Below are 72089 nucleotides of genomic sequence, written 5' to 3'. Positions count from 1 at the left end.
TACATTTGAATTCAACTTAAGGTGGTTAAAAAAATCGAATTCAACATGAAGTCTATTCAATTATTTGAATTTGATATCATGGCATTTGTAAACCATACCTAAACTATGGGGGTACCAATCTTTGCTCTGATTTTGTACATAATAGCATATGTAGTTGTGTACAAAATAGATTCAAATTTAGCTCCTCCATTCCAAAATAATCGTAGTTATAGGATTTTCAAGTGTCAAAATTCAAAAGGAAGCGGATAATTTAATGAGGTTTTCAAACATACAAGGTCAAATATAACATTGTCTATTTAGGTCAATCCTCATAGTTCAAGAGTACTCTAAACGTGAATGCTTGTGTTTCAAAATTTCGAACGAAGCGCCAAAAGAGCCTCTACTCGCCCGAAACCGCATGAGACCAATGTTTGGTAGTACAAGGAAATTACTTTTCTAATAACTCCGACCTGTGAAACCTACCGGCCCGACGTCCAAAGGTCTAAACCGGGGTAGGTTTGTAGCTTCATCTAGACGCCACGCAACCGCCTACGAAAAACATTCATACACAATGGCCGCCTAAGCACACATGCGCACGACCGAAATCGCTCCTGCCCACTATTTGGGACACCTGGGATTACCATCCTACCCCCGACCCGCAGTAGGTCCGAAATTTAAGAGGGGGGCAAAAGTTTGTACTTTCCCCAAATTTCAAACAAGCGCGTCCCATCTTTTGTTCAAAAAGCCAAAAACAAGCGCGTCCTAGACCGAAACATGGTTCCCCCACCCGTCCGATTCCCCATTCGTACTCCGTGGGCGCCAAAACTACCTCTCCACCAGCCGCGAAACCCCGGTGTCCTCCGTCCACCACCCCATCCCACCCATCAACCGCCTCCCTCCTCCATCACACCGGAGCCGATACCCCAACGTCGTCGTCCACCGCAACCTCAACCGCAACGCCCTCCACGGCTAGTAGTTGAAGCCGAGGCCGAGTCGTCCGTACCTGAGCCAGTTCAACCACGTCGTCCTGCGCCTCACCGCTGCCGCTCCAACTTCGCCACCCTCCACCGCACCGAAGTTGTTCCTGCTACGCCGTCCTTCGCCGCCTAGATCTGCTTCCCCTCCGCCGACATACAGCCACGGCAACATAGTCAACAATTTGTCCAGGGGTTCGTCCAAGCCTGCACCCTCCAGAACATCGGTTTCCCCGGTAAAAAGAAGAAGATTGGCGTGACATGTGGAGGTGACCACACCGGCAACCAAAGAAGGTACTCCTATTCCCTTATTCGTGCAAATCTTACGTCTCTGCTTGCACGGTATTCATCCCACAGAAGACACTAGTTGACTGCTTCTTCTTGATACTAGATTTTTGTAGTAACTCGCGATGCACAAGGTTTCTCCTCATATAATATTTCACCTTAGCTAGAGGTCCATCGCCCCCCTGAATTTCAATTTCTAGCCAGTTGATTCCCAATTAACGGAAGCATTCCCCGGCATAACAGGCGCTAGTACAACTATTACACCGGGGAAGCAGCGCCTTGGTGTTTATCTTAGGGGCGTGTGCGGCCTAGAGCTACTGGCGCCCAATCTAGAGGTCGGCCGGGATTAAAGGGATGGCGGGGCGGCGGAGGCACGGTTCTGGGCCGGTGGTCGCTGGCGGTTCGTGAAAGATCGTCAACAGTGACCAGCGGGAGGTAGACGAAGGCCATCTGCCCGTTCCTTATAGATCGGACGGTTCATTAAAAAAATCGACTCACCTATTTATTTTCAGTCGACTGTTATCTTAGATATGACCACATGTGGTGTTGTGCTGGAGGAGTACCTGCATTTCCTGTGCTCATATATTACAAAATCATACGGAGTAGAATCTAATTTTGTTTGCCATGCAATGTTGTAGAGTTATCATATGTCTCCTGTCATTTATTTTTAAGCCACCTGCTATCTGCTACTTTTATAGTGCACTAGTTCTGCACACTTCACCCATACTCTCACTATTGTGTTTTTATGCAAGGGTATTTCAGACTCTCCTGCCAAAAGAGAAGCAGCAAAGAAAAGAGAGAAGTCGCTCCAGCTTGGTATACGGGTAGGCAAAACATGTTACAATGCTATAAAGGGTGCAGCGTCAGCAGATGGAGATAGTAAACGTAGCTCTGTAGTTGATGACCTCGCTCGCAATGAACCACCATCCCAGGTGCTTGCTTTAATTTCGCAGTGTCATATGTGGTTGCATGTTGGTGTCTAGCTTGTATTCGAAAGGCCAAAGTCGGTATTTATTCAGATAAGGAAAGATATTTTTTACATGAACCACCATCCTGTGAGCACCAGAAGACAAATAGCTAGTCAGGGCACTGGCCGAGCCAGTGACAAGCCCAGCAAAGACAGGCATCACCTAGAAGCCAACTAAAAAGCCGCGAAGGTGGCGAAGCAGCCCGCCTCCCACCAGGCTCTCAGGTCCTAGATGATCATGTTCACCACTCCAGCCGGATGTCTAGCTTGTATTGCTTCCAATTTGGTTAAATTGCATCTGCTTAGCTTACACATTATACCTTTGAATATGACATGCATTTCTGTTTTTGGTACATACTAGTACATCTATGTATTAACCATGTTCTTACATCAAACTAATGTTCTTGTGGATCCCTCATCAATCACTTATGACGAGGCAGGCAGGCAAGGGGACTACTCCTCATTTAAGGAATGCAGCGTCAGCCTCCCGACATGATTCTCAAGAAACATAAATGCTAGATGAAGATAGTGAACGTAGCTCTGTAGTTGATTACAATATTTCCCCTACACTAGCATTGCGGGTGCTTGCTCTAACTTGGCAGCGTGATATGTGGTTGCATGTTGCATATGGTGTCTAGATTGTAATTCTTCCAATCTGGTTAAACTGCATGTGCTAGTCTGCTTAGCTTATACTCCTGTAAATGTGACATTATACCTGTTAATGTCTTCCTGTATTTAGTACATAGTACATCTGTCTATTAAGCATGTCCTTACATAAAACTATTGTTTTTTTGTATCCTGCATCAATCAATATGACGAGACACCTTTAGTATATGCAGTGCGATATTAGTTGCATCTTTCATATGATTTATAGCATGCGTTGCTTCTAATTTGTTGAAATTCCATTTATGATGGGACGCTTTTAACTTGGCAGTCATATTGGCCCTGTTTGGATCATGGGGTTAGAGCTACTTTGGGTTAGTTGGGGGCTCAAATAACCCAAATGAATCCAAACAGGGAGGGTTAGAGTGGGTTAGTTTCATCTAACCCAACTATCCCGGTGGAGAGGTGTTTATTTGGGTTAGAGTGGGTTAAAAAATAACTCTAACTCTAACTGTGTTAGAGTATCCAAACAAGGCCATTGGTTGCATCTTTCATGTGGTGTCTAGCTTGCATTGCTTCTTATTTGCTGGAATGGTTTCTGCTTAGTTTACACAAACAGTTGTGAACATGCCATGTTGTCCTATTTTTTGTACATATTCCATCCTGGTATCATGTGTTTGCCTTACATCAAAGTAGCGATTGTCAGTATCATGCATGAATGAGTTCTGAAGAGAGAATTTTATTGCTTTTTCTTGTCGGTTTTACTTGACAATTCAAAATCAATAAAGCGGAAGGAAGTTAGCAAGGCAGCGGATAAAGGTGCTCCTTCCAAACGGAGGGCCTCTACAGTTTCTACTCCTCCACACCCCCAAGATGATTTCCAAGACAACACATGCATAGATACTCAACAAAGCTGTGTTTATGATGAGCACGTCTCCCCTAGTGCAGCATCACTGGTGCTCCCTATAACTTGGCACTGTTATATGTGGTTGCATGTTATGTGTGATGTCTAGCTTGTATTGCTTCTAATTTTGTTGAATTCCATCTGCTTACTTTACCATTATACTTGAATAAGACACGTGTTCCTGTTTCTAGAACATACAATATCTGTCTATCACACCATGTTCTTACATCAAATTACTACTGTTGTGTAACCTGCAACAATCACTTATCATAAGACACGTTTGACTTCGGAGTGTGATATAGGTTACATCTCACATTCTTTTCTAGCTTGTACTACTAATTTGTTGAAATGGCACTTATGACGAGACGGTTTTAACTTGGTAGAGTGATATTATTTGCATCTTTCATATGGTGTCTAGCTTTCATTGCTTCTAATTTGTTGAAATGCCTTCTCCTTAGTTTACACATCATAAGCCGTGAATATGCAATGGCACTAATGACGAGAGACCTCTAACATGGTAGTGTGATGTTGTTTGCATCTTGCATATGATTTATTTCTTGTACTGCTTCACATTTGTTTAAACGCCATTTATGCTGAGACACTGTTAACTTGGCAGAGCGATATTTGTAGCATCTTTCATATGGTGTCTACCTTCCATTGCATTGCTTCTAATTTGGTGAAATGTCTTCTTCTTAGTTTACACATCATAGTTCTGGTTATCTCTTCCGTCCTGTTTTTCATACATATTACATCCTCCTATCATGTGGTTGTCTAACATCAAAGTTTTATTCGTCTGCATCACGCATCAATTTGTTCTGAAGGACTAAATTTTATTCGTTTTTCTTGTCGGCTTGACTTAACATGGCACAGAGAAAGAGGAAGAAACAGAGAATGGCAGGGAATGAGAAGCGGATGAATCCTGCAGATTCTGCTGGTACTGATGGTGCAATAGAAGGTAAAAGTCCAGCGGAAAATTCTACAAACACGGCATCCCATGCTACACGAACTGCAAAAAAAGCCAAACAGAAACAAATAGCTGCCACCAAACAAGCAGAGACAGCCCTAGTTCTTGCAACACCTACCACAGTACTACCAGCTGCACGACATACTCGTGCGTCAACTAAGCTAGCAGCACGTTCCCAAGCTCCCTTGCCACCTGACACTACTTCCCAAGCACCCTTGACACAAGACGAGTTGGCAATATCAGATGAACCTTGTGAGCTTCAACAACAAGAAGGTAGTTGCTGGAGTCAAGTTACAGTTGCATGCTTCTTTATATGTAGTCTCATAGTTTGATGTACACTAACACTTCCTATGTTTGTTGTTGGACTAGCACCTAGGCGCAAGAGGAAACAAACATCAGGGATAATGCTCGATAGGTTAACTAAATCTAGAGGAGGAAGAATGGAGATCTGTTTTGAGCTAGGTTTAAAAAGGCCACGTGATGCTACAGAGTCAGCCAAGTTAGTATCAGAGGCAGCGGTTGCCGTTAGGTGTCATGTATGTATCCTCCCAACATGGATTCAGTACAGGAATGACAAAGACGAAACCCAGTTCAACACCTTCCCCGACCATTTATCTGTAAGTATGGTTATGTATGGAAACTAGTAATATCGTCTTGCTCTGTCCCATACTTTATAGGTTGCTGATAATGAGACTCCCATAATTTTCAACAAATGAGGTTCAAGTTGGATAGCCAAGATGATGCAACCAGACAAGCTTGCACCCATGTTTTCAAGTCTGCTCTGCGACAGTATCGGTATAACTTGAGGAAAACTCACTTTGAAGGCAAGGCTAACAGTGAACTTTCCCAAACATCTCCAGTGGAAAATATATCATATGAAGACTGGAGGGGCCTTGTTAAACACTAGTCTGATCCGAAGTATCAGGTACATTATATATATGTGATCAGATCACATGTTGAAGTCCTATTGACACATGTGCCACACAAATCTATCTTCTTGTAGGTGAACTATTCAAAGAACAAGGCCAACCGTACGAAAGTGAAATTCCAACAGACGACGGGATCTCGTAGCTATATTGCACACTGCGAGGCTCTTGTAATTAGCTGTTGTTTCACTCTTTTCGATGTACCATATTATCAGATCTATATTGACTTGTTTGAAATGCAGAGGAAAGCCCGCAAGGACCAAAAAGTACATGAACCAAATGATGTGGAAATCTTCAAGGACTGTCACACCAGCAAGAAGAAGGGCATGACTACACCAGTCAAAGCCGCTGTTGTAAGTCCTTAATCCTCATGCCTTTTAACTACTACTTACTCTGACTTGTGCCTTGAACTGCATGGTTTGCAGCTAATTTCTATTACTCTTTTAAATTTTATACACAATTGTCTTAGCGTATCATTGCACCTTACAAGGTTTAAAAGGGAGGACTGATGTTCCTTTGATCTTGACCCGTAATCTAGTTGTTTTGTGATATGAATGATGTCATATTATGCTTACCGTATTATAAACTTCATCTCTTTATCCTTAGCCGTCAATACAATGTGAAGAAATAGACAATACATTAGCGATGGTACATGGTCATATGTTTGGAACCTGGTTTTATTATGTACTTTGCAATAAAATACAACTAATATTTTACATGGGTTCACCAGAATAAGTTCTGTATATAGACCAAAGCTATTTTGTTTGGTTTTGTTGCCTCCTTAATATCTTCTGTTCTGGTACTACTAATGTAAAACCTCAACTTTTCAGCGAGCTATGGAAAAAATGGTGGAACCGCCACCTTCTGAAGGTGGTGAGGCAACTATAACCGCAATGTCAGCTCTTGTTGCAGTGGGTCAGTACCTGTCCACTAACAGTGCCAAAAGCACGTTCCTGCGTAATACTGGGTTGGTTGTTAAGGCAATATCGTCCAAACTGCCTCATGATCAAGATATGCAAGCTCAAAGCAATGTTGTATCTGCGCTACAGACACAAGTCCATTCCCTAACAGAGTCCCTTTGTGAAACAAGGAGAAACATTGCTCAATGTCGTCAAGATATGCATGGTTTTGAAACCAGACTATTAGACATTTGCTATGTTGTTCAGGAGACTAGGGGAAATGAAGGCGAGGGTTATGGTGTTCCATCGGACAATACAACATGAAAACGTAACAGTCAGGTCAAATGAACCGAGCTTCTGAACTTCTGGTGGTGCATTTATCTGCTAGACTGTTAAGTTGTATGCCAACCTTCCTTTTGTTATATAGTTGTAATTTGTTTTGGTGCGATACAAAATTTATTCTTAACGTGCAGCCACCGGCTGAAGAAAACAGCAAGCCATTTTTGTATAGTGTAGGTTGTTCCCTATATTTGCACTGGTGGCGATCTTTGATGTTGAGTGCTGTGTAATCGCCGTAATAGCCTAGCGTTAGTTTGGGCCTTATTTATTTCCTAGTCTTCTTTTTCCATGGTTTGCTAGTGGTCGCAACTACCCATGGACCATATACGGGCCGTAGGATCCATGGGTCTCCTACGGGTCGTCGCTAAATGGGCCTGTTGGGCCTCGGGCCGTCGATAAATGGGCCTCGGGCCGTCGGATAAATGGGTCTACATGGGACATAATCAGGCGTAATTGGTATCGGCCCAGCATGGTAACAGGCCGTTAACAGGCCATAGGACTGCAAAAGCTTAATTCTATCACAGGCATAACGGGTCGTTAATGGGCCAGAATATAGGACGGGCTGGCCAGAAACGGGTCGACTCTTGCCATGGGCCAAATTTGGCCCATTAGGGTAATAGGCCAGTAACGGGCCGACTCTTGCCATGGGCCGAATTTGGCCCATTTAGGGAACATGCCAGTAACGGGCCGACTCTTGCCATGGGCCGAATTTGGCCCATTAGGGGAACATGCCAGTAACGGGCCGGAAGTAATCGAGGGCCGAAAAGGAGCCCAAGAACGTATGGGCCGTCAATAGGCCGAAAGCTAACACGGGCTGGAAATGGCCCATGTAAATCACGGGCCATTAACGGGTACAAAGAAAATTATTATTCATTATGGGCTAGAGTCACCGTGGGCCTGTAAAGGGCAGAAAGATACGAAGGCCTCATATGGGCCGAAAGACGTCGTGGGCTATACATGGGCCGAAAGTGAAATGGGCTGGTGTTATATTCGAGGGGCCACATGACGTTGTTGGGCCGATTTTCTTTAGTGCCTAACGGGCCGTAAAATGGGCTATTTGCGAAGAGACCATTAACAGGCTTTTCATGGGCCAGCCCGTTAACTTTTGACCAAGTCAAACGGGCTGGCTTTGTAAGCTAAATGGGCCAGTGGTGGGCCGTGGCACGTGTCGACATATCATAGGCGCCTATCTGACCCACTGACGAGCTGACACATGTTTCGTCCGGCCAATAAGAATTTTACACGTGGAAATTTCCCATTGGTCGGGGCTGTTAATGGGTTATCGGATCCAAAACCCGACCCGATAGCTTAACGGTGTTCCGTACGGTGGATGCCACCTGTCGGTCACCCTTGATGAAAGCACTTCTGTGACGATGATAATTTTGGTAATGTCATGGAACACTTCTACGACAGCACAGGTATGACTATCTTGATTCTGTCATAAATTTGTCATGGATGTACATGCATGACAAAAAACGCGACCTACTGTGACAAACACGTATCATCATGGAAGTGTATTTTTTTGTAGTGAATACTTGAGAATATTCTTTTGCTCCCCTTGTGTCGAATCAATAAATTTGGGTTGAATACTCTACCCTCGAAAACTGTTGCAATCCCCTATACTTGTGGGTTATCAAGACCTTTTTTTGGCGCCGTTGCCGGGGAGCATAGCTCTATTCCTTGAGTTACTTGGGATTTATATCTGCTGGACACTATGAAGAACTTGAAAGACGATCGAACTACTATTTTGCCCTCAACTACGAGGGGAGGTAAGGAACTACCATCTAGCTCTGCACTAGATTCTCCTTCCGTTATAAGTAAGCTTGCGACACCTAAACCTGCTACTGCTATGAATTCTGATATGTCACATGTTATTGATGATGCCACTTCTGCTATGCATGATACTTATGATGAAACTACTTCTATGCTTGATAATACTGTGCCCCTTGGTAAATTTCTCGATGAGCAAATTGCTAGGTCTAGAGAAAGAGAAATTATTGAATCTACGATGATGAGAGTGATGATGAAAATATGCCTGCTATTCCTGAGGGTTATCTTTTTGATGTGGAATCTTCTACAGCTATTTTTGCTTGCCAGGATAGATACGAACTTAAGAGGTTGCTAGTTAAATGGAGTAAAGAATCTCTTAGAGATAGAATGAGACCCGACCCTGCTTTTGCTACTTCACCTATATGTGTTCCCGATAAGGATTATTATGAATTTTCTGTTGATCCAGATATAATTTGGTTGAATCTGATCCTTTCTATGGCTATGAATCTGAAACTGTTGTGGCACATCTTACTAAGTTAAATGATATAGCCGCCCTGTTTACTAAAGATGAGAGATCGCGCTACCTTTATTTACTCAAAATATTTCCGTTCTCATTAAAGGGTGATGCTAAGATATGGTTTAATTCTCTTGATCTTGGTTGTGTGCGTAGTCCCCAAGATATGATCTATTACTTCTCTGCTAAATATTTTCCTGCTCATAAGAAACAAGCTGCTTTGAGGGAAATATACAACTTCGTGCAAATTGAAGAAGAGAGTCTCCCACAAGCTTGGGGGAGGCTTCTCAAGTTACTTAATGCTTTACCTGATCATCCTCTTAAGAAACTTGAAATACTTGATATCTTTTATAATGGACTAACTGATGCTTCTAGAGATTACCTGGATAGTTGTGTTGGTTCTCTTTTCAGGGAAAGAACACCGGATGAAGCTGAAATTCTATTGAATAATATGTTGACAAATGAAAATAATTGGGCACTTCCCGAGCCACCTCCTGAGCCAGCTCCAGAGCCAATTACTGAGCCTATTCCTAAACCAACTCTGAAGAAGAGAGGTGTTCTATTTCTCAGTCCCGAAGATATGCAAGAGGCAAAGAAGTCTATGAAATAAAAAGGTATTAAAGCTGAAGATGTTAAGAATTTACCTCCTATTGAAGAAATACACGGTCTTAATTTACCGCCTGTTGAAGAAGTATATGATCTCAATTCCTTATTCACTGAAGAACCTCCTGATCCCGATATCGCGACACAGGTAGTAAAGGTAAATTCTCTCTATATATATATGATAAAGCTGAAGTCCCTCCTACTAAAATTGCTAGTCAGTGCTTGGATGAGTTTGATGACTTTATGTTTAAGCAAGATGACTTTAATGCTTATTTTGGTAGACAATTAAAACAAGATGCTTATATGATTAAACACTTGGGTGATTATATGGCTAATATTAGAGGTGAACTTAAACTTGTTAGCAAACATGCTTCTATGGTTACCACTCAAGTAGAACAGGTACTCAAAGCTCAGAAAGAAGTGCTTGATGAAATGAATAGTAAGAAAAATGATTATGCTGTTAGAGTAGCTACTGGAACTGGCAGAATGACTCAGGAACCTTTGTATCCTGAAGGCCACCCTAAGAGAATCGAGCAAGATTCTCAGAGAAATGATATTGATGTACCTAGTTCTTCTAAAAGGAAGAAAAAGAAAAATGATAGGACTTTGCAAACTTCTAGTGAACCTATTCCTGAACCACCTGAGAATCCAAATGATATTTCCATGTCTGATGCTGAAACACAATCTGGTAATGAACAAGAACCTAGTGATAATGTTCATGATAATGTTCATGATGATGCTCAACCTAGTAATGATAATGATGTAGAGATTGAACCTGTTGTTGATCTTGATAACCCGCAATCAAGGAATCAACATTATGATAAAAGATACTTCGTTGCTAGGAAACATGGTAAAGAAAGGGAACCATGGGTTCAAAAACCCATGCCTTTTCCTCTAAAACCATCCAAGAAAAAGGATGATGAGGATTTCGAGCGCTTTGCTGAAATGATTAGACCTATCTTATTGCGTATGCGATTAACTGATGTGCTCAAAACAAATCCTTATGCTAAGTATATGAAGGATATCATTACTAATAAAAGAAAGATACCGGAAGCTGAAATTTCCACCATGCTTGCTAATTATACTTTTAAGGGTGGAATACCAAAGAAACTTGGAGATCCAGGAGTACCTACTATACCATGCTCCATTAAGAGAAATTATGTTAAAACTGCTTTATGTGATCTTGGAGCCGGTGTTAGTGTTATGCCTCTCTCTTTATATCGTAGACTTGACTTGAATAAGTTGACACCTACTGAAATATCTTTGCAAATGGCTGATAAATCAACTGCTATACCTGTCGGTATTTGTGAAGATGTGCCTGTTGTAGTTGTGAACGTTACTATTTTAACGGACTTTGTTATTCTTGATATTCCCAGGGATGATAGTATGTCTATTATTCTTGGAAGACCTTTCCTTAATACTACAAGGGCTGTTATTGATTGCAACAAAGGCAATGTCACTTTTCATGTTAATGGTAATGAGCAGACGGTACATTTTCCAAGGAAACAACCTCAAGTTTATAGTATCAACTCTATTGGAAAAATTCCATCGATTATATTTGGAGGTTTTGAATTTCCTCTCCCTACTGTCAAGAAAAAGTATGATATTCTTATTTTTGGGATTTTCATATCCCCGTTGAGGTAACTTAGTGTTATTCAAAATTTCTCCGGTTTCGTGATTATCCGGAATGAGTTTGTTAACAAGACTTGATCAACCTTGTGAGTGGGTTCATTTTGATGATCACGGGATGGATGAAACTAGAAGCACAACCTTCTGTACCCTCTTTATATTTTCTGTTATTTAGTAGAAATAAAGTAAAATATTATTTTTTCTGTCTGTTTCTTGACTTATCCGTGCAATACAAAAATATCCCGAAAATAAAAGTCCTCAGAATGCCATGCCAATTTAGTATGATTTTTTCGGGAATATTTGAGGATTTACTGTGCAAAAATTACCATGGGGGGAGCTGCCACCTGGCCACGAGGGTGGAGGGCGCGCCCTACCCCCCTAGGCGCGCCCCCTGCCTCGTGGGCCCACGGTGGCCCTCCTCCACTTATCCATGCACCCATCTTCTTCTTGTGTCTCACACAAATATGAAAACCAACTCAAGCACGAGTTCCAGCCCCTGTTGCTGTGATTTTCGATCTCCTTGCTCAAAGCACCTCTCGCAAAACTGCTAGGGGAGATTGTTCCTTGGTATGTGACTCCTCCATTGGTCCAATTAGTTTTCGTTCTAGTGCTTTATTCATTGCAAAATTATGCTACATAGGTGACCATGTTCTTGAGCTTGCATGTCAAATTTATATGGTTCCAAGTAGTTCTAATGCTTGATATAGGCTCTAGGCACTTGTGGGAGTTGTTGCTATCAATTTTATTGAAGTTGGTTCACTTTTATTTGAAGTTACTAAAAATTTCAGAAACTTTTCAGAGGAAACAATATGATTAGGAGGATGTTCCAAGGTGGTTCTTCAAGGAAACAAGGTCCCAGGCTTGCAATGCGCGATGCGGACGAGGAACCATCAAGAGACACTCTTGTTAGGCCCTGTGAATGGCCTTCTGAAAATTTTATGGATCAAGCGGGAATTAAAGAAGAATTCAACGCATATATACGCAATGCCGGTCTTGAGGACTTTGAAGTTGACAAATGCCCCCAGTATCATGATCTCACAAGTTCATTTGTGAGGAGGTTGTTAAGAGGACTGAACCACCTTTCTAGTATCGACTAATCTTTAACAAACGGCATGTAGTCCATATTGCTCTTCCTGCTCCTGCCTTCTTTGATTCTCGGACAAAAGGAAGATATATTATTACCAGAGAGGAGGCAGATGAGTATGAGAGGAGAGCGGAGGCTGCTCGACGCCAGTGGCAGTCAGAGTCTTCTTCATCACAGTATTGTTGGAAATATGCCCTAGAGGCAATAATAAAAATGGTTATTATTATATTTCCTTGTTTATGATAATTGTTTATTATCCATGCTAGAATTGTATTGATAGGAAACTCAGATACATGTGTGGATACATAGACAACACCATGTCCCTAGTAAGCCTCTAGTTGACTAGCTCGTTGATCAATAGATGGTTACGGTTTCCTAACCATGGACATTGGATGTCGTTGATAACGGGATCACATCATTAGGAGAATGATGTGATGGACAAGACCCAATCCTAAGCCCAGCACAAGATCGTGTAGTTCATATGCTAAAGCTTTTCTAAATGTCAAGTATCTTTTCCTTAGACCATGAGATTGTGCAACTCCCGGATACCGTAGGAATGCTTTGGGTGTGCCAAACGTCAGAACGTAACTGGGTGTCTATAAAGGTGCACTACGGGTATCTCCGAAAGTGTCTGTTGGGTTGGCACGAATCAAGACTGGGATTTGTCACTCCGTGTGACGAAGAGGTATCTCTGGGCCCACTCGGTAGGACATCATCATAATGTGCACAATGTGATCAAGGAGTTGATCACGGGATGATGTGTTACGAAACGAGTAAAGAGACTTGCTGGTAACGATATTGAACAAGGTATCGGCATACCGACGATCGAATCTCGGGCAAGTACTATACCGATGACAAAGGGAATTGTATACGGGATTGATTGAATCCTTGACATCGTGGTTCATCTGATGAGATCACCGTGGAACATGTGGGAGCCAACATGGGTATCCAGATCCCGCTGTTGGTTATTGACCGGAGAACGTCTCGGTCATGTCTGCATGGTTCCCGAACCCGTAGGGTCTACACACTTAAGGTTCGATGACGCTAGGGTTATAGGGAATAGATATACGTGGTTACCGAATGTTGTTCGGAGTCCCGGATGAGATCCCAGACGTCATGAGGTGTTCCGGAATGGGTCGGAGGTAAATATTTATGTATGGGAAGTCCTGTTTTGGTCACCAGAAAGGTTTCGGGTGCTATCGATAATGTACTGGGACCACCGGGAGGGTCCCGGTCCACCAGGTGGGGCCACCGGCCCCAGGGGGCTGCGTGGGCCAAGTGTGGGAGGGGACCAGCCCCAGGTGGGCTGGTGCGCCCCCCAACTAGGGCCCAAGGCGCCTAGGGTTGAAAACCCTAGGGGAGGGGCCGCCTCCACCTTGCTTGGGGGGCAAGTATCCCCCTCATGGCCGCCGCCCCTCCCCTCTAGATGGGATCTGGAGGGGGGCGGTCCCCTCTCCCCTTCCCCTATATATAGTGGGTGTTTTGGGGCTGCCCAACACATGAGTTCCCATCTCTCTCCTGGCACAGGCCTACCTCTCTCCCTCCTCGTCTCTTGCGGTGCTTGGCGAAGCCCTGCTGGAGTGCCATGCTCCTTCACCACCACCACGCCGTCGTGCTGCTACTGGACGGAGTCTTCCCCAACCTCTCCCTCTCCCCTTGCTGGATCAAGGCACGGGAGACGTCATCGGGCTGCACGTGTGTTGAACACGGAGGCGCCGTTGTTCGGCGCTTAGATCGGAATCAACCGCGATCTGAATCGCTACGAGTACGACTCCTTCATCCGCGTTCTTGTAACGCTTCCGCTTAGCGATCTACAAGGGTATGTAGATGCACTCCTCTCTCTCATTGCTAGTCTCTCCATAGATAGATCTTGGTGACTCGTAGGAAAATTTTGAATTTCTGCTACGTTCCCCAACAAGTATGACCCTAGCTACACCTACGGGTATCCGCCACGCTATCCCTGGCAATAGACCAACTTAGGCCAAAAGCCTAAGCTTGGGGGAGTACGTATTTCTCACCGACATTATATTCATGTTCACACACACTCATTGTTAGATGTCGGTGCTCATACTCTTTCACTGTAATATCAATGCTAGTTTATTTTCTTTTTCCTGCTTTCTTCTTGCGTGTTTAATAAACCTTAAGAAAAAACCAAAAAAATTTATAGTAGTTTATTTCTTTGCTGTAGTAATTAAAAAGGAAAACCCAAAAATATTTCCCGTTCTTCTTTTGCTTGTTGGGAGCTCTCCCGTGTAAATAGTTTTAGGGTCGCGCTAACTGCCACACGTGTGGCAGGAAGGGAGACGCACCACACATCTCTAATGTAAACAGATTGTCACGTCATCGCATGCATGCATGCAGGAATCTTTTTAGATTTTCAGTTTTTAAAATGTTTTATCTCTTAAACAAAAAATCCGATTGAAAATCCGTTTTCACCATTAAATCCCTCGCGATGAGATCTTCGAAACTAGATCCCATGTTGATATGTTTTATGAATTTTTTTTGGATTAAAAGTTGCCATGTCTATTGCATATGAATTGCCATGATGTTTACACTGAAGTTGCCATGATATGTTTCAGCTATTTTCTTCTACATTTAAAAGTAAATTTTGACATTTATAAAACGGGGAATTAAGAAACTAGACTTGCCATGAACCATAAACTAAAATTGCCATGATACATGCACGTAAAATTGCCATGGTTCATACAAAAAATAATTTTCATGGTCAAAGTACTGGAGTTGCCATCATCAAAATACTAAAATTGCCATGATCTACAAACTAAAATTGCCACATGGCAACTTTAGTTTAAGCCCTATGGCAACTGCAGTGTAAACATCGTGGCAACTTCTGGTAAAAATTCTTCGAAACATATCAACATGGGGTCTAGTTTTGAAGATCTCGTCGAGACGGATTTAATGGTGAAAACAAATTTTTAGTTCGCTTTTTTATTTAGGAGATACAACATTTTTAAGCCGAAAACCAAAAAAAATCCTGCTGATGTCATCTATTCATACGTGGCAAAATGAGTGGTGATGGAGGCGTGTGGGCGATGTGCAAACGCCCACACGTGTGGGCGTTAACATTTCCGTAGTTTTAGTTTCCTTTCTTTGGGGTCGAGAAGACTATATTGAAAATGCTTAGTGGCTCTTATATGCATGATTGTTTATTTAACTTAGAGACCATATTACTTGTCTTCTCTCTTGAGTTGAATGCTTGCAGATTCCAGCTTAGTCCAATGCACGTGCACTCTTATTATTATTCACATCGTTCGGTCGTGCAAGTGAAAGGCAATAATGATGATATATGATGGACTTATTGACATGAGAAAAACTGGTATGAACTCGACCTCTCTTGTTTTTGTAAATATGATGATTCATCGTCCCTGATTCAGCTATTATGAAGTAAGCATATTTGCAATGATATTTGGAGATTATAGTTGCTTGTGCCATGCTTGATTAGCTATGAGTTATAATGGTTTACCTTGCGTGCCAACATGTTATTAGAATGATTATGATGTGGTATGATTGGATGGTATCCTCCTTCAAATGAATTGAGTGACTAGACTTGGCACATGTTCACGCATGTAGTTGAATCAAATCAACATAGCCTTCATGATATTTATGTGCATGGTAGATTATATCCTACTCATGCTTGCATTCGGTGTAAATTAGTTTTAATGCATGTTTACAACTGGTGTCTCTCTCTCAGTTGGTCGCTTCCCAGTCTTTTGCTAGCCTTCACCTGTACTAAGCGGGAATGCTGCTTGTGCATCCAAACCCCTTAAACCCCAAAGTTGTTCCATATGAGTCCACTATACCTACCTATATGCGATATTTACCTGCCGTTCCAAGTAATTTTGTATGTGCCAAACTCTAAACCTTTAAATAAATATTCTGTTTTGCATGCTCAAATAGCTCATATGTCAACTAGGGCCGCCCTTATCTTCCGTGTTAGGCGGGTTATTCTCAAGAGGAGTGGACTCCGCTCCTCATTCACGAGAAAATGGCTGGTCGTCGGGATGCCCAGTCCCATGCTTTATGCAAACTAAATCAAAATAATTGCAAACAAAACTCCCCATGGGACCCGTTGAATGTTGGAGGCACTCGTTGTTTCGAGCAAGCCATGGATTGATGCTTGTGGAGGAGGGGGGTATAAACTTTACTATTCTGTTTGGGAACCGCCTATAATTTGTTTAGCATGGAAGATATCGTCATCTCTTAGTTGTCATGTTGACAATGAAAGTATGTCGCTCAAAATATAATTTATCTCTATTTCCAAACCGAGCTCTGGCACCTCTACAAATCCCTGCTTCCCTCTGCGAAGGGCCTATCTATTTTTTTTTATGTTGAGTCATCATCCTTCTTATTAAAAAGCACCCGCTGGAGAGCACACTGTCGTTTGCATTCATTATTATTGGTTTATATTGGGTATGACTTGACTGGATCTCTTTTACCATGAGTTACAATGTTTAGCCAGTCCTTGATCTTTAAAGGTGCTCTGCATTTATATTTTGCAGTCTTAGAAAGGGCTAGCGAGATACCATTTTTGTTATATCATGTTATGATTATTTTGAGAAAGTGTTGTCATCCGAGTTTTGTTATTATAGCTCGCTGGCTGATTATGCTATTGATATGAGTAATTGTGTGACCTACGTGTTATTGTTAGTATGGTTAGTTCATAATATTTGCTGAAACTTGAATGCTGGCTTTTCATGTTACAACAACAAGAGCAAACAGAGTTTGTAAAAGTTTTTCTTTTTCTCTTTCAGTTTGTCAACTGAATTGCTTGAGGACAAGCAAGGGTTTAAGCTTGGGGGAGTTGATACGTCTCCGTTGTATCTACTTTTCCAAACACTTTTGCCCTTGTTTTGGACTCTAACTTGTATGATTTGAATGGAACTAACCCGGACTGACGCTGTTTTCAGCAGAATTGCCATGATGTTGTTTTATGTGCAGAAAATAAAAGTTCTCGGAATGACCTGAAACTCCACGGAACATCTTAGAAAAAATAATAAAAAATCCTTGCCAAAGATGAAGACCAGGGGGCCCACACCCTGTCCACGAGGGTAGGCCTCGTGGGCCCCCTGGAGACCCTCCGACGCCAACTCCAACTCCATACATTGGCTTTCGGGGAGAAAAAAACCAGAGAGAAGAAATCATCGCGTTTTACGATACGGAGCCGTCGCCAAGCCTAATCTCTCTCGGGAGGGCTGATCTGGAGTCCGTTCGGGGCTCCGGAGAGGGGGATTCGTCGCCGTCGTCATCATCAACCATCCTCCATCACCAATTTCATGATGCTCACCGCCGTGCGTGAGTAATTCCATCGTAGGATTGCTGGACGGTGATGGGTTGGATGAGATTTATCATGTAATCGAGTCAATTTTGTTAGGGTTTGATCCCTAGTATCCACTATGTTCTGAGATTGATGTTGCTATGACTTTGCTATGCTTAATGCTTGTCACTAGGGCCCGAGTGCCATGATTTCAGATCTGAACCTATTATGTTTTCATGAATATATGTGTGTTCTTGATCCTATCTTGCAACTCTATAGTCACCTACTATGTGTTATGATCCGGCAACCCCGAAGTGACAATAATCGGGACCACTCCCGGTGATGACCATAGTTTGAGGAGTTCATGTATTCACTATGTGCTAATGCTTTGTTCCGGTTCTCTATTAAAAGGAGGCCTTAATATCCCTTAGTTTCCAATAGGACCCCGCTGCCACGGGAGGGTAGGACAAAATATGTCATGCAAGTTCTTTTCCATAAGCACGTATGACTATATTCGGAATACATGCCTACATTACATTGATGAATTGGAGCTAGTTTTGTATCACCCTATGTTATGACTGTTACATGACGAACCACATCTGACATAATTATCCATCACTGATCCGGTGCCTACGAGTTTTCCATATACTGGTTCTCGCTTATTTACTTTTCCGTTGCTACTGTTACAATCACTACAAAATACCAAAAACATTACTTTTCTGTCTTTACTTTTGTTACCATTACCACCACTATCATGTTACTTTGCTACTAAACACTTTGCTGCAGATACTAAGTTTCCAGGTGTGGTTGAATTGACAACTCAACTGGTAATACTTGAGAATATTCTTTGGCTCCCCTTGTGTCGAATCAATAAATTTGGGTTGAATACTCTACCCTAAAAAACTGTTGCGATCCCCTATACTTGTGGGTTATCACAAGCCCAAGATGGATCACAATTCTATGGCTAACATGTGCAAGCCCATACCCAAGAAAGATCTTGACACGCACAAGCTTGGTTCTGTAAAGTATTTGCTTTGGCCACCACCAACACTATCTCGAGGCACCCACTTTTGCCCAAGTCTGGAGATGACAAGATGATCCATGTCCACTCCATCAACTTGCTACATTTGTTTGACACTCCACAGAAATTCAAAGTCACGAGCCTTATTGTTGAGACTATCAAGAAAACCGCAACTCACCAGAGCTCATGTGGATTTTCTCCGCATATTCAGTTGCTCATCAACTCCAAGGTTGGAACGAGCACTTATCTACTTGATCGTGAGCATCTCCCATTACAGCCTAAGTTTGAGGACAATGTTGTAGTGATGGACCCTTCACATCATTCGTCTGCTCAAGCTCAAGAGGAAATTCAGGCAGCTGCAGCAGCAAAAGAAGCACAGAAGGCCTCTGCTCCCAATGCACCCACTGCCAACCTCAAGTACAACAATGATCAGGTGACTTATCTGTTGGAAGCTACCCTGAGGATTGAGCGAAGTCTGGCCAACCTCACCAAGAACCAAGAGAGCCTAGAGTGGATAGTCGAGACTAAGATTCATGATCTTGATGTGAAGATCGTTGAGGTACAGTCCATTGTGGAGAAGCTCAGAGATGTGTTGACACAGTCAGAACCTATGACAGTGGAGATGACAGAGCTACGATTGAGAGATACCAGGCAGTACCCAGAGCACCCAGATCTGCTGCAGTGCCAGTTGTAGACACGAGGACTACTCACTCTACACCTACTGCTACTTCTACAGTGCCACCTCCAGTCTCTACTCCACCAATTCAGCGAATGTCAGATGAAGCCTTCACGGATGCACTTATCTTCACACCATCTACATACACCAGAGCCGCCAGCCAGAGATCACCTTTAGGAGCTGCCGAGGATCGTGCCTAGAGAGACATATAGCTCTATACCTATTCAAACTTTTTGATACTTGTTGCCAAAGGGGGAGAATTTGTATAGATCATTAGGCTTCAAGAGAGAGTGTCTCGCTTTTGCTTGATGGTTTTGCTTGAGTTCTTGCTAGTATTTCTATTTGATTTGTGCTCTTTGTTCGTTATGCATGTGAGATACTATGTTGGTTATGTCTGATTAATCATACTATGCTTCATGTGATGCTTAATGCTTATCTCTATCATTATTTGTGTATGATCATTCACTTATGTTTTTGGTGATGCGTGCTTGCTATTTTGTTCATATCATTTTGTGTGATCCACCCAGTTGTATGTGACATGGAAGAGTGACCCATGATCCTAATCGATTGTGCATTTGCATTCAAACGCAGATTTTTTAATAATGCACAAATTTAGGGGGAGCTCTTGCTTATCACATGCTTCTCAAAGAGACGATGTATTTCATTCATTTAATCATTTGTCTAAGCCTTGATCTATATGTTGTCATCAATTAACAAAAAGGGGGAGACTGAAAGTGCAACTAATCTCCGGATGGTTTTGGTAATTCATAACAACATATACCTCATTGAAATAATGTCCATTCAAGATAAATATTTCAGGATGTTCAATGATTAGCATGGCAAGGACTGGAGATGTGAACCCCTCAAAATGCTAAGGACAAGGATTGGCAAAAGCTCAAGACTCTACATTTGTTTAAGTGATCCATGATCGCATTGAGTCCATAGGAAAGCCAATACTATTAAAAGGGGATGAGGTGTTGCTTGATGACGTGGTTGCTTAAGTGCTTAGTGCTATTGCTCCAAAATCCTTAACCACTTTCTCTATCCAAATATGTCCAAACCCTAAATTCCAAATCGGCCCCACCGATACTTCCTACCCGGAGCCACCGAGTTCATCTGGACTTAGCCACTGCCAAAACCTTAACAATTCAGATCCACCTATACAGATCTCGGTTCCACCGAGATGGCCTTGCAGACTCTTTGTTGCTTGTTGTAATTGTTTCTGTCCTACCGATAATTGCAATTGGTCTCACCAAGATGGCTTGACCAACTCCTTGTTGCCTTGTTGCTCCACTTTGGTTCCACCGAGATGATGCAATCAGTGCCACCGAGATGAGATTTTCCCTAAGCCCTTGCACATTGGTCCCTCCGAGTTGTTCCGGTCGGTCCCACTGAGATTCCTAATGTTCATATTTTTACGCAGATCGGTGCTACCAAGTTTGTTGATCAGTGCCACCCAGATGGGTCAAAAGTGTGTAACGGTTGGATTTTGTGTGGAGGCTATATATACCCCTCCACCCTTCTTCTTCATAGAGGAGAGCCATCAGAATGTGCCTACACTTCCACCATTCATTTTCTGAGAGAGAACCACCTACTCATGTGTTGAGATCAAGAGATTCCAATCCTACCATTTGAATCTTGATTTCTAGCCTTTCCCAAGTTGCTTTCCACTCAAATCCTTCTTACCATGACCAAATATGTGTGAGAGAGTTGAGTGTTGGGGAGACTATCATTTGAAGCACAAGAGCAAGGACTTCATCATCAACATACCGTCTATTACCTTTTGGAGAGTGTTGTCTCCTAGATTGGTTAGGTGTCGCTTGGGAGCCTCCGACATGATGTGGAGTTGAACCAAGAAGTTTGTAAGGGCAAGGAGATCGCCTACTTCGTGAAGACCTACCCGAGTGATGCAAGTCCTTCGTGGGCGATGGCCATGGTGGGATAGACAAGGTTGCTTCTTCGTGGCCCTTCGTGGGTGGAGCCCTCCATGGACTTGCGTAACCATTATCCTTCATGGGTTGAAGTCTCCATCAACGTGGACGTACGATAGCACCAACTATCGAAAACCACGCCAAAATCTTCGTGTCCCCATTGCATTTGCCTTCTCCAAACCCTTCCCTTACTTACATGTTGCAATGTTTTACATTTCGCTGCTATACTCTTAGACTTGCATGTTTAGGGTGTTACTTGACTTGTCATAATTGCTAAAATCTGCCTACAACTAAAATTGGAAAAATGATAGATTCTTATTTGGTCGAGTAGTCTAATCACCCCCCTCTAGACATACTTTCGATCCTACACCCCCCAATTCGGCCTCCCCTCCCTCCTTTCCATGGAGAGGGCCCCATTCTCTTTCCACTACTTGGCCTTTTTAAGGCCTATCGATATTAAATTAAATATAAAATCCTCCTAACAATTACTAGTGGCTTTTATTATTAATTTAACATCACCAGAAACATTTTCTACCTATATGTTATTTATCAGTACTACCCGGCTTGCCCGATAACTCTGAGACCCTTCCGGTGACCCCAGAACGCTTCCGATTCCTCTAGGAACTATTCTGAATATTAATGAAACAATTCAAAAAAGAAATCCTCGATACTCTCGTCCTACTAACACTCAACAGGTCGTGACTACCTTAAGCTTGTGACCCCGTAGGTTCGGTAAATCGTAGACATGAACGAAACTCCATCGTTTAATGACCGATAGCGGAATCATGGACGTCCATATCATTCTCTATGATTACATGAATGATATTCGAGTGAACATTTGGTTATCATGTGATGTTCCCTTTGATTCGTGATACTTTACATAACCCGAGGTGAGATATATCGGTATCCTCTTGAGTCATACACATGCTCACTATACCGGTCTCCTTGTTACTGGTTTTGTTCTTCTTTCTTGTTGACGTGTTTCGGCATCCCCTTGACGTTGTCACCTGTGTCTGGCCAGAGGATGATGGATGCCGTCACACCGAGAGGGCCCTAAGAATATATATCCATCGTCGGAGGAGCAAATTCCACTCTCGAGATATCTAGTCCCTTGTCAAACTTTTTGATGCACCTGTAATTTGTCGTTATGATCACCTAGTTACAGATGACGTTTGAGCAACCCCAAAGTGCATCGCATGGTAAGAAGTGACTATGACAATCTCATGGCCTAAGGAACTAAAACACATGTTAACACTCCGTGTTATAGCAAATAACTTATGACGATATTATCTCAAAGCATAACAAACAAGTTTGGGTTGATTCAGTATGATCGCTCTTCTAATGTCATACTCTTAATGTTGTTTTAGGACTATCATTACACTCAACGATATCCTAAGATTCAGAAAACGTGATCACCAACAACACTTGAGATAGTCTTAGAGGTGAGACTAGGAATCTTATTTTATCGTTTATCATTTCACATGTGCATATGAGTTTTCCACTGAATCACATATTTCAGGATCATAGCAATTATAACATAGAATATAAAATCTTAATTACGAACAAAAAAATATAATAATACAATATTATTGCCTTTAGGGCATATTTCCAACATTAGGAATGACATAACATACAAATTATATGGGAAAGTTACCGTTTACTACCACATTTTGGAAATCAACAAACTAAGGATGCAAAAAGTATTAGGGTTCATGGAAATCCAAATAAACATCATTTTTTGGAAGTAACACTTACCGAATTTCATCATATCTAACAAATGTTAAGGACAGAGCGATACACCGAAAGACCCATACAAGAAATACAAAATTAATTGTAGTCTTCAAAATCTTTCGACTTCATCTTCTTAACCAGCCTGCGAAGAATCTCTTATACCTGATAGTTGGAGAAGGAGCGGTTGCAAAAATCCCACGAGAATCTCTGGCAACAACACACGCCATCATGGGCTATAATAGAATCGCAATAGAAACCTGCCGCCTTGTGTGTGGAAGAGAAAGAGCAACAGCTAGGTTTAATCGCCTAGGGTACTTGAAAGAAAAATCATGGTAATATAGAGTTGGTGTTTTACCGGGAAATCATTGGTACACGGGGAGATCGTACTCCATATTGATGAACTTATTTTAGTGTGTAGGATGTCAAACGGCTACGCGTCGATCCATTAGTTCGTGTGATTGTGATCTTCGGCAGTAATCATTGCTTAACTACGCCATCCGTCGCCGCATATAAAGCTATAATCTTTGGTAGTAATATGAAATTACTACTCCCTCCGTCCCATAATATAAAAACGTTTTTTACACTATATTAATATAAAAAATGTTCTTATATTTTGAGACGGAGGTAGTATGTTTTAAAAAAAAATATCTGGATCCATCTTGGACCTGGAATCTTTGACCCTGCCAAACCGGGGTTCCTAGCAGCCAGCGCGGGCAGACCACCACCACTGGACCGACGCACTCGCAGCATCTCGATGCCGAAATGAACCTGAGCCCGGCCCTACCCGTCCGAGCCGTCCCGGTCTTCCCTCCCCTCGCCGGGCCACCCGACCCGCTGCCACGGCCCACCACCATACCAATTCACCACCAGTGGCTCCTTCCTTCCGGCCAGTCAAACGCCAGTCGCGGTTGCTGCTGCGGGGCGAGGGTGAGTCACGCACGCACGCGACGCGACGCGGGCCAGCGAGCCAGCCGCGAGAGCCGGCGCGGACGGGGAGGGGACGCGACCCAAATGCCCCCCTCCCTACATTTCCTCCGCACTGTCCCCACCAGCACGCTCCCCCTCCCCCTCGCTCCGCTCAGTGTGTGCCGTCTCGCCCCGCCCCGCCCCCCACCTGTTCGACGGAAGTCCGCTCCCCGCCGGCGGGCGACGATGGTCTTCAAGGGCCGCTTCTTCTCGTCGCGGCACAAGTCGTCCGAGTCCTCCAGCCCCGACGGCAGCAACAGCCCGCGCACGCCCACCTCCGCGCCGGGGGCGGCCTCCGCGGCCTCGCCGGCCTCCTCCTCCGCCTCCTCCAGATCCGACAAGAAGAAGCCCAAATCCGAGACCCCCAAGAAGCGCGACAAGCTCTTCGGCTCCGCCGCCGTCGCCGTGCTCTCCCCCAGGGCCTCCCCGGCCTCCTCCACCTCCAGCCCCTCCGACGCCAGGAAGCACCACCTCAGGGATGCCGCCCCCGCCGCCGCGCTCTCGCCGATCCTCGCCTCCTCGCTCGGCCTCAACAAGATCAAGACGAGATCCGGCCCGCTGCCGCACGAGGGCCAGCGGATGGCCGCCGCGCTCGGGAGCAGCAACCTCGCGCGCGGCCACTCCCAGGCCGGGACAACCTCCGGGAAGAAGGCCGTCAGCTCCTGGGCCGATTCCACTAGCGCTGGCAGTGCTAGTAACCGGGGCAAGGGAAAGGCGGTCGAGCAGCCCGTGCAACCCGTGCGTGGAGCGGCGGGGACGGCCGTGGAAGCAGAAGGGAAGAGCGCCGCAAAAGGTAGTGCTGATCCTGCGTGTGTACTTATACCCTGTTTGCAAGTTCTGTTCATGGCCTTGCTGCATAGTCCTGTAAGCTGGCTACTGGTTGGTGGAAGCTAGGGCTTAGAACTTAGTACTAGTGTCTAGTGGTGAGCTCTCATATAGGCCGCGAATGGGAGTGTGGGCTCTAGCTATTCATGCTCTTCAATTACTTACTAAGTTGGCGGCTTCCGATAAGACATCACACAGCAGATAATCTGTAGTCTCACCTTAGATGTGTTGAGTTGTCGGGTGACGTGAGTGCGTAACTCATCTTGATGTACGCCGTATCCAGATAGCTGGTGCTGACGAAATGAATTTTCTAGTCGTTGCCAAATCAGAACGGCAAGAGAATGTTCGTTATTGCTTACCTGTTTTAGTGATTCAGCATAAGGCGACTCCAACTAAATATAAGTGCATTGTGTGCCCCTTAATTCTATACAAACAATTCATTGTATGATAGTCTTTTTTCCGACACCTGGTAGGCGTCACTCAGTATCACTTCCTTGACACTTGTCCATGGGTACAGAGCCGTATTCGTCAATTCACTTGTGCATCATTAGTTCGTAATATTGAAGTGTTTGGTGCAGTGAACTGAATGATACTGTAGAGATGCATATTGTATTGCTATAGCAGTCTGATTACAATCCTATAGTGCATGGTTTAATTGATTTTATGAATCTCATATGAAGATTACGTGTAGGCTCGAATGCAGTACATTCTACTTTATTACATTTGTATGCCCATAGGGCAATACCTAACAACTGCTGGATCTCTCTGTGCAAATTAAAACCAAGTGTGTCTTCTATAACTCGATACCATGTTTGTGTGTTCTGGTGGCTTTCTTTTGTGGCGCTTGTTCTCTTTGTTCTTCTAATAGATGTTTATATTTGACCTGGTCCTTTGCTCTGGTGCCCTTTTGTCTTCACAACCATATCTGATACGTGGGCATCTAATCTATCTTATACACAGCTAAATCTAATTCATTTCGGAACCATTCAGGAGATTTGAGGACTCCGCCCCAAATACCAGCGACCGTGGTAATGATGTATTTGTATATGCTTTCCACACCTTACTTACAAGTAAACGATGAGTTGTCCATCTTTCCCTTTTTTCTTCTTACACCTCTGCATCTACATCTTAATTGACAGTCTGCATATGATGCCTGTGAAACGCCAAAGGAATCCGAGTCTCCACGCTTCAAGGCCATTATGCAGGCTACCAGTGCACCAAGGAAGAGAAACCCTTCAGATATAAAAAGTTTTTCACATGAGTTGAACTCCAAAGGGGTCCGACCATTCCCATTCTTGAAACCTCGAGGCGTATACAACTTGAAGGTAATCTCAGTTATTGTTCTGTGTGGGATGATGATCAATGCTGTATCCACATTTCACACTTCTATTTTATTTTTGCCTGATTCTTTTACTACCCAATAACTACGATCTTGTCACCTGTTATCTATGCAGGAGGTGTTAAAAGTTATTCAGGTGAGATTTGAGAAGGCAAAGGAAGAGGTAAATACAGATTTGGCAGTTTTTGCGGGAGACTTGGTTAGTGTAATGGAGAAGTACGCAGACTCTCATCCTGAGTGGAAAGAAACTTTGGAGGATTTGTTAATACTTGCACGCAGCTGCTCTGTAATGACACCCGGGGAACTTTGGCTACAATGTGAAGGTATAGTGCAAGATTTGGATGATCAACGTCAGGAGCTCCCGATGGGTGTGCTGAAGAAGCTTTACACTCGGATGCTCTTTATCCTTACAAGATGTACAAGGCTGCTCCAGTTTCACAAGGAGAGTGGATTTGCTGAGGACGAAATTGTTATGGATCAGCGAGATAAGATTATACAATCTGCTGATAACAAGATTTTAACCCAATCAGGTCCACATGCTACAACAACAAGCAGAAGTAGCAAAAGCGACGCAAGAAAATCATACAGTCAAGAGCAGCATAATATGAAATGGAGAAGAAGCCAGGAGATAAAACCTGTTAAGATTCTTTTGCCCCTTGACACTGATATCAAGAAAGAGGTTGAATCTCCAACCAGAGAACGGATTTCTTCCTGGAAACCTTTTCCATCACCTGTCCCAAAGCCCCCAAAAGAACCTACCCCTATTAAAGAGGAATCGCCTACTAAGAAAATAGATACACTCGCTACGATTCCTAGCGGCGTTGAGTTAACCAGTCCAGTAGAATCTGTATCACATCAACCGCTTCCTCCCAAGCATCAACACAAAACTTCATGGGGACACTGGTCTGACCAGCCAAATATTTCTGAAGAGGGTTCAATAATGTGTCGCATATGTGAAGAATATATCCCTACAAATTACGTAGAAAATCATTCGGCAGTCTGTGCAATCGCTGACAGGTGTGACCAAAAAGGCGTAAGCGTTGATGAACGTTTAGTAAGAGTTGCAGAAACACTTGAAAAGTTGGTCGAGTCTTATACGCAGAGAGACCTTATCAATTCTGTCAGCAGCCCAGATGCTGCAAAAGTTTCAAATCCAAGCATCAATGAAGAATCTGATGGCGCCTCTCCAAAACTGTCTGATTGGTCTAGAAGAGGTTCTGCTGATATGACCGACTATCTCCAAGAGGCTGATAACACTATTTCGTTGGATGACATAAAAAATCTTCCTTCAATGACATGTAAGACTCGCTTTGGGCCAAAATCTGATCATGGAATGGCTACATCATCGGCAGGAAGTATGACTCCTCGATCTCCACTAACAACTCCAAGATCAAATCATATAGACATGCTTTTAGCTGGTAGAAGTGCGATTAATGAGAGTAATGATCTTCCACAGGTAAGCCATGCATACAATTTATGTTATTATATGTATATCTATGTTTTTGCATTAGTAACAGATCATTCTGCTAGAAAGTTGGTCGTTGTGAAAGTACCCAGACTGGAAAAGGTAGCTAGTATCTTTGTTTATTTGAGTTTGATGTGCAAAGCTATTAACCATGATAATATATACCGAGTACTGATGTTTGTTGTTTTATTCTCTTGTTTATGAGTTATGACATTTTAGTGCATTTGTGCAACTTCTGAATGTTAACTGCTCAAAATAAATAACATAAATACGACATAAAGGGATTCATAGATTTTCATGATAGTAGGTGAAATCATTCTTGTATCCCCATTAGCGTTTTTTTTTCTGTTAGGAAATTATACTTATATTGTAGAATTAATTATTTTAGTACCAGCACAAAGTTATGTAATCAGAAAGTACCATATAGGACGTGTTTGTTTCACCGTTTTTGGCCTGGCATCTGATTACAGCGTCATCCAAACCTGTTATTCATGTTTGGTTGAGTTATGCTGGAATTAAATACTGTGGAATCAGATTACAGCCCTGTTCAAAGCCGATTACGCCCAGCCCTGCCTGTTAAACAATCCCGTGCTGATCTTTCTTCTTGCCTGACATCTCCTTCGTATAGATGCCGACCTCGACACATCACTCTAGATGCTGACCTCGACACACCACTCATCCCTCGAGCAGCATCCACGCCAGTGGCCGGCCATCACGAGAGATCTGGTCGCTGCAATATCTGCCTCACAGTATCTGGCACCCACCCCTGCCCGTTAAACAATCCCGTGCTGATCTTTCTTCTCGCTTGACCTCGACACATCACTCTAGATGCCGACCCCGACACATCACTCATCCGTCGAGCAGCATCCACGCCAGTGGCCGGCCATCACGAGAGATCTGGTTGCTGCAATATCTGCCTCACAGTATCTGGCACCGGCGACCGGCCATCTCTGCATGTGCTGCCGCCGCCATTGGCACCGCTGCAGCCGCTAATCTCTCTTCGAATCGTGCGACCTCCTCTCAGCTTTTAGGCGTCCAAGAACGGTGACCGGCGAACTCTCTGTCCAGCAGGAGAATCATGCAGCGCCACTCCTAAATGCAGTGCTTTTTCTCATCTCTATTGATTGATTAACCAAACAAAACGAGCAATCGCCTCGTTACAGCCGCAGCACCGTGTATCCTCATTACTTTACCATTTACTTACCCATGGCCCAACCAAACGCCTCCATAACTTGAGGATGACATGTGGATAGTTCTTCCTAATTGTGCATCTTTGGTATCGATCTAATTATATATTTCAATGTAACATGTGCTGACCATTTCATATTTGATATTTCTTCGGCTTCATCATCAAGTTTTCAAGTTGCTAAAATAGTTCCGTTCAATCTGTGCAGATTGTTGAACTTGCTGATATTGCACGATGTATTGCAAATACTCCTCTGGATGAAGAAAGTGCTTTATCCCAATTGGTTACCTGCATAGAAGATCTGCAAGAAATTGTCAATCGTAGGAAGCATGAAGCCCTCACAGTGCAAACATTTGGCACTCGCATAGAAAAACTCCACCGGTGAGGATCTGCTGAGTCAAAACAAATCTTTCAGCAACTTCACTTTTGCTGATTTATAACAGTATTACTATTTTCCTTTTTAAACTCTTTAATTGATTCTGCCTTCTCATTTTCATAAATCCTTCAGGGAGAAATACCTGCAGCTTTGTGACTCTGTTGATATGGACAAGGTTGACTCGTCAAGTACCATAATGGACGAAGAAGATGATGTTGTTCGTAGCTTACGGGCAAGTCCTGTTCATCCAGTCAAGGATCGTACTTCAATCGATGACTTTGAAATCATAAAACCTATCAGCCGCGGAGCATTTGGGCGTGTTTTCTTGGCCAAGAAAAGAACTACAGGAGATCTCTTTGCTATAAAGGTATTTTTTGTAGATACTCATGTTATCTGTCAGTATATCTTTTTTTAGTGAATTTACCAAAAATGACATGGAGCAAATAATTGTATTGAAAAACATTAGCGGGCTTACATGAATGTCCTGACAGAGCGAAGTTCTTGTGGGATTTTAGTTTTCAGGGATGGGAAATTTGAGAGGTAGGGTATTTACTCATCTTCTCCTTGTATTGGCTCCCAGCTTGCCAAGTCAAGAAAAAGAAAAGGTCGAGTGTAGCTATTAGCTAGTGTTAGTTCACACATTTCAATCTGGACTACCATCTTTGCCTATTCATTTATAGCAGGTAAAAGTAGGTTTCTGAAAGGATCATATTACATGATCACTTTCTGAGTACATGTATTGTGATTTTTGATAGGACTTGATTGCATGTTGACACACTACATAAATCAATACCACGGGACCGATTTTAGCACTAAACACTTCTCAGCTTATGTTCATGTAGAAGTACAGCTGCAAATTTTGAACTTGCTCTGGTATAGCTTTCATTTGTTTCATGGCGAAGAATACTCTTCTATGATACTCATGTGCTGATTGTTTTACTTTAAGCAGGTACTTAGGAAGGCAGATATGATTCGAAAAAATGCCGTCGAAAGTATATTGGCTGAACGTGATATATTGATCACGGTCAGGAATCCTTTTGTGGTGAGTGAACTTACAAGTATGACTATCAACTAGGATATAACTTGATTCTAAAATGGTTATGCTTTTGGAAGGTTCGTTTCTTCTATTCGTTTACCTCTCGGGAAAATTTGTATCTGGTCATGGAGTACTTAAATGGAGGTGACCTGTACTCTTTACTGAGAAATTTAGGGTGCTTGGATGAAGATGTTGCTCGTGTATATCTTGCAGAAGTTGTAAGTTCATTTACAAGTTTGTGTCTGAATACTTCTCATTTTCTCCCTGCCAATTTTAAAGAAATAATGTCCTGCAGGTGCTAGCTTTGGAATATTTGCACTCCATGCAGATTGTTCATAGAGATCTAAAACCTGACAACCTATTGATTGCTCATGATGGGCATGTAAAGGTAACACACACAGATGATTGTTAACCTTTCTCTCCTAATCATCGTATGTTCCACATTTGATAGGGGTAGAATAACATTCTTATTTTTCAAATGTTGTTCTTATTTCTGTTTGGTTACTGCTTGTATTTACTTTGATTGAAGAAAAGTAGATTTGTAACAGGAGATAAAATAACCAGCCAACTTACATGCTATTGAGTATAATCAATATTCAAGTCCATGATGCGTGATTAGAAACTTTACAATGCCATCATGTTGTCTTTTTTTTTTTGATTTCAGAGGCTCTGAGCTTGGTGTTAGCGTATTAGGTAATGTTAAAAAACCATGAGCTTTTTTCCTAGGAGAAAAACATAGGATTTCGCTACAAATTGAACGTCAGAATTTTTAGCATGGCATATCGAATGTTTTTAATGACAAGTTAGTTGTCATGAGGATATCAATTTTTCCTTTAGCAAGCATAGGATTTCGCTACAAATTGAACTTCAGATTTTTAAGCATGGCATATCGAATGTTTTTAGTGACAAATTATGTTGTCATGAGGATAGCGATTTTTCCTTTAGCAAGCATGGCAACTCCTTGCCATGTTCAGTTTTTTGCCAGGATTTACCATGCTTGCTAAAGGAAATTCCCATCCTCGCGACAACATAATTTTCCATAAAAAACTTTCAATTTTCCATGGTTAAAAATCTTATGTCAGATTTTTAACATTCCTGAAAACATAAGGCACTGTCAAATTTAAGCTTAGTGCAGATCCATTGGCTCATTTACGAGGTGCAATACATAATTAAAGAACATATTTGTGACACGAGTTTGTTTCTGATATCTCATTTCTTGTAGCCTAAAATTGTTTCATTCGCCACTACTTCCATACTCAGTATCCTATTTTCTAAGCATTTTACAGGCAGGAAACATACCATTTTCGTTATTGGGATACCATGTCCTTTTCCTCTTAATATTTATGCTGCTTATTAATCTTAATTGCCTTCAGTTGACAGATTTTGGGTTGTCCAAGGTTGGTCTGATCAATAGCACAGATGATCTATCTGGCCCTGCTGTTAGTGGGGCTTCATTGTATGGAGATGATGAACCTCAGATGAATGAATTAGAGGAAATGGATCACCGAGCACGGCGACAAAAGCGTTCTGCGGTTGGAACCCCTGATTATTTAGCACCAGAAATCCTTTTGGGGACAGGGCATGGTAAATTATAAACATAATTCTTGTTTAAATTCTATGTTTTCTTCTGATTTTGACTATTACTTTTTTGCTGTGTGCATCACAGGTACTAGTGCAGATTGGTGGTCTGTAGGTGTAATTCTTTTTGAGTTACTTGTTGGAATACCTCCATTTAATGCAGAGCACCCTCAGGTACCATACTTTGCATTTTCTGTATAAAATGTTGGTCGCTAGAACTAAATGTTGGTTTCTGTTATCTGGACGTGTTGATGCAACTTGACATTCTTGTTGTACTTGTTTCTGCAGACAATTTTTGACAATATTCTTAATCGCAAAATACCTTGGCCACATGTCCCAGAAGAGATGAGTTTTGAAGCGAAAGATCTAATTGACAAGTAAGAATTTTTTTCGAACCATCTGAGTACTTAATTACTAATGTTTATAGCGTTACACGATTGTATGTTATTGCTTCTTGCTCAAATGTTAATTAAGGGCTTTAGGTATTGTGCTTTGTCATATGTGTACTTTGGGGAGTTGTGACCTGGGAGCTCTGTTCCAAATATGACCAGTTAATCGGCATCTCGGTCAGTTAATCGCTACTCAGTGGGTCACTGAATTGCCGATTAAGTGAATTATGGGACGATTAACTGGAAAGTTTGCCTATTTCTCTCTACTCAGCACCCGACCGGTATGGTACAAGTTACCGATATGCTGAACATTGCCTGGGAGTTAAAGGGCTAATATTATTGCATGATTGGGCTGCATTCATTTTTATTGTTGCAATACACAAAAGAAATCTAACCATACATGTCCACTAATTATATCTTCTAAATCATACACACTAACAATCCACCCTTCTCTCCCAAAAGGAGATTTTAGTAAACAACCAAATATAGCATTGTGGCTATGGGTCTATCATGAGATTCACCTAGACAATTGAAGCCTGAAAGGTGTAATCCGTTGTTATTCATTTATAGGCTGTTGGGGGTAAACTGACATATATCTTGCTTATTTCAACTGTTAGATCACCACACAAGTTGCTTCAGGTCAAGTTTATTAGTTAGAATTTCATATTGTTGGTTGTATTACACAGGTGGGATTTAGAGTCAAACTAGACACTAGTACTTCCGCACTCATGTCCTTGCAAACAGTTTAGTTGTTAGCCGGATAGCTTGGCATTTGCTCTCTACTTTGAAATGACATAGAACAGGCTTTTATAGTTTTGCAATTTCTATGCATAGGATAATAGTACTACTGTAGTAGCATGTTCCGTATATGCTATGTTTGTCACCCGTGCTCTCACTGGAATATACAGTCTGGAATCTTTGTACATTTTAACTTTTAAGTATAGGCATGGCATCGACGGTGCAGATTTCAGTTACAAGACCACTTAGCAACTTCATGCTCAAATTCTAAACGTTTGATCTAGTTAATTGCGGATATTGTTTAAGTAAGACTAGAGTGATCTTACGACAACTTCCTCCAGATTTTTGACAGAAGACCCTCATCAACGTCTAGGATCAGATGGTGCCTCTGAGGTATTTTGATGGTGCTAGAAATCTCCTTTCATGGAACTTTATTTCATCGATACTCTATTAAAATATAATATTTTATGATATATACCTGATTGATGTTGCTAATCCTATTTCCTTTAGGTCAAACAACATCCATTCTTTAAGGATGTTAGCTGGGATACCATTGCTAGGCAGAAGGTGAGATAGGGTTAATGATTATTTTCTGAAGACATAAAATGCATCTCTTTTGTACAGGCATGCCAGGGATAACCGAAAAATCATTTGCAGGCTGCCTTTGTTCCCTCCTCAGATAGTGCATTTGATACCAGCTACTTCACCAGTCGTTACTCTTGGAATCCATCAGATGAAAACATATATGAAGCCTATGAGTTCGAGGATTCCAGTGAGAATGGAAGCCTTAGTGGCAGCAGTAGTTGCGTGAGCAATCACCAAGATGACATGGTATGGATAATTTGTCTCAAATGATTGAAAATAACATGACTAAGCAATTTCAGTAGTTGTAGGAAGCCACAAAAAAAACACTGTTTTAATTGCGGATTGTTAATCCACCTTTATGTTCTTCAGTTCCTTTGGTAAACTGTTTCAAAATTGTGTGAATTAGGGGGATGAGCATGGAGGTGGCCCCACCGACTTTGAATCCGGCCCAAATGTCAATTACTCTTTCAGCAACTTCTCGTTCAAGGTAAACCTACAGCTTCACAGGCCTTCTTTTTCGTTCAATCCAATGATGATTGAAGTATATCAACACATAGATAACTGTTCCCCAAGTGTGTGTGTTAGCCCTTCCCTTTCCACTATATCAAATGTAGCTTACATTTCTTTCTTGAGTAAATTTTGAATATTACAAGTTTATACACAAATTGCAAGAGATCGACAGCTCAAGGACCAATTTCACAGAGCTATTGATCTAAATGTCAATTATCACAAACGTTAGGGTGCACCAAAATTCCCACCCCGGCTGACACCATGTGGAAGATCATGGATGTCGCCTAGGGTGTGTGTGTGTGTGTGTGTGTGTGTGTGTGTGAATAGGTGCTTTAAAATAATTGCGGTTTAGGCTTGAGCAAATGCGGAATAAACCTAGCGGTTAATTTGTCAAGCACAAAACCTACAACAACTAGGCTCACCTATGTGCACCAACAACTTATGCTAAGCAAGGTAAACTACTAGGTGATAGCAAGATATATGACAAGAAACAATATGGCTATCACAAAGTAAAGTGCATAAGTAAAGGGCTCGGGTAAGAGATAACCGAGGCACGCGGAGACGACGATGTATCCCGAAGTTCACACCCTTGCGGATGCTAATCTCCGTTTGGAGCGGTGTGGAGGCACAATGCTCCCCAAGAAGCCACTAGGGCCACCGTAATCTCCTCATGCCCTCGCACAATGCAAGATGTCGTGATTCCACTAGGGACCCTTGAGGGCGGTACCGAACCCGTTCAAATGGCAACCCTTGGGGGCGGTCACCGAACTTGTACACTTTGGCAACCCTTGGGGGCGGTCATCGGAACCCGTCAAATTGCTCGGGGTGATCTCCACAACCTAATTGGAGACCCCGACGCTTGCCCGGAGCTTTTCACCACAATGATTGAGCTCCGAACACCACCAACCGTCTAGGGCACCAAGGCACCCAAGAGGAACAAGCTCAAGGGTACCAAGCACCCAAGAGTAATAAGCTTCTCAACTAGAAACTTCCACGTATCACCGTGGAGAACTCAAACCGATGCACCAAATGGAATGGCAAGGGCACACGGAGTGCCCAAGTCCTTCTCTTCCAAATCCCACCAAAGCAACTAATGCTAGGGAGGAAAATGAGAGGAAGAACGAAGAAGAGAACACAAAGAACTCCAAGATCTAGATCCAAAGGGTTCCCCTCACATAGAGGAGAAAGTGATTGGTGGAAACGTAGATCTAGATCTCCTCTCTCTTTTCCCCCCAAAACTAGCAAGAATCCATGGAGGGATTGAGAGATAGCAAGCTCGAAGAAGGTCAACAGTTGGGGAAGAACACGAGCTCAAAGGGATAAGGCTCAATGGGGAAGAAGTCCCCCTTTTATAGGAGGGAAAAAAACCAACTGTTATCCCCATTCTCAGCCCGCAGCGGGCGGTACTACCACTCCAGGGAGCGGTACTACCGCTGGCCGCAATGGTACTGCCGCTCGGCCCAGCGATACAACCGCCGGGACCTCGCACAACGCCTAAGGGAGAAGGAACAAAGAGGAGGGCCGTTGAGTGGCACTAGTAGCGGTAGTAGGTGTGGTACTACCGCTTACAAGTGGTACTACCGCTCCTACTGCCGCTGCTACTGCCGCTGAACCCGACACGAGACACGCAGGTCTCGAGTCAAGGCGGTACTAGCGCGGAACCGGAGCCGTACTACCGCCTGTGGCCGTGGGCGGTACTACCGTTGTTTAACAACGGTACTACCGCTTGTGGCCTTCAGCGGTACTGCCGCTTCGGGGCCGCGGTACTACCGCTGGCGCCTCCCTTATGCCACTTGCACGAAAACAAGCATACTCCAAGGAAAACCAGAACTGCCACAACTTCTGCAAATGAGCTCCGAATTGAGCAAACTCAAGCTTGTTGGATAGAAGACGACGAGTAGTATCAAAACAACGACTCGTTATAGTAAGAAGAGGCAAGGGAGGTATGCCTAACATATAGAGGAGTGAACCCTCCAACAGAGAAGAACCGGCATAACCTCTAACATCGAAAACATCATAGAAGATGCATGTGAACTCCGTTTTCGATGAACTCGAGCTTGTCATGAAGATGACCAAGCTCTAAAACTCACAAAGAGAAACACCAAACAAGAACCAAGAAAGATGATGCAAGGATGCAATGGTTTGAGCTCTTTACGAACGATACGATCTAGCTACTCATTGAGATCCCCCCTTGATAGTACGGCAACTGATCCTATAACCCGGTCTCTCAACTACCACCATGAGACTGGTAAAACATAGACCTATCAAGGGAAAACCTTTGCCTTGCGCATAATCCACTTGAGCTAGATGATGACGATCTTGTCCTCCTCAAGATGGACCACCTTTCTTGATTGCGTTGGGTCGATGAAGACCAGTTGATTGCTCCCCCATAAACCACTATGGGTGAGCCACTCTTCCGCACATCTTCACAAGTCCATTGTCACCACAATGGACAGCAAGCTTCAAGCACTTGATCTCTTCGTTATGCTCCACTTGAACTTGCACATGGCAATCTTGATGACGATCACCACTTGATGTCATCCTCTCCATGGGTTGTATGATATCTTCCTCTTGACGCAAGCCCATGGACACATACCTAACCCCACATAGAACTCTCACATAGACCATGGGTAAGTACACAAAGCGTAATGGACAATGCTTACCATACCATGGGATCACTTGATCCCTCTCGGTACATCTTCTACGCTTTGTGTGTTGATCAACTTGAATCACTCTCTGTACTTAGTCATTATCAACCTTGAATCTTTCCAACTCTCTTCATTTGGAAGATGTCTTGAAGGTAAACATGAATGGTCACACAATCTTCGTCTTCAAGACATGCTTGCAATAAGCTCAACACTCACATGACCAATCTTTGGATAATTCCTTAATAGCACCTTGGTCAACTCATAAACTCCTTGAAACCAACACATGGACTTCAAGAAATGCCTATGGACAAATCCTTCTAATATAACTCAATGCAACCATCAGTCCATAGAGAATGTCATCAATTACCAAAACCACACATGGGGGCACCACATGTTCTTTCACCATGGATTAAAGGACTAGCCTATGAGTCTCAACTCCAGGGCTGACTACACTTCAGGGCCTGTTTGGGACTGCTCCGCTTCACCAAAATCAGTTTCGCTCCACTAAATTCACTTTGGAGCAGTTTCATCCAGAAGTTGTAGCACTACCAAAGAGAATGTTTGGCTTCCATCTAGCTCCAGCTTCAAGAATGAGAAATTTGGTGGAAAGGATCTATTTGATTGGTTGAGGGGGAGAAACGAAGGGGTATCCACTTACTAGTGGCAGTGGTGGGTAATTTCCACCCAACTCCGCCTTCTAGAGTTCTTTGGAGCACCCCCTAAAGAGCTTCATAAAAAACTGGGAACTGTACCCCAGATTCTAGTTTTTTTGCGGAGCGGCATATCATGGAGCTACCCCGTTTGGCTTGTGTTTTCTGGAACAAAGTGGAATTTTAAGGAGCAGAGCAGTCCCAAACAGGCTCTCAGTGTCGGCTATCTATGAGTTGCAACTTCAGTGTCGACTAGTGTCGATTAGTCATGATTAGTCTACGAGTCTCAACCTCGGAATGACTTGTCGACTCGTAAACCTTGGCTGACACATTATGTTGAAAATAAATCCGATATTGGTTACATGCTGAAAATTGCTTTGTCCAATTGGTGGACAGGCAATTTGGCGTGCCGTGTGGGAATGGTTCAGTATTTTGTGCGTATGACGTGAGCCTGAGTGGGACTTGGACGCATCCTAAAACTTGGTAGTTCTGTAGTAGAATTTTGTGATCCCTAAATCTGCTATCTTGTAATAGTTTCTACATCCAACCATTTTTACAAAATTTACGCGTCTTGTCCACTGCTTGGCATTAAATATCACCATTTTAACATCATCTTATACTGTTAAGAGCCAGATGCAAATATTCCACACAATCCAATGCCATAGTTGCCAGAGGCAAATATTGAATGCTATAGTTACTATAAATGCTGGTCATCTATGGGTGAGTTGGTTTAAGCAATAGTTCAGTTATCCCATTGAGTGTGGCACAATCATTTCACTGCAACACATTATACACATAGTACAATTATACATAGATTACTAAAGTTATTAGTAATGTTCTAACACTGCAAATAACAGTTTTGACCTGTCACTGCATTTGTGGTCTGGTTTCAAATGCGAAACCAGTCCTTAAACTGTACATCCAGTCCCTTTTGTGCCTATATTCCGCACATCACCCCTATAATTTTTTCTGACCAGAGAATCCATCCCAATTATTAATAATGACGCGACACTGCAAATAACAGTTTTCACCTGTCATTGTGATTGCGATCTGGTTTCAAATAGTATGATATTAGTCCTTAAATATACATCCGTGAAATTTTATTAGTAGCCCCCTCATGCATATATGCTGCATATCATTCTTCTAAATTCTTCTTGCTGCAGAATCTTTCACAACTTGCATCCATCAATTATGATCTGCTGACGAAAGGATTGAAGGACGAGCCTCCGATGAAACCTGAAACATAGCCGTGTTTATACTGAGGTTTGATTTATTTGAAGTAACCAAAAAGTTTACAAGGCGCTCGGGTGGTGTGGATCTTGTACATGTAAGTGCACCAGTTTTATGTGCAGTTAATCATCGCATATGCGATGCTGTTCCATCTAATTGCTACTATCAATTTTGCAGATGAAAGTGAGCCATGGACGTCCAGCGGAGTGCAGTTTTGCGGTGGAAACAATTGTGGTGTCATCGTCGGTGAAACATCCTTGACCATAAGTTGGCATGAGTCACCTAGGAGCTCTGTTTTTTCTTTCTTTTTTCTTTTTTTGCTCCCATCATCGGCCTTGGGTGCCCAAGATTGGTCAAGGTTTACTGTATTCAGAATACAACCCCTGAAAGTGAAGATGGTCTCAGAATTGTCGTAATTGTGGCAGGTCATTGGGGATGGAGTAGGTTTACCTGTACTCAGAACTGTTGCCGTAACATTCACTGGGTATAAATCTGGTCAATGCCAATGCTCCAAATTTCTTGCTGGCAGTATCAGTTTCTTTAAATTGCCTGGTGCATCTAGAGTATATTTTTACCTAACTAATTAGCTCGAGATCCGTTGACTTAAATGTGAAAGATTAAAATTAAGGCTTTATTATTTGGTAAAACGAAGCATATAATTCTCTTATATTGGCATGATGAAATTTGTGTATAATCTGGCTTGATTTCATAGAATAGTACAAGTTTTTGTAACAGAACCATGCCCCGAAATCACTCTGCCCCAAAATATATATTGCGTATTAGTTTTTTATAAAGTCAAACTTTGTAAGATGGCTAATGCACCACCTAATAAGATTCCTAAAGCACCAGCAGAGTAGAAAAAAAGTATCGAACATCTAGAGTACCAAATCAACACTAGATTCATCACGAGATATATTTGGTTATAGATAATTTTTTCTTAAACTGAGTCAAAGTCAGTGAAGCTCAACTCGAGAGGAATATATATACGCAGGGCATTAACTATCACGAAATGAATCGGTCAACAAGTGTGTATAACTTTTGAGTGCATTGACCATCACAAAATGAATCGGTCGAGAGTGTATTACTTTTGAATAATCACGATGCAGTACTAAAATGCAGCAACCAGTCCAATCACCTTTAGAAACAATATATCCTGCTCTTTCTATGGCCACATTCAGTCAAATACATCAGACAGACAGGTTCCATCAAAAACCGTTAGATAGAAAGGAGCATTAACATATCCCAGGTAACATTGAAGATTAGAATACACGCCAAAAAGCTGGAACATCAATGGTCAACCCATGGCAGGCGAAATTTCGGTGAACATCGATTGTCAACCAATGGCAGGAGCAGATTCTTCCACCCATACCCATACCCTGATAGTAGAAAACTTTTCTCTTAGGTATTCTCGTTGAATGCGTGGCCGCACTCCGGGCACTCGTAGAAGATAGTCTGCCCCTCATCCGCCGACCGAAGCTGCAATTGCACGTCAAGAAGGTCGGCAGGATTCAGAACCAGAAAGAGAAAATCATAGCTAAAGCTGAAGGTCAGCAAATAACCTGCTTGGTGTAATATTCGAGTTCATGATGGTTGCATTCTGGACAGGCTCGCTCTGTCTAAAGGCAGAAGAGAACAGCGTATATGTGAATCGCTCAAGGTATCTATCCATCCATCCAGAAAGTACTCCCTCCGTCCGGAATTACTTGTCATCAAAATGGATGAAAATGGATGTATCTAGAACTAAAATATATCTACATACATCCATTTCAATGACAAGTATTTCCGGACGGAGGGAGTAATAACCAGGGGGGAAAGGCAAACAATTTAGCTTACCAGGGATCTTTGCACGACTATGTCCATATTCGGCGCCGATTCAAGAACCACAAACGGTTTTATCTTTAGCTCTCTTCTAATATCCTGTCAACAACATATGTAATTCAAAATCAAGCCCGTGTTCCGGAAATCGAAACTTGTATTGCCTAGTAAAGGAATCTGCCCATGCCAAGCTAGCAGGGTCTAGAATCAACAGGTATCTTATGCTAGCTAGACCACAAGATCAAAATTGTCAAAGTATTAACAGTTCTAGGGTAGCATACACGTGCCGAGCTAGAAAATCATCAATTCTTAAAGCATGCAATTTGTCCCGTTGATTTATGAAGCTAATTGATGCATTCTTACAAAAGATTGAGCAATTTTCTCTGAAAAAAAAAGCCCAGGTCCAGCAGTAGCTTGGCAGGACCAGTGTATTCCTTCAAGAAACACGACACTGCAATCTAATTAGCCAAAGTATATAAGCCATTCTTGCACACCTAGTTCTTCGCCTGGAACAATTCGTTGATTTTGACAGAGAGAGAGAGAGAGAGGCGTACCTCCGCGGTGACCGCGTAGCGAGTTTCTTTCCCTTCGATCTCTGCAGAAAACAAGGCATTAGCCACGGGATTGCCGGACACAAGGATGGTTGGGGTCAAGAACTCCGTGATTCGGGATCCGCAGAGACAGAGGGAGACCTTTGGCCTTGCGCTTGAAGCCGCAGAGAGGGCAGGAGGCGTAGCGGTGGGAGTTGAAGTCGAGGAGGGTGCCGCACACGCCGCAGAACAGGAAGTCGCGCGCCTGCCAGAAAGCCATCGCCGCCGCCGGCTACACCGCGCCGCCGTGTGGGAGAGACAGAGAGAGAGCGCCTTTTCCTTCCTCTTCTTCCGACCTCTGTCTGCGGCGATGGTCAGCAGGGGAACGGCCGGCTGCGCGCTTAGGGTTTCGGCGTGGATTCGCAGCCCGGCCCATTAGGATGGATGTGGACCGGTCTCTGCGGGCCCTAGGGAAAACTCTAACGCGCAGCCCAAGAGACCAGAGGCTGGGTATCTTTTATTTTTTTTCTTGAAATTGAAAGGAGGCTGGGTTTTTTTTTTTGGAGAAAAGGCTGGGTATCTTTTTAGTCCCACACAGCTATACGAGAAGAATTTCAACGACTTTAAAATAGCACTTCAACCGTTGCTCATCGCCGGGCTTGATGGCGCTTGCCTATGACCGTAGATGAGCGGGGCAAACGGGAACTTTGCAAGCCTCACATGGTGCACCGTGTGAGCGCAGCATTTCCCTAATAACTGGATTTAAGCAAGCGGACTGGTACATCCGTGTACCGCTCCCGCAGCTTGTCTGGTACTTTCTTTTTCCCCCTAAAAAAATGTTTATTTTGAAGATCATCAACATCATGCACAATTAATATCGCGGATGGCACCAAGGGCCCTTGTCTGATGAATTTTTATTGTGTCTTAGCAACCATTATTAATTTATATAATATGCATCTTTGAAATATGGTGCACCGTGTGAGCGCAGCATTTCCCTAATAACTGGATTTAAGCAAGCGGACTGGTACATCCGTGTACCGCTCCCCCAGCGGTTTGTTCAGCGGATCAAACCAAGGGCTGTAGTATGATGTTCTTTTTACTATACCTTAGCATTCTTTTTGATATATATTGCTTAATTCTTTGACATTCTGAGTTGCTTGTCTAATACTTTCATCTTTTATTTCTTGGACTCTGATATTCACCACACGTGTGACGACAATGGACACCCGACCACACGACTCGTCTGGTCATACCCAGGAGCCAGCCTACACGACACTGTGTGGGCAAACATTAAAAATGCCCACACATGTGGCAGGAGGACCAGCGTACCGAACAACATCGTTCCATGGGAGAACCCCCTCGCTCGAACGCATTGTACATCTCCCCCCACAGGCCTTCTCCCTGTAAAAAAAAGCCTGGATTTTATTTTTCTTTCACAAATAAAGCCCAACTATGTTGTGCTAGAAAAAATGTCATCATATTTAAAAAGCAGAAAAAGTGCCATCATAAAAAAAATGCCCATGGCAGATTCGTGGTAAAAATAAATTAACCATGGCAGATTCATAGTAAAAAAATGTCATGGTAAATTCATAGTACATATGTCATGACAATCAAAGGATGAATTTGCCATGAAAAACTTTAAGAAATGAATTTGCCATGTATGTGAAAATACATTTGCCGTTGAAAACATAGTAAAGTTTGCAATGGCAAAATAAGTAAGAAAATGCTACTGTCATTGAAAGTAAAAATTGTCATGGCAAAGAAAAAGTATTTTTGGACATGGAAAAAATGTGGAGTAAAACATTTGCCAAGGAAGAAAAAAAAATAAATTTACCATTCTACAAAAGTAGCGATGTATTTGATAGTAAAATTTGATGTGGAGAATATTGTAGAAATTGCCATGGCAAAATAAAGTAAAATTTGTCACCTAACTTGAGGTAAATTTCCATGAAAAAAAGAAGAAATTGGCCATGGCAAAAGTAGAAATTTGATGTAAAATTTGCCATTAAAAAAATAGAAATCTGAGGTGAAATTTTCCATCTCATTTTAAAAAAACCCATGGCAAAAAACGTATAAATTTGCCATGCAAAAATGTGGAGTAAAAACATTTGCCATGGAAAATGAAGTAAATTTGCCATGCTATAAAACTAAAAATTGCCATGTATTTACTTTATTTGCAATCCCAAATGTTGGTTGTACTTCAGTCTATGGCAATTGATTTATTTTTCCTGGTCTTATTTTGAGCCATCTGCCATCATGTATAGGCTGCGTATGTGCTTTGGGAAACGGGATTGGATTTTGGGGTACCGTTGCTTCCAATATTACAAATCAGTTGTGATCTTCTTGCTGACAAAGGGGAGGAAGAGAAGGAAGAAGACAAAGCAACGAGTATGGTCTCCGGGTCAAAACCACGGTCCTTAGTGCAGTCGTTGCACACACCACGGTGATGCCGCTTGGCACGACAGAGGCCGTTTCGTCCATTGCCTCAGCTGGGCTTGGGTATGTCGGGCGAGCGTGGGAGAGTAGATGGTAGGGGCATGCAACTGACCTTCTATGCACTAATGGTGGGCTCGGCGAACGACTATGGCATGTAGGTTCAAGGATGGAGAGATGCTCTCGTAACAGGAAGCATGCATGTTGTGGTACTGCTGATTGTGCTCTGCTCAGAAGGATGCTGAGGGGTTGCCACGTGGGAGAGGAAGCGGGTTGTGCTCTGCCTTCCGGCTTGGAGAAGATTCATCTCTCTCTCTCTCTCTCTCTCTCTCTCTCTCTCTCTCTCTCATTCTTCCCTGCTAATGCATATCTCTTTGCGTGTGTGCGTGCTAATTCCCTCCTCTTTGTAGGCATAGTTCAAAACATGAATAGAAGGAAAAGCTGGAATATGTATGTGTGTTAATGCCCGCCTCTTTATATGCATAGATCAAAATATGAATAGAAGGAAAAGTTGGAATATGTATGAGCAGGAGCAACCTCTTACTCTCTCTCTCTCTCTCTCTCTCTCTCTCTCTCTCTCTCTCTCTCTCTCTCTCTCTCTCTCTCTCTCTCTCAGATCTATACTTGCCTGCGTAGCTAATGTTAACCTGTAATGATTAATCATCCATTTGATTGAGAAAGAATTCATGTGGTCTTGGGGCGCTCTCGGGTCTGGAAGAAAGAGATTTGGTGCCTCCTTTTTTTGTTGCAAATATTAGTAGCTTTGTTGTGTTTGTTCTCTAAAAGGTAGGCAAGGAGTTTGCAACATGCAATATTTAGTTGTTGTTTCTTGTCTTATGCTCACAACAAATTTTGAATTTTAGTGTTAATGGTAGTCTTAGTCTTTGTATAGTACCTAGCGGAAACATGTCACAAATTCAAAATATACATACCTTGTTGCTTGTTGTAGCGAACTCATGACATCCATTTCATTTATCTAAAGTAGAGCCAAACATTTCCTCTTCAGACAAAATTAGTTCTTAGATATAGGATTTTGTTTTCACATTCTACTGGTTAATAGAAAATGCAGTGCTTCTCAGACCATCATTTACATGCATAATTACTCTATCATGGAATATACTAATTGTATTGTATACCTTTATGTAATTCTGAACTGTCACCGTTAGGTACTTGAGAATTGACAACCTAGGAAATTTTGGCTCTCTCCATCATGCATGAGGTATGTGTGATATTGAGGTTAGGTTCTTGATGCTACTGATTCACTGGTGTATTACACTATATTTGATGACCTACTAATCTTTTGTTTGAATTCATGCTCGTATAAATCCTTCTTGAGGTTGCCGAAGTCAGACACCCGTAGTTGTGGCGACAATGTACCAAGCGCTCGACGGGTAATAAACACCCAGGGAATAATGTTCCTATATAGGATTAGGAATCTGCTTGTGTCAATGAAATTAGTGTGCATGCTCGTAGGGATATGTTCTCCTATCTTGAGAAATGAAATGAGTGATTACATCAAATGGATGGATGTTTGGACATCTTGTTATGCAGATGTCATGTGTGAAACTCCTTTCAGTTGTATTGTCTTGACCCTTTAAGGAAAAAGGTGTTTAGGACCCTTTAAGGAAAAAGGTGTTTAGGACGGCACAACCGTTTTTTACCATGACTATTGCGGTATCAAGTATCAATGTGAGGCACTTATGTGTAATTAGTCAAAAAGAGCTATAACAAGCTGAAGGCGCCAATTATCTCCAGTGGTTCACTACCATATATTGATGAGTTAGTCCGTGACAATGTCATGAACAGTAAAACATTAAAAAACATTTTTTACAGCAAACATTGCTTAGTCCTTCGCCTGTGTGCAATTTTTCATGATGACATCTCTATTTTTCGTGATGAAATCACATTCGTGGAGGTGACAAAATTAGTGCTTCAATATGCTTTCAAACTTTGAGACTTGGAGCATTGACTTTTTTTGCCCGGACCACTAAGAATGTGATTCCATCATGAAAATTCGCACACAGGTGAAACACTGTCAATGTTCACTAAAAAACAAAAAATCAATTTTAGTTTATCAAACTTTTGTGTTCATCTGGGTGCACATTGGGTGCAAGTAGAAACCCCGTGTACGTTTACCGTGTCATGATTGAAAATTGCACAGAAATCTTATTAACACAAGCATGTTGTGAAATATACCACAACTGCACCATCAGGTTTGAATTTTGATATGTGTGTGAGTGGGGTGTAAGAGGAATTGTGAGTTGAATGTATCATGCACCACCGCCGGAGGTGGAAAGTTTGGATAGAGGGTGGAGAGACGAAAATAGTGGATGAAATAAGAAAAAGAAAAGAAGATGAAAAGTTATTTAATGGTACAAGAATTGTCGATAACACCGCCTATTTGCATGAGTATCCTATAAAGGTTTATATTAAACTACCAAAATATGTGTGCTCGTGTAGCAACACATCGACAGTTAACTTGGTATGGATCCAGGGGAAGACACCATCCAGCTAATGTCTTGCGGGGCAAGGAGCCACGGACGTGGTTGCACAAGACACCAATTTACCTGCAGGTAACCCTCGGCACCGGAAATTGACCTGGGATGGCCAGATCGACGACACGGCTTATCTGAGGTAGAAATCATGTTGTATGAAGCCCATGGCACTAGAAATCGCCCTAGGATGGCCATATTGATGTCGTGGCTCACCTGCGGATGGTTCTGGCTACTCACCGTGACATATATGTGCTCAATGTTGCTCATCGGATCTAACCAAAATAGATAACTAGGGAGGGGATGGGCGACATCGCGGTGGAGGGAAGGGGACGCTGAGCGTGGATGGAAGGCGGCAGAGACATGCCATAGTGGGGAGACATGGTGGCAGCAACACTGTGACGGAGAGAACGGGTGAGAGGGGTGCTTGCGGTGAGAGAACTGGTTGTGACGGAAGAAAGTGAGATGGGTGGTTGCGGTGAGGATAAGGCTGGGTAGGCGAAAGAAAAACAATTTGGTTATGAGTTGAGGAAGAAGTTTTATTATACTTTCTCAAATATTATGCGAATGACAACATTTCTCATATTGTGCGAGAATATCTAAGCGCATAAATAGATCTTAATTCGCAATAAATTATTTGTTGGATCATCGGTCTTTATATATACATTGTCAAATTACTTTTTTTTATCACTTACTCTATCCGTCCCATAATATTAGTGTCAAAAACGCTTTTATATTATAGGACGAAGGGAGTACATTGCAAGTGAAGTGGATTTCAATTATTACTAGCTATAGAAATTTAACATGCACTATATTTATATATAACTCAAGTAAAATATTTCAAAAGCCCGTGGCAGTGCATAGACATTCTACTAATTTTCATTGTGTCTTCCTTTGTCTGATGTATTTTTATTGTGTCTTAGCATTATTCATTTATATGTATCTTTGAAATCTTTGGCATCCCTAGCGGTTTGTACAGCAGAGCAAACCCAAGGGTTGTAGTATGGCGTTCTTCTTACTATATCTTGGCATTCTATTTTAATATGTATTGCTTAATTCTTTGATATTCCAAGCTGCGTGTCTAATACATTTCTTCTTTTAATTCTTGGACTCTGATATTCACCATATGTGTGGCGACAATGAAGATCCGACCACACGACTTGTCCGGTCATTCCCAGGAGCCAGCCGACACGATCTTGTGTGGGCGAACATTAAAAATGCCCACACAGGTGACAGGAGGACCAACGTACCGAACGAGTCGTTACGAACGACATCGTTCGATGGGAGAACCCCATGGCTCGTACGCACAGTCCATCACCCCCCACAGGCCTTCTTCCTGTAAAAACAAAGCCCATAATTTATTTTCTTCCACAAATAAAGCCCTGTTGTGTTGTGCTAGGAGAAAATGCCATCATCTTTAAAAAGAAGAAAAGATGCCATCATAATTTTTTTTTGAAAATGCCCGTGGTAGATTCGTAGTAAAAATAAATTAACCATGACAGATTCATAGTTAAAAAATGTCATGGCAGATTCATAGTACATTTGTCATGACAATCAAAGGATGAATTTGCCATGGAAAACTTTAAGAAATGAATTTGCCATGTATGTGAAAATACATTTGCCGTTGCGAACGTAGTAAAGTTTGCAATGGCAAAATAAGTAAAAAAATGCTACGCCATTGAAAGTAAAAAAATTCATGGCAAAGAAAAAGAATTTTTGGCCATGGAAAAAATGTGGAGTAAACATTTGCCAAGGAAAAAAAAGGTAAATTTGCCATGCTACAAAAGTAGCCATGTATTTGAAAAGTAAAATTTGTTTTGGAGAATATTGTAGAATTTTCCATTGCAAAATAAAGTAAAATTTTCACCTAATTTGAGGTAAAATTGCCATGAAAAAAAGAAGAAATTTGCCATGGCAAAAGTAGAAATTTGATGTAAAATTTTCCATGAAAAAAAGTAGAAATTTGAGGTAAAATTTTCCATCTCATTTAGAAAAATCCATGGCAAAAAAGTATAAATTTTCCATGCAACAATGTGGAGTAAAAACATTTGCCATGGAAAATGAAGTAAATTTGTCACGCTACAAAACAAAAAATTGCCATGTATTTGAAAGTTAAATATGCCATGTAGGTGCAAAATCACGAGGTCATTCCCTACAAAAATGCCATGGGATGCATTCCAAAACATGGCAACTACTACATAATTTTGCCATCGCAATTGCTCTAGAAATTTGCCATGAAAAAAATGTGGTGTGAAACATTTCCCATGGAAAATAAAGTAAATTTGCCATGCTACAAAACTAAAAATATCCATGTATTTGAAAGTTAAATTTGCCGTGTAGGTGCAAAATCATGAGGGCATTCCCTAAAAAAACGTCATGGGATGCATTCCAAAACATGGCAACTACTATAGAATTTTGCCGTGGCAATTGCTCTAGATATTTGCCATGAAAAAAAACTCATATCAATTATGTCCATGCCAACTACTCATATCAAAAAACTGCCATGACACCTACTACAAAAAATTGCCATGGCAATTTCTCAAGATTTTTGCCATGGAAATTACTCCAGAATTTTGCCATGGCAACTACTCATCAACACTTTCTAGAACTCAAATTATGGCCAATACAAAAACATGTCTAAAATTGCCATGAACTATCGAACATTGTCATGACATCTTTCCCATGAATTAGAATTCATCTATAGGAAGTTTTTCTGCCGTAGCACCTATGCATACGTCATTTGAACTTGATGGGGAAAATAGTTCGTCATGTTCTCTTCCATGGCATGCCTCAGCCCCCAGGGCGCGTCTGCTGAGCTCGTGAATCTCCCATAAGTCTTCTGGCCTCCTTGCAAACCATCTAGAGTCCCTTCTGGTCTAGAAAAAATCATTGTAAAATTTTCTCGTGTTTGGACTTTGTTTGGTATTGATCTTCTAAAAGTAAAAAGCAAGCAAAAAAAGGAACTAGAACTAGGCACTGGGTTAATAGGGTAGTCCCAAATATGATATAAAATATAATACAAATGCATCTTAAATATCCAAGATTGATAATATAATAGCATGAAACAATCAAAAATTATAGATACATTGGAGATGTATCAGCATCCTCATGCTTAATTTATGTTTGTCCTCGATTAGGTAAATAAAATAGAATCTTTGATATGAAATGCTACCTAACATGTGTATCATGAAATCTCTTTTACAGTATGAATATTGAGGTACGAGTGATTCAAGCAATGGTCTATAATTTGATATAAAGACATCAATACTTAGGCATACTAACAAACAATCATGCCTTTCAAAATAAAAATACTAAAGAACGTTATCCCTACACAATTATATAACCCGTCATGTTTAGTCTTTGTAGCACAAAAATATCATTCATGAACTACCCCAATGACAAGCCAAGAAATTGGATCATACTTTTTGACGTGCTCTAACTTTTTCAAACCCACGCAATACATGAGCATCAGCCATGTATATAGCACTATGGTTGGAATAGAATGTGGTGGATCAATAAGAGGAAGTCAAAAAAACAAGAAAGTCTCGCATCGATGCAACTAATCAACGGGCTATGAAGATACCCATCAATTGATATCAATGCGAGGAGTAGGGATTGCCATGCAACAGATTCTAAGATCTATAAGTGTATGAAAGCTCAACAGAAACTAAGTGGATGTGCATCAAATTTGCTTGCTCATGAAGACCTCGGACATTTGAGGAAGCCTGTCATCGGAATATACAAGCCAAGTTCTATATGCTTAAATTCTCACTAGTATATGGAAGTGACAACTCAGGAGACTCTCTATATGAATAACATGGTGCTACTTTGAAGCACATGTGTGGAAAAGGATAGTAACATTGCCCCTTCCTTCTTTTCTCTCATTTATTTTTCTTTTTCTTTTTTCTCTCCCTCTTTTTCTTCTTCTTTTTCGTCCGATTCCTCATCCCGACTTGTGGGGGAATCATAGTCTCCAACATCCTCTCCTCACTAGGACAATGCTCTAGTAATGATGACCATCACACTTTTATTTACTTACAACTCGTTATTACACTCGATAACTAGAACAATACGACTCTATGTGAATGCCTCTGGTAGTGTACAAGGATGTGCAATGATCTAGCATAACATGTATGAAAATGATGAATGGTGGCTGAGCCACAAATACTATGCCAGTTATATGATCATGCAAAGCAATAAACACAAGTCAATTTTACTCCCTTGAAGAAAGTGGGTTGTTCGCATACCCCCTCACCTTTCTTTTGGTTCACTTAACCCCCTAATCCAACCAATACCGTTCAAAAATCGTTGTCGGTGGGTTTCTCACGAAGTGGACTGGGTCAAAGCAGTTTGTTGACCAGTGAGTCAGGTGAGGATAAGATGGGGCCAATGTGGATTTCTCCGGCGCCGCTGTAGAGAATGAGAGAATAAAGGGGAAGATGGTGTCTTGGTTTGCCACTGTTGCTCCTCCCATGACCCACCGCCGCCATTGTTGCCTCTGTGACCCACCACCGCCGCTACTGCCTCTGAAACTCTATCTCCTCTTTCTCTCTCCACCGGCGCCGCTCTCGTGCACGCAACAAAGAGGAACCACCATGATTCATCCCGTGCCCGCGCCACCACAGAATGGTCTTCATCGCTCGTCGTGCCCCAAAAAGCTCAAATGCCGACTGAATCGATGTATTCATGTATAGCGCCCAGAATCGACTGAATCGAGCTCATCTTCCTCAATTCTGATCATCTGTCACCGCCGTCGATCTATTGCATGCTCCCATTTTTTGTGTCGTCGCCGCCAGGAACAGGAGGCGCGCCAAACCTGATCCGACGCAAACTCCCGGTCATGCCGGCCCTGGCCGCCGCCATCGGTGAAGCGCCATTGCCCCTGCATCCAGTTCCGCTGCTCCTTCCTCCTTTTCCCACGGGAAGACGACTCCACGCCGCCCACACGTGGCTGGGCCCGCCTGCTCTCACCCACCACCGGAGCGCGTCCCTGCTTCGTTGGCCCGCCGACTCTGCCACCCAGTCATCGCCTGCTCATCAGCGTCGTGCCCCGCTAGCCTGCCGGCCCTTGCCACCGCCTCCACGCCCATGGTCGACCGCCTATGTTCGATGGGAGGCCATGACCGCAGGCCCGGCCTCCTCTGTGCACGGCTACGTCTAAGCACCACTTTGTCGTTGCACTGCCGCTCAATCCCTCCATGCCAGGGACCTGCCATGCCCAGCGTTGATCCGCCACCGGACACTTCATCGCTTCTGCTCCCCTAGGAGCTCGCCGCCGGCTACCACCAAGCCTCGTGCAGGGACCCCCCCCTTGTCGTCCAGCCACCGTACCATCAGCATCCACCTCCATTCCGCGCGCGTAGCTGGTTCTCCAGTCAGCCATGCCACCACAGCCACCTACGGTGCTGCCAAGAGCATCGATGGGTCACCTGACAAGAGGGTCCCACTGGTCAAATACCGCTTTGACCTTGTCCATGTCAGCAAACCACCTAGGCAAATCCACCTAAGATGATTTTTGACTGGTATGGGATAGTTGAGGGGTGAAGGAGCAGAACAAAACATCAGGGGGTTATGTGAACCACCAAGTTTTTTCAGGGTACTAAAATGGACTTTTTTCAAAGCAATATGACAATGAACATCTATGTCATAAGAATGAAATAGTGAAAGTTGCATGGGAATATATCTCGGAATGTCTATGGTAATGCCATAATAGGAAGGTATGGTGACTATTTTGAGGAAGATATAAGGAGGCTTATGTGTGACAGAGCATATCATATCACAGGGTTTGGATGCACTGGCGAAGTTTGCACCAACTCTCGAGGTGAGAAAGAGCAGTGCATGGTACCAAAGAGGCTAGAAAATTGCAAAAAGGTAAGAGCGCCTATAATTCATGGACTCACATTAGTCATAAATAAATCATATACTTTTTTTTTGAGCAAACACAGTAGGGTAAAAACCCTACTGTAACTCTATTTTTCATTAATAGAAAGGGGGGTTATGTACAAATGGAATACATCATATAGGGAAGCAGAAATGATTTAAATGTTTACAAATAATCCAACTAACTCTGCATTCCCTCCTTTAGACTAGGCTTGACTCTCTTGATGATGGTACCATAATGTTCTTCGAAACAAGTGATGGAGTAGCTCAAATTTCTTGCCTCATTGTCAAATATGATGTTGTTTCTATGCTTCCAAATGGTCCGACAACCAACAATTAAGCATTCTTTGAATGGTTGGCTCCGAGTCCTGTTTCTGGGCTCAATCAGCATGTCATTGCAGTTCAGATCTGTGTTCCATTCAGTTCCAAGTGAAAGCCAAAAATTCTGGCTAAAATCACATGAGAAAAAAGGTGTGTTAGATATTCTATGGGTTCATCATCACAAAGAACACACCCGGGTGTCTCAATATAATTTTTTTCCTGGATAGCAGATCTCTGGTGTTTAACCTATCCAAAAGCAATAACCAAAAGAAGAATTTCCGCTTAGGCAAGCACCAGATTTCCATATCCATTGGAATGGCTTAGGTGCTTTCTCAGGGCATCCCATCAGTTCAGAATATACTTTCTTTGCATTATATTGTCCTGATGCCCATTTGAACTTCCAGAGATCATGTGCGTTGTTGCTGATTATTCCATTAGGAAGATTCATGAGCATAGTGCTTTGCTGAACAGCCACAGAAGACATGGGAAGATGGAACATACTGTAGAAATCATTTTCAGCTTCCATGGAGGCACTCTGTAAAGTGATGTCTTTGTTTATGGCATAGGAAAACAAATGTGGGAAGTTATCTTTCAACAAATTATCATTCCATTTATCATACCACAGGGAAATGGTATCACCTTTGCCAGCCTTGCAAGTGGTAAGCTCCTTGAAATTTTCAAGAATTGAGCAGCAATCTCTCCACTAGAAGGAGCCCTGTCTAGTAGGATAATGTGGAACTTCACCATTGCCATAATATTTGTGCCAAATAAGTTGTACCCAGGGTATATCCATCTTATTGAAAAATTTATATAGGAATTTAGTCAACAAGGCTTTGTTGTGAACTCTAAAGTCCAAAACACCAAGGCCTCTAGCTGATGTTGGCAAGCATACCTGCTCCCATTTGACTAAGCATTTCCCATATTTGTTGATGTCTTTTCCTTACCATAGGAATGTTCTACCCGATTTCGCAAAGTGATCCAAAATGGCAAAAGTAACCCTGATGCAACACATAGCAAATATAGGTAGAGCAGTAATAATATCCTTGAGGTGAGTCAATCTACCAGAGTAAGACATCATGGTTGCAATTCCAGAGAGTCTTTTATCCAATCTAGATACCATTGGCATGAGATCATCTACTCTAGGCCTAGTGGAGTCCATAGGTAAGCCTAAATAGGTAAAAGGCATGATTTCTCTTTTGCAGCCCAGAATGCTAGCAAGCTGAGTGGCTCTATCATCAGATATGTTGATGGGGGCAAAGGAAGATTTGTGGTAATTCACTTTTAGTCCAGTGAAGTCAGAGAATATTTGCAGGATTTCCATAACATGTGAAATTTGATGTGGATCAACTGGCATAATTATTAGGGTGTCATCAACATACTGGATGATAGGATATGACATGGTAGGAGGTTGCTCAATAGGTGTACTGATATGACCATTGTGCCAAGCTTGATTGATCAGGATTTGTAGTAGTTCAGCAGCAATAACAAATAGAAGTGGGGATAGTGGATCACCCTGTCTGACTCCACATTTACATTTGATAGTTTTCCAGGAACACCATTCAAAATAACTAAAGCAGAGGCAGTATTTAGGATATTATTAATCCATCTAATCCATTTATCTCCAAATTCTAGGTATTTGAGCATATATAGGATGGCCCCATAATTGATATTATCAAATGCCTTTTCAAAATCCACCTTGAAAATGACAATTTCATTTTTGGATTTGTGACACATGTGGATGTACTCAAAAGACCATGCTAGACATTCTTGTATATTTCTGGTTTTGATGAAACCATATTGATTCTTACTAATTATAGGAATGATACACCTTTGAACTTTATTTGCAAGTAATTTAGTAAATATTTTGATGGGCATACTCACCAAAGATATAAGCCTGTGGTCATTTGGTGTTTCTGGGTTTTCTTTCTTTGGGATCAAGGCAATGTAGGCAGTGTTTATTGGAGTAATATCCACTCTTTCTGCCTGGAAATCATGAAAAAGCTTGTAAAAACTGTCCTTGATAACATGACAACATTTTTTCATGAAGATACCATTGAATCCATCAGGTCTAGGGGACTTGTCATTGGGCATTTTTTTAATGATATCATCTACTTCCTCCTTGGTGAAGGGTTGTTCAAGTTCCTCCTGGTTAACTGACCTAGTTAAGTAATCAATGTTGAAGTGCATATGAGATACACCAGAGGTACGTATTATGCCTTTAAAAGAGGTCCACAAAATAGAAGCTTTCTGATCATGATCATTTACAATCAAGTTATCAGAATTTAGAAGGAAAGAGATATAATTACTTCTGAAAACTTGGGTAGCAATAGCATGGAAGAATTTAGTATTCTCATCACCAAGCTGAGCCCATCTAATATTAGCTCTAATTCTCCAGTACTTTCTCTTGGCCTCAAGCAATTTGTTAGTGTGTTGGATCAAAATCTTCCTGATTTTTTCCTGGATGTGAAGATATATTTGATCTTCAGTGCCATCCAAAAGTTTAAGATACAATTTTCTATAGTTTTATTGAGTTGGGATAGTTTATTGCTCCATATTTTCAGCCCTTTCCTAAGAGATTTGAACCTGGCCACCAAGTTTTTGGCAGAGTCACCATAATAAATGTGATTGTTCCAATGGTTGGTGATAGTATCAATAAATCCTTCAAAATCCAACCAGAATTCCTCAAACCTGAACATGTGTCACTTAGGGATCATGCTGTCAATCTGGATATTAATGGGAACATGATCAGATGACAATTTAGCCATAGGTGTGGCACGAGTGTTGGGAAATTTGCTAGTCCAATCAGCATTGGTGAAAATCCAATCTAGCTTTTCAAGTAGAGTAAGATCTTGCATATTGCTCTAGGTAAATTGTCTACCTTTCAGAGGGATCTCAACCAGGTCAAGGTTTATTATGATGTTATTAAAGTGCATCATATCATTGTGGTCACCTCCTCCTCTATTCCTGTTCTCAGGGCCCCTGATATAATTGAAATCTCCTGTAATGAGCCAATATTGCATAGAGGATACATTAACATTCATCAGCCAGTTGGTGAACTCAGTTTTTTCCTCATTAGAATTTGGCCCATAAAAATTTGTTATGTAATAAACAGAGCAATCTAATTTTGAAGTGAGCTCAACTGTGATCTGGAAGTAAGCTTTGGACATCTCTCTGCCACTAAAGGGATTACCATTCCATATTGTGATCAAACCACCTGAGTTTCCAACCAAAGGCATGTAGACATATTGATTGAATCTTTTAGGACAGAAATTCCTAATGTAAGCCAAATCAAAAGATTCTCTTTTTGTTTCCTGGAAGGTCATGACACAGCAGGAGCTCTCATCAATTTTTCAGCCTAATATCATCCCATCTTTCTGTTGAGTTAATACCTCTGACATTCCAATTGAACATATTCGAGCTTCTACTCATATTCCTTATGGTGTGAGTGATTATTATTCATGACATGACTAGCATGGCATGAGGAATATACTCCATATATCATCAGCATTGGGGTATAATAGCAGGTATGAAGTAAGATACTGAAGAGGAGTAGATTGAAATGCAAGGATATCAACAAGCAGATATAGCAAACAACATCATAACTGACATAGCAAACATCACATGATAGTCTGACAGATGGTGCACATAGACACCAGTCTAGGTACTTATTACAAACCAAGTTTTAGGGGAGGTGCACACATGCACATATAATAAGAAACCAAAATGAAGCATGGTTGATGGATACTGAAATTGAAATAAACCATAAGCAGATAGCAGATAGGGGAGCTATCAAGGCCCCATAGTTGCTCCACCAATCTAGTCATCAAAGCTGCCATAGTTTAGAGCTGAGGATGACACTTAATGAGGTGCCATCTTGCAAGGGTCAGACCCAATAGCTTGGATTGTCTCAAGTGGAAAGACAGGTAGAGGGGTGGGGGGCATTTTTATCCAGCACAACTGCCTCAAATCTTGGCCCTAGGTTGACAGCAACTCCAACTTTCTTCCCTGCATTTCCTGCATTAACCTGGGCACTTTGCATCTGCACATTGGAGGTGCTCGCATTTTCCATAGGAGCTTTAGCAGCATGCTTGTCCTTGAAACCCATATTGATTTGTGCAATTCTGTTGCTTCTTCTACAGAAGGCCTCATCAACTATTACCTTCTTCTTTCTCTTGTTATTCCCAGTGGGTTTGCATACCTCAGCAAATGCCTCTTTAGTAATCTCAGTCAGACTGGCAGAACTAACAGGGGCAACTTGCTCTTGAATAGTCATGATTTGAAGATAGCATTCTTTGCTGCAGCCATTGGTGTCCTCAACATCAACAATGTTGCATTTAGCATTAAAAAATTTAGAGCCACCCAACTTTGGAATAACGTCATGGGCATTAGTCACTATATTACCAATGAGTCCCTATAAAGCAGAGATACTGTCAGACATGTTGTTATTCTTGACCCCATCATTACCAGAAGAGGGATTGTCCTCATAATCCATGGAGGCATTAGCTGGAACAAAGATTGGACTATTTGCATATCAGGGTGGCTCTGCTCTTCAACAACAGGCAGGGGGATGTAGTCCATCTGATCATCATTGATTTCATGATCAACCTCATCGCTGTTCACATGAGCAGCAGTATCCACTTGCATCTCATCATTAGAGTTGACAATAGGATCAGACTGGTTCACCTCATTTAGTTCATCAATTGCATTTCCAACAACAGAAGGGGCATGAATATCTTCATATGGAGCTCCTAGGTGCTCATTGTGAGGGTTGATAACTGTCAATGTCAAAACTGGCAGAACTCGGGTAGGGGGTCCCAAGCTGCGTGTCTTAGGATTGATGGTAACATGGACACAGGATTTTACCCAGCTTCGGGCTCTCTCGAAGAGATAATACCCTACATGCTGCTTTTGATTATATTCGATGTGTATGATTACAGAGTTGATCTACCTCAAGATCATATGTTGTGGTCTAAGCCCTATAGGTATGATGAGTAATGTCATGATGCTCTATCGACTAGCCTGGCCTCGGCTTATATAATGTACCAGAGGCCTAGGATAACAAGAGTCCTAGTCGAATACGCCGGTGGAGAGGAGTCCTTGTCTTGATCACCAAGTCTTGTGGAATCTTCCTCGTGTATACATTGTCTGTCCGAATTGGCCCATGAGTAAATGGCCATGGGGGTCCTCGACCCAATCCAACTGATCGGGAGACAACATGGTGAGTACCCCCTAGTCTAGGACACCGTCAGTAGCCCCCTGAACCGGTCTTCAAGTTGGGGACGCTCCTCGATTCTTCCGAACTGTACTTCATCTCAGTCGCCGGTCTTGAAAACTGGTTCAACAAATCATCTCATCTTTGATCTTGAGGATCACCGAAGTGAGTCCGAAGAGTTTACAGGTCGTGTATCCGAGGAGCCCCTTTAAGTTCCAGGCCTTTATTAATGCCTTGTTATTTTGTACGCCACAACTCGGGTTTGAAGTTGTTCCCGTGCGGCAGTGTTCTCTTGCATCCGAGCTCCAACACTAGACTGCATTCGAGATATCTTTTGCAGTCGAGCACCAACGCCGGACTATATACGAGCTCCAATGCCGGATTGTCTCCGAGCTCCAACGCCGGATTATATCCGAGGTGTCATAGATTACCTTGGCTTGAAAAAGTTTGAAGGAGGTTATCCGAGATTAACGCTGAAAAGTTCTCTATGGAATGAGCCATTCGAATCCGAGCTTTATGCCGGACCACTTCCGAGCTCCAACGATGGTCAGCATCCAAGGTGTCGTAAACTACCTCGGCCTTTTAAAAGATTGAACGAATTCAACCGAGCTTAATGTCGGAAATACCCTATACGGAGCCAGCCACTAGAGCCCGAGCTTTATGCGGGACTGCTTTCGAGGTGGTGCACCACCTCGACCGCAGGCTGACTTTTTGTGAATATTTTTGATTGGTGCAATCTATTCTCTTCCAAGATATATAGCCAGCATATGTATATCCAGTAGCCCTCAAGGTGTGTGTCGGTCTAAAACCCGAGATGCACCTGAAGGAAAACATAAAACTACTGATCTTAGTAGCCCGTGAGATTCAGGTCAATTTGCAAAATTGTCTTGAGGATCAACTCCTAGCTCGGCAGCATAAGTAGGAATAGATACACAATGTAATATATTAGAAATAATGATCGGCGGACAGGCCCTTGAGAAAGGGTTGTGAGAAGTCGCCGTGATATATTAGCTTGATGCCGGATAAGTCCCAGGTGGTACTTATTATTGTCTGAAGACGCGCTTGCCCATAGCTCGGTCAAGCCGAACACTGGTCACTATGAATTTTCTACATTGAATAGGCAATGCAGTAGCCCTCAAGCCACTGGTCAGGTGGCAATAGTAGATCAGGGAATCAATGTGCCCCTTTAATATTTATAAGTAATGAGCGCAAAGCCCACTAGCCCCCGAGCCTTAATGTGGGCATGGGTGGACGAATTAAGGATCGATATCCATTTGACAAAAAATTTGTTGTGTTTAACACAAACTTCTCGGAAAGAGAATAAATATCTCATAAAGGAGTTAGAGCTAATGAAAGCTGAGCTCGCCAAGGTCGGCCTTAAGGGGCTTAATAGATAGGAAACCAATGCCAATAAGGAACTATGAGAGCGTTATGTCAGCTACTCGGTTGTCTCAAACAGACTATGCCATTGACTCTTTAAAACATTGGTTGTGAAAAAATTGATTTTTGCTCACAATTTATGTGTAATGATTCTATGTACCCAAGTACTTTACATCATTAATGCTCGGATCCGCATTGTACAAAACTTTATTGACCGACCATCGGCTTCAACCCCCTCGGCCAGTAGCTAGGGAGCGTTTATCCTACTTTATAAAGCCTTTATAATGGCAAAAGATTTACAGAAAACAAGGCAATCCAACCATACGGGTTTATAAACAAAGGTACATGAAGAGATAGGTTATAAAACATCTTCTGGGAAAAATAGTTCCACTATAGGTTTCTTTTCCCAGGCTGTTATGTTGATCATGATCATGAAACCTCAACTCTGATCAATGTGGGAGGAAAATATTGAGGATTTAGTTTGGGGAAAGTTCACGAACTAGATGGTCTTAATGAACCGAAAATTTTCAGGTCCATCGTTGCCGACCAATTATATCCTTTAAGATGGCTAGCTTTCGGCTTCACCCAGTCTGAGGTACTAACCCGGATGACCCGGTAGTAACAATCATAGAGGTGCTCCCTTTACCACCTAGCCGAACAGTCGGGAACGTAGGGGTAAGCACAGGAGCTAGGCAACCCAGCTTGGCCAAAATCTTAAGTCAAATTGATACATATTTATGGCTTTATAACGATAATCATGGAAGGCAATGCTTGTATAATGAATACCAACACTGATGATATATGTTTAATTAACTTTGTTGCGACCGGTTATAATCTGAAAATGGCCCATCGTCGGCTTCTACCCCTTTGTAGATGCTACACAAGGTGTTTCCACAGTAACAAGACAACCCTTAGACGACTTCTCGGTGCCTGGAGGCGGTTGTGTTAGCAGAAACAAGGCAATCAGATATGCAGGCTTTATAACTTTCACTTAATCATAGGAGCTTAAAGTTGGGAGGCCAGCTACTAGCCCCTGGTTAGTGTTCGGCGACGGCCGAGGTCAAGCCGTAAACACTTCGACCAATGTTATGAATGGCCTGCCAGTTAACACAGTCATCGGATCGCTGACTAGTTTACGCTTATTGTGACAGTCAGTTTTCGGCTTTCTCCACTGAGGTGCTTAACCATGCGAGCTGGAAGCACAATCGCAGTGGTTCTCCCTTTGCACACCTAGCCGAACAGAGCAAAACGTAGGAGGCAAGCACAGGAGCCGGGCAACCCAACTATTGACCAAAGACACAAGTCGAAACCGATGCATATATAGCAATATCCGAGAATGTTTTGCAGAATCTCTAAAGGTGACCACGTTGCACTATGAGACTTATGCTGGAAACACACAAATAGTTTAAAAGTACCATAGGCTGGAAAAGCCAAAAACTTATGTAAAAGCTTGACGTCCGGACTAAACCGAGATTTTGGTGCCAATCCGGAAATTGGTCTTTTTTTTAAAAAAATTGTGCTTCTGTCGTGCTTTAACATGACATATCCGATCTCAAGAATTCAAGCGGGTCAGCCTACGGCTTCAAGCTCCTTATCCCAAAGGCGGAGTGCTTATCTGAGGCCAGTTTAGTGAACTAAACTCGAGCGGCTTTAGAGAGAAGCTAGGCTATCCGGCTATTGACCATGCACTCGAGTCGAAAAAGGAACGGTAGAAAAAGACTTTGCAACGACCAAGAAGAAAACACATTATTATAGAGCGACTCGTGTAAATTTTAAGAGCCCCCATTTATCATGGGTCAGGGGAGTTTCTTTTAACAAACGACGTATGTGAGCATGGTCGAACCGAACACAAGTTAAAAATTTAGAACTTTGAGCATGAAAGCGACTTAGCTGGTTAATGTGTTCAGCATTGATGACGCGATCCGAGCTTGATGCGGGACAAGGTTCCATCCCCCAAGCCGGTCCCGAGGTGGCGGAGCGAAGAGCTCGACACTCCGAAATGGTGACATAGCACAGCTAATGCAGGCCGGCAGGGTGACATCGAAGTCCCTAGCGTGGGTTAATGAAGTGTTGACGAAGCCCCCCGTCCAGCCGAGGTGACGTGGTATGTCAGTACGCCGAGATGACAACACTGCCCAACCCAAATCATTTACCTGTGCACAAAAAATAGTGCAAACCAAAGATAATAGTAATAATAATAAATGAATTTTTTTTGCATAATAAATAATTTATGCAAAGTGAATAATAAAAGAAATATGGTCTGTGTGCCGAACACTCGATGAGGTAGAGCTCTCTCGGCGATGCTGAAGTCCCCGAGGCAACCGAACACGTCGGTATGGCAACACGACCAACAAGGTGATCACGCAAGCCGATTCACGCCGATTGGGATGACGGCGTCGGCTTGCCGAAGAGACCACGTGACGCAGTCGAAGTCCATTACCTGCACATGTAAAATAGTGCAGGACAACAATAATAATATAAATATATAAAATCCTCGCATAATTAATTTATGCAAAATAATTTATTTAAAGATATGTGGCCTGACGCCGAAGTCAATGTTGATGTAGGGCGTCGGCGTGATGCGGTAAAGGCGTGTCAAAGCGTGAATTCACAGGTCGGTCCGAGTTTCGGATGCGGCGTTCGCCAAACTATGTACGAAAACTGACCGAACCACTACGCGACCGTCATTAATGTGGCCACCATTTGATAGACCTGTGTGTAGATGATGGAACAAACCAGAGTAATAATTCCTTGGAAAAAATAAACCGAAACAAGCAAAAATTGCTAGGATTAATAACACCTGGTTTATTTGTTGTAGCAGTTCAAAGAAACGTGACTCCCAAAATTGGGACTCGATCCGTATACACATTGCCTGATGGGAGGTGAAGTGACGGCATGACGATGCTGGTAAAGGTTGGCTCATCAAGGCAAATCCACCAGTCCAGCTAACGTGACGAAGCTGGTCGGCTGACGACGCTGAAGTCTCCAGAGTAGGTTGATGAAGGGATGGCAAAGCCCCCGGTCCAGACGAGGTGACGGAGCAGGTCGGCAAGGAGACGTTGCAGCTGCCATATCAGCCGAGGTGTGAAGTAGTTTGGCGTGATGGACATCGGCTCGAAGAAGCAACGGTGCGGCCATGCCGATGCAGGTCGTAACTCGTGATGTGGTCAATGCCGGTTTGACAAAGTGACCGTGCGGCGAAGCCGGTGTGCCCGCACCGTGTAATCCGTGGGGCGGCAATGTTGGTGATGATTTATCCTTCGCGGTGTCGAACTCTTGTTTGGCTTGCCGAGATGATGATCCTAAGAAGTTGAGCTCAGCTCAACAAAGCGACGACATGTCTAGCGCAGGTCGGCAGTCGTGAAGCAACGTTGTCGGGCTGGTTTGACACCGGCTCGATGGTGAAGATCATACTAGAAAAGACTTTAAAATTAGTGGGATGTGTTTGGGAACAAAACACAATACCCATACAAAACTTCCTTCAAAAAGGATGTCCAAAATCCCGTTCATAAAAAAGATGAACTCGGGTCAGTTTTGTTCTCGCACAGAAAACAGATCTGAAAAGTAATGCACTAATCGGAAGGTTCCCGGAGTTTGGACGGTCGGATCGAGCTAAAATTTTGAGGGGTGGTAGATATGGGAATTCCGCAGCCGATCGACGGTTGGTTCTTCCAAAGGACGTCTGAGCTAGATACCGGACACCATGCTCCAAACTCGTCCCGATTCCCGTCCAGATTCGACGGGGCTCCGGTATATCAGAGACCAGCGGAGATTGCTCCATCGGAACACGACAAAATTTTGCAGTGTTGTTGTAGACCTAATTCTGCACAATTCCACCAAAGGAATTGTCAAAGCGATGCTCGAGGAGGTGGTGGTAGCGGATACAAGTTTGTTGTTCAGAAAAATAGCAAGGTCGCCCGAGGGCAATGTTGAGTTTGAGCCCCCGAGCTCCATGGATGATTCCTCCATGATCTTGATAGAGATCCGAGTTGATGTTGATGAAGGCCCTCGCCCGAACATGATGATTGGAGGTAGGGCACAGTCCTCGGTCAAGCCAAGGTGATCAGTCGGGGCAACGAAGATGCTGATGTGGCAGTTGATCTACAAGCGAGCCATTGATCATTTTGCTGATCACACAACGGAACTCTCAATGAAAGAACCCATGTCGGTGTCAAAACCGGCGGCTCTCAGGTAGGGGGTTCCAAGCTGCGTGTCTTAGGATCGATGGTAACATGGACACAGGATTTTACCCAACTTCGGGCTCTCTCGAAGAGATAATACCCTACATGCTGCTTTTGATTATATTAGATGTGTATGATTACAGAGTTGTGGTCTAAGCCCTATAGGTATGATGAGTAATGTCATGATGCTCTATCGACTAGCCTAGCGTCAGCTTATATAATGTACCAAAGGCCTAGGATAACAAGAGTCCTAGTCGAATACTCCGGTGGAGAGGAGTCCTTGTCTTAATCACCAAGTCTTGTGGAATCTTCCTCGTGTATACATCGGCTGTCCGAACTGGCCCATGAGTAAACAACCATGGGGGTCCTTGACCCAATCCAACGGATCGAGAGACGACATGGTGAGTACCCCCTAGTCCAGGACACCGTCAATAACCACCTGTGTATGTTCCCAAGGACCTTATCATGCCAAAACCCTTTCTGGATATGTGGCAGGGGAAAGAGGATCCTCATCGCCACCTTGTTGCCCAATCAGCTCATGAGATAACATGTAAGTGGGGCATGTCCATGAGTCACCATATCCAACATCATCAAGATTGTGCAGAACAACAATGCTAACTGGAAGTGTATCAACATTCATGACTCTGACTTTTACAATAATCTTAGTTTTGTCTCTAGGATCTTTGTTCCACATCAAAAACCTACCATACTGGGAAACAGTGCGACTGACAATTCCAACATCCCAACACTCGAGCGGTAGTTCATCAACATGAGCCAAACATCATGGGTAAATGCAATACTATGGTAGTTTAAGCTCTTGTCATGCCTAGTGATGCGAAGAACAGAGTCCACAATCTCATAAGGACTGTTACTGACAGCAAAATCCCTCGAGCAAGCAGTAGTAAACTGAATCAGAATGGTACCCATACCACATCTGGACATGTAGTTGATTCTCCAACCTTTGGCTTCAAGAAACTCTGAGATCATGGCATTGGCAGCCAGAAAATCTTCAGGTGAGATGCCAGGAACCAGAGTGGCAATGGCCCACTTGACACATACCATCGGAAGTTCACCACCTAGGACGACATAGCCTTGCTGCGCATGCTCAGGTCCAGGAGCGATGACCGTGGTGCTGGCAAGGAGGTGAGGGTTGGGGTTGCAGGGTTAGCAAGCCATGGCGTGGGCAGTGGCGGTGGTGGTTTCTGGCAGAGCGTGGTTGATGGGCAGGGGAGCAGAATGCAAGGAGGCAAGGGCCGACTCTTGGGATTTATTGTGCACGGCAGGAGCAGTCGATACTTTCAGATATACTAGCATACATTTTTTCTTGTTGAGACAAAATCTAACTATGTGATTGTAACCAAATCATTTTCTGCATCTAATACGGTTACAACAACCAAAGAGATAATGACCATATCCCAGGCATTTCGAGCGAAAAATAATGTTAGGTGGTTTATCTGGAATATGAATCGATTTCGAGGCGGCTGTATGTTGGGCTAATGCAGATGAATGCTAGTGGGCTCCAAGAGGACAGAAAGGCCCAAACCATTGTTGCAATTTGAAATGACGTTGGACCCTGCAAACTAACGATCCGTTATGCATGGGAGAGGTTGAGCTACGTACCTCGTTGGACCGAAAGTTCCGATCATCCGTGCCGGTGGGCGTAGAATGTAGATTAGCAATCAGAATAGAATTAGCTCCTGATAGAATCTGATGATTGTCCCTCTCAATGGATGTGACACCCGGATTATGCCGAGGGGATGATGCTAGATCATCGTGGATCCTTCGTTAAACTTTGTTAACCGAGATGTGTCGCGGAGGAGACTTTTTTTATAGGACACATGGTGCCATTCTACCTCTTGTTCTTTGAGCCAAATCCTTTCTTCATAGATCCAATTAGGGCCACCACCGCTCAAGACATGGAAGAAACATTTGAACATATTGCAAGTGAAGTACTTTAAACAGACTAAATGGAACCCCACTGCCTTCGAGCAAACCGAGAAATGGTACACATTACCAGAGATGTGAATCACGTTGAATGCATCATAGGCAGCTCCAGTGCATGATCGTATAGCAAGGCTGACGTTCAAAGGATCAAGCCTAAACGTCGATCTACCAAACGATGTCACCAAGATGAAGCCAGAAGAGGGTGACACCGGGTTGACCATAGAAACAAATAGATCACGAACCTAAGATCTGAAATGATGTCCAAAAGAGAAATCCAGTTGATGAGCAATGGAGTGGGGATCATTGAATGGATCCATTGGAAGGGGAACAGATTTGGCTGGTTGGATTTGGGTGGATTGGTTGGGATCATGGTAGTCGCCGTGGGCGCCGGTGGGAGGGGGGGGGGGGTGGGTGGGAGGGAGGCCATGGGCAGCAGTTGTCTTTACAAATCATATTGTGAAAGTTTTATTAGACCTCGAAGCAAACTACTACTTGCATGCCCTTAGGGGGATAGATTGGTACGAAAAGACCATCGCCCAACCCCGACGGCCACTCATAATGTATACAATCAATAATAAATCATGCTCCAACTTCATCGCATAACTAGAGACTATACGTGCATCCCTTGGGAATCACAAACCTTAACATCAATATTCTTACTAAACCCACAAAACTATTGCAGAGAATCAAACATATCATATTCAATGATCTACATGAAAGTTTTTATTATACCCCCTTGAATACCTATCCTTTATGGACTAGTTTTATAACCCGTGCAAATTGCCATTGCTATTTATTAGACTCTCAAAAAGATTTAAGTGAAGCATGAGAGTGTAATTATTTCTATAAAATATAACCTTCATCGTGCTCTAAAAGATATAAGTGAAGCGCTAGAGATACTGCCTAGCTCAAAAGATATAAGTGAAGCACATATAGTATTGTAATAAATCATGAATAAATGCGTGTCCATCTCAAAATTTGTGTCCAACAAACAATGATTACAACAAACTAAAAATCAAACAAAGCATCATATCATGTGATGAATAAAAATATAGCTCCAAGTGATATACCGATAAATTGTAGACGAAAGAGGGGATGCCATTCGGGGCATCCCCAAGCTTAGACACTTGGGTCTTCCTTGAATATTACCTTGGAGTGCCTTTTGCATCCCCAAGCTTAGGGTCTTGCCGCTCCTTATTCCTTCATGCATCGTTGTGTCACCCTAAACTTGAAAACTTCAGCACACAAAATTCAACAGAAACCTCATGAGATCCGTTAGCATAACAGATAAATCATAAACTTTAGGTACTGTTATGAATTCATCATATTTTATTATTGCATAATACCTACCGTATTCCAACTTCTCCATGACTTAAACCCCCTATATAATCCATAACATCATTAAAAGAAGCAGACTATGCAACCAAAACAGAATCTGTCTAAAACAGAACAGTCTGTAATGACCTAATCAAATACCATACTTCTAACTATAAAAATTCTGAAAAATTAAGACAAACATGGGCAGCTTGTATATCAATCATATGTAAAACTTCATATCAAAAACACGTTCTAGTGATTTTTATAAATTTCTGGACTAAGAGCAATTTTTTTTGTTTTTCACAAAATCAAGTCAATTATTATCCAAATCATCCCAAAGGATTTACTTGGCACAAACACTAATTAAAATATCAAAACAATCATAACAGTAGCAATACTTGTGTCAACGCACCAAAACAAAAAGTAAAAACAAAAATTAAGATAACTATTGAGTTGACTTCTAGCAAGTGCTATTCTTTTACGCCCCTAGCTAGGCGTAAGGAAAAGTTTCAAGTATTGTCATCCTTCAAATTAATACCGTAGGTGGCCCTCATTATAGATTATATGGTGGTTTAATTCTATTTATTGAGAAGTATTCTGTCCCTTTCTTCAATGGAAATTGGAACCTTATATTTCCTTCTTTCATATTAATCATAACACATATAGTTTGTAGGAAAGGCCTACTGAGGGAGTCTTGGATTAAGGGGTCCTCGAGCGGCCGACCTGTTGTGTTTGGGCCGGATTGATTGGCTACCACAAAGCCAAGCCCGAGTACGGATCCATGATCGGATAAGGAAACTTTGGAGTCGTGGTGTGCCCTCCAAGCCAAGAATAGGCAGGATCTTTCCTTCATTGTAACCGACCTCATGTAACCCTAACCCTATCAGTGTCTATATAAACCGAGGGTTTTAGTGTTTAGGGCTAGAGCTACATTCATCACCTCTCCCACCTAGGGTTTAGCTCGCCTGATCTCGAGGTAAATCGACTCTATAACCATACACATCAAATATAATCAAGCAGACATAGGGTTTTACCTCTTAGAGAGGGCATGAATCTTGGTAAACCTTGTGTCCCTTGTCTCCCATTTCTCATCAATCCCAGATCCATGGCTCGGGACCCCCTACCCAAGATCCGCTAGTTTTGACACCGACATTGGTGCTTTCATTGAGAGTTTCGCTATTGGGTCGCCCAAGGTTCGATGGATCGCCTAATCATCGGAGAGGGTGTCAGCTCCGGGACCTCTTCGTCCCTGGCCAACTCTTCGCGTTCGGCAGCATCGTGCTGCACACCAACCCGACTGGTCATCTAGACCAGATCGACAACTTCGCCCCTGAGCGCCGGATTTGATTTGGCAATTTAGAGTACGTTGTGGACGTACAAGGCGATCTGGTCTTCGCCGGATTCACAACCTCCTCCCGCACCCCCATGGGCCTCACAGTGCCCGCTCTGGAGCCCCTCTCCAACTCGGTCTATGGATCAGCCCCGGTCTTCCAGCTAGCCTAAAGCCTAGAGTAATACACTTCGAGCGAAGGTCAGGAATCGCCTTCAGCCACGCTCACAATATCCGCCGAAGACCCATCTTCGGGCCTCTATGCGGAAGGAGGATTCGGGCGCTGAGAGTCATTCTCGGCCGAACCCTCTCCTCACAACACGCTTCCGGCCTTGAGCCCTTGCGAAGAATCAATGATCGGTAGCCAGGAATCACTCCTAGCCCAAATTAACTCAGCCTCGAGCCTCAGCATGGAGACTACGCTCAAGGACCAAGACCCGTCTTTGGTCTCCAAGGATGATCTGGTCCTGAGCCCTGAGCTATTCTAGAAATCAATTCTAGCCGCCGCAAGTTCCAGAAACACCAGATCCAATCTAGACCCCATCACAGAGGGGTTCATCATGTCCATTGGTGCCTCTCAGATGATGCGTGAGTAGTTCTTTGTAGACCTACGGGTCCGTAGTTAGTAGCTAGAGGGCTTCCTCTCTCTCTCTCTTGATTCTCAATACAATGGTCTCTTGGAGATCCACATGATGTAAGTCTTTTTGCGGTGTGTTTGTTGGGATCCGATGAACTTTGAGTTTATGATCATATCTATGTTTTTATCCATGAAAGCTATTTGAGTCTTCTTTGATCTCTTATATGCATGATTGATTATAGCCTCATATTTGTTTTTCCGATATTTGGGTTTTGTTTGGCCAACTTGATCTAATTTATCTTGCAATAGGAAGAGGTGCTTTGTGATGGGTTCAATCTTATGGTGCTTGATCCCAATGATAGAAGGGGAAACGACACGTATGTATCGTTGCTATTAAGGATAACAAGATGGGGTCTATTTCTACATAAATAGATCTTGTCTACATCATGTCATTGTTCTTATTGCATTACTTCGTTTTTCCATGAACTTAATACACTAGATGCATGCTGGATAGCGGTCGATGTGTGGAGTAATAGTAGGGGATGCAGGCAGGAGTCGGTCTACTAATCTTGGACATGATGCCTATATAATGATCATTGCCTGGATAGCGTCATGATTATTTGAAGTTCTATCAATTTCCCAACAATAATTGTTTTCCCACCGTTTGCTATTTTTCTCAAGAGAAGCCACTAGTGAAACCTATGGCCCCGGGATCTCTTCTCATCATATTTTCCTTTGCGATCTATTTTTATTTGCTTTTATTTTCAGATTTATTAAACCAAAAATACAAAAATACCTTGCTGCACTTTATTTTATCTGCACTCCAATTATCCTATCTATTACAACTTTATCACGTCTCCGCGCCAATTTTAGGAACCGTTACCTCGAAAGGGATTGACAACCCCTTTCACACGTCGGGTTGTGAGTATTTGTTATTTGTGTGTATGGGCTGTTTACATTGTGTTGCGTGGTTCTCCTACTGGTTCGATAACCTTGGTCTCATCACTGAGGGAAATAGCTATCTTCATTGTGTTGCATCATCCCTTCCTCTTTGGGGTAATACCGACGTAGTTCAAGCAGGCATCATGGTGGCGGTGGGAAAGACCAAAGTTTTTTGGGCGCTGGAGCTTGGAGGTTGGAAGGAAGAAGCTAGAGGAAGGTGTGGGAAAAAAAGGGGGGATCTTTGTCCTCTTATAGACGGTGAAAATGCCAACCGTCCCCCTTTCAAGCCATAGAACTCGCCTGTTCCCAGTGAGGTCGTGCGTAAGGCGTGGTTGGGTTACCCAAATCCCATTGATGAGAATACCGTAATGAGTGGGCATGATTTCCGTTTTGACAAGACATGCCAATGAAGACTCGACCTCGAAACACGAAACGGGAGGCGTGAAAATGGTTCGAAATTTTGAAGAGTCAAGTGTGACGCTTCGCCAAAAAAAGTTGTCAGTAAAAGACAATGTTCCTGTTTTGACATCTTGCCTTCGTGGCTAAGGTTTGTATTGATTACGTAGAGCTGGACACAATTCCTTTATAAGGGAAGCAGACTTACGATATTCAGGAGAACGAACCCGCCTTGCAATGTCGAACACAATTCACGTATCGAACACATCGTCATTGAAGACTGGTTCAGGGGCTACTGAGGGAGTCCTGGATTAGGGGGTCCTCGGGTGTCCTGTCTATTCGATATGGGCTAGACTGATGGGCCGTGAAGATAAAGCAGAAGACCATCCCCCGTGTCCGGGTAGGACTCCTATATGCGTGGACGGCAAGATTGGTGTCCGGATATTCTATTTCCCTTCTGTCGTGGAAATATCACGTCAGATGTCCTTGTGTAAGGACTTAGTCGTGGAGCCATCGCGACGGGTTAGCTTAAAGGGGTTAAACCGGACTAAGGACACGAGGCATTTTATACTAGTTTGGCCCCTTCGATGAAGGTAAAAGCCTACGTCTAGTTGCGATGGGATTATTGGGGTCTCACTAACCAGGGAGCTAAACAAGCTATGCCTGGCTATCGAGTTGTGTTTCTTGTCCCTGAACCGCCGCTGGGTCGTCCCCTTATATACACGGGTTGACGCCCGGCCGGTCTACAGAGTCCCGAGGCCGACTCATACCAGTGTTCGGCTCGGTCTCTCCTTTCCTCATCTTACAACACAAGTTACATGACTATGGCGGTTTACCACTATGGGCCCTAATCCGCCCTTGGGCTCCGGGCCTCTAAGCTTCATAGTAAAGCGCCATCTTCTGAGTCTTCGTGAGGCTTCAATATACTTGAGGCTGAACCGTCCCCTCCTGGGCGGTTTACACTCAGTAGTTATATCCCCAACATTAGGCCCCAGATTGGTTTGAACTTGTTCATGTCAATATTCAGCTCTTTTAGAAAAATCCTGTGAACATCTTTCATCATTTCTCGTAAACCGCCATGATGTCTTCCTTTAGGTCTTGTTAAACCGCCGTGACGTCCTCCTCTGGACACAACAATATATTATCATGACATCATCTCTGTAAAAAACAAATAAAAAGATTCCTCTTATTAATGCCATCCCGGAAATTGAGGCGACAACTATGCCACTCGCAGCTTTTGACTCCTTGATTATTGCGCCGGTCTTTATCTATTTTCCTTATAAATAGACCCGGGGGCCCTTTCTTTTATTCCCCTTCCGCACTTCTTCTTCTTCCTCGCGACGCCTCAGCTCTGAAGCTCCGCCGCCGCCCTCGACCTTCGAACGCTGCATCAACAGAGGCCGTTGCATCAACCTGGTTGTACCAGAGACCTTCGGCATTCCTCCGCTGTCCTGCGCATCCGGTAAACCTTCTCCCTCATAACCCTAGATCTATCTTTTAGGGCTCCTGTTTTTATCTGCGTTCATAGGTGCTCATCCCTAGTCTCTTCGTATTCACTTCTGCCATAGCTTTTTTGACTCAACCGTAGCATAAATCCCGTGCGGTAGTTGCTCTGCATCCAGTTTGGTACTTAGTAGGTCTCCCTCTTTGTACAGATTCCCTTAATAGAGCGTACGGACTTCTCTGCTCTGTTTAGCACCTTTATAGATGGCAGCAAATTTTCTTACTGAAACTTTGGCAAATCCAAATTAATTCCGTCTCTGTGTGAAACCTGTTTCTGCCAACACTTAGCAGATTTTGAACCCAGGCCCTTCTGCCTACGGGCGGTTTAACTTTTGACGATCAATCTGCCATATACCATTAGCCCTCTCTTAAACCGCCAATTAAATCTGGACGGCAATTTGCCGGTTTAACACTGAATAATATGCGTAAACCGTTAATCGTAAACCGGCTTTAATTTTCCTTTCACAGTTTTTTCTTCCAGAATGGCCAAACAATTCTCTACCTGTAATTGGGTTCCATCCAAGATCACAGAAACTCAATACAATGGATATGTCACCACTGGCGCTTTAGCCTCCAAAAGGGTCCTTCATTGGCGTGTTCCGGATTCTGAATGCCCTCTTGAACCTCAAGATGGAGAAGTGATTGTTTTTATGCAACACTTAGACCGGGGATTCAGCCCGCCCGGATCAAAAAATTTCCGGGATGTCCTCGCAAGCTTCCAGCTCCATCCACAAGACATTGGACCGAACTCCGTGTCCAATATATGCAACTTTCAAGTCTTCTGCGAAGGTTACCTCCAAGAAGAGCCCTCTGTGGAGTTGTTCCGGGATTTCTTCCACTTGAACCGTCGCACAGAGTTTTCTGATGGTCCCAACACAAAGCTTGGTGGCGTTTCAATTCAAAAAAGAAAAGAGGTTGACTCCCCGCATGCAAAACATCATAGCCATCCTAAGGATTGGAACCAGACTTGGTTTTACTGCCGGAACACTGCCCCTGATGGAGAAAATCCTTTGCCAGGTTACCGTCCCCACTGGCTTAGCAATAACCACCCATTACCTTCACGCTTATCCGCCGCAGAACGAAGAACTTTTGCTCCTCAAATCGCCAAGGTCCGGGCCCTCATGGCCGATGATTTAACTAGCATTGATCTCGTCCGCTGCTGGGTATCTTGGCATATTTTGCCTTTAAGCCGCCACCCCGGATTGATGCATGAGTACACTGGCAACGTCAAAGACCCTCAACGC

At 42.8% G+C, this 72089-nt stretch overlaps 2 protein-coding genes across 2 annotated transcripts; one reads left to right on the top strand and one right to left on the bottom strand.

The window, feature by feature from the left end:
- The first annotated feature begins 24056 nt into the window (after nucleotides 1-24056).
- On the top strand, nucleotides 24057-39120 carry LOC123090855 (probable serine/threonine protein kinase IREH1). The gene is made up of 18 exons (XM_044512208.1): nucleotides 24057-24830; nucleotides 25823-25890; nucleotides 26002-26187; nucleotides 26317-27657; nucleotides 29061-29233; nucleotides 29361-29595; nucleotides 30178-30270; nucleotides 30342-30482; nucleotides 30560-30652; nucleotides 31638-31848; nucleotides 31931-32016; nucleotides 32131-32219; nucleotides 33311-33362; nucleotides 33480-33536; nucleotides 33627-33800; nucleotides 33961-34041; nucleotides 38526-38689; nucleotides 38770-39120. Exons 1-17 carry the CDS (start codon nucleotides 24083-24085, stop codon nucleotides 38607-38609), a joined length of 3912 nt encoding a protein of 1303 aa, XP_044368143.1. The 5' UTR covers nucleotides 24057-24082; the 3' UTR covers nucleotides 38610-38689; nucleotides 38770-39120.
- A 608-nt stretch (nucleotides 39121-39728) lies between these two features.
- On the bottom strand, nucleotides 39729-41335 carry LOC123090856 (DNA-directed RNA polymerase I subunit RPA12). Its single transcript, XM_044512209.1, has 5 exons — nucleotides 41100-41335; nucleotides 40962-41002; nucleotides 40426-40509; nucleotides 40152-40208; nucleotides 39729-40068 (listed from the first exon to the last, which is right to left on the bottom strand). Exons 1-5 carry the CDS (start codon nucleotides 41215-41217, stop codon nucleotides 39991-39993), a joined length of 378 nt encoding a protein of 125 aa, XP_044368144.1. The 5' UTR covers nucleotides 41218-41335; the 3' UTR covers nucleotides 39729-39990.
- Between the last annotated feature and the right edge of the window lie 30754 nt (nucleotides 41336-72089).

The sequence above is a fragment of the Triticum aestivum genome, chromosome 4B (assembly GCF_018294505.1).
Source record: "Triticum aestivum cultivar Chinese Spring chromosome 4B, IWGSC CS RefSeq v2.1, whole genome shotgun sequence".
NCBI classification, from domain to species: Eukaryota; Viridiplantae; Streptophyta; class Magnoliopsida; order Poales; family Poaceae; genus Triticum; species Triticum aestivum.
The sequence above is the reverse complement of the archived record's forward strand: the minus strand, read 5'-3'. Positions and strand labels throughout refer to the sequence as shown.

Coding starts and splice junctions, on each gene's coding strand:
- LOC123090855 (XM_044512208.1), top strand. CDS start 24,083: ATGCCCCCCTCCCTACATTTCCTCCGCACTGTCCCCACCAGCACGCTC. Junction 26,188..26,316: donor GAGGCGTATACAACTTGAAG/GTAATCTCAGTT, acceptor TTATCTATGCAG/GAGGTGTTAAAAGTTATTCA. Junction 29,596..30,177: donor GAGATCTCTTTGCTATAAAG/GTATTTTTTGTA, acceptor TACTTTAAGCAG/GTACTTAGGAAGGCAGATAT.
- LOC123090856 (XM_044512209.1), bottom strand. CDS start 41,217: ATGGCTTTCTGGCAGGCGCGCGACTTCCTGTTCTGCGGCGTGTGCGGC. Junction 41,003..41,099: donor CTTCAAGCGCAAGGCCAAAG/GTCTCCCTCTGT, acceptor TGTTTTCTGCAG/AGATCGAAGGGAAAGAAACT. Junction 40,510..40,961: donor GCTACGCGGTCACCGCGGAG/GTACGCCTCTCT, acceptor TGTTGTTGACAG/GATATTAGAAGAGAGCTAAA.